Genomic DNA, 72,089 nt, shown 5'->3' with positions numbered 1-72,089 from the left:
CTCTTCATGTTGATCGTGAGATTCTGAGGAACGTAGGCGGGCATGTCACTCCTCGTCAGCGGTTTACCGTGGCATAATCGCTTCCTGGGCCTCTTCGACTCTTTGCAGTTTCATCTGATTTGCATTATTGCTGCTCATGATTAAATTTGTTCCTTCTGGTATCTTTCTTCTCTTTCTATCAGTTTACCCTCAAGAGTTGGTTTTCTCTCGGACTCAGCGAGGGATCCCACCTCTACAGCCTCAAGGGCAGTGTCCTGGAGCGTGAGACTTTGCTTAGGGTGATACACCTGGGAATGGGGATCAGTACCTCGCCCAGGTGTCCTCATTTGCTATACTGAACAGGGGCCTTGTAGGGGGATGGGAAGATTCGAGAAGAGGCAAACCAAGGAAAACCACTTCGAGAATGGCTGAGGTAGGAATCGAACCCTCCTCTACTCAGTTGACGTCCCGAGGCTGAGTGGACAACGTTCCAGTTATCGTACCACTTTTCAAATTTCGTGGCAGAGCCGAGAATCGAAACTGATCCTCCGAGGGTGGTAGACCGAGCTCGATAGCTGCAGTCGCTTAAGTGTGGCCAGTATCCAGTAATCGGGAGATAGTGGGTTCGAGCCCCACTGCCGGCAGCCTTGAAGATCGTTTTCCGTGGTTTCCCATTTTCACACCAGGCAAATGCCGGGGCTGTACCTTAATTAAGGCTACGGCCGCTTCCTTCCCATTCCTAGGCCTTACCTATCCCATCGTCGCCGTAAGACATATGTATCGGTGCGACGTAAAGCAAATAGCAAAAAAAAAAAAAAAAAAAATAGCGAGGGTGGTAGCTAATCACAGTAACCACAACTTCTGGTATAAAGACAAAGTATCAGATTAATATCCAAAAAGTACAGAGAGTTGTGAGAACCTTTAAAACGCTGCCGGAATGTTCTCCGTAGTAATTCTTCGAAAAATTGCTTATCGCCTCTTGGACTTACATCTTCACCGAATGATTTTCACTGTATCGGAAAAGGGTATAGAACAAGAAAGTCTGTAAATGAAATTCTAAATAAATTTTATCATGAATAATATTTTCCTTGAAAAGAAACTGTAAGAGAGACGCATCGATATTTATGTTTTAGGCTACCGCTGAAGCCCCTCCCTGCTGGACAATTTAACCACATGTTGCCAAGATCCTAGTTCAACGTATCCTAAACTTACATATCAAGTTTAATGAAAATTTCCATCAGTCTGTTCTCCTGTGATGCTGCTACAGACACACAGACAACGGGCAAAGGGACAAAAATTAAACTGAACCCGATGCATGCCATTATTTATCCTGTCAGGTATAAAATCCGAGTTTCAGGTAAATCTAAATGTACAGACATAAAGCAGAGGATTGTCCACCTCTGTAGTGTAGTGGTCAGTGTGACCGACTGCCACTCCCGGAGACACGGGTTCGATTCCCAACTCTGCCACGAAATTTTAAAAGTGGTACGAGAACTGGAACGGGGTCCACTCAGCCTTTCGATGTCAAATGAGTGTAGAAGGGTTCATTTCCCTCCTCAGCCATCCTTCAAGTGGATTTCCGTGGTTTTCCAATTCTCCTCCAGGCAAATGCCAGCATGGCACCTACAGTAGCTTAGGGCTACGGCCGCTTCATTCTCTCTTTCTTGACTATCTCTTCCAACTTCGCCATCCTCCACAAGCCCCTGTTCAGCATAGCATGTGAGGCCGTATTGGCGAGATACTGGTCCTCCTCCCCAGTTGTATCCTCGACCAAATGTCTTACGCTCGAGGACAATACCCTTGAGGTGGGATCCCTCCCTGAGGCCGGGGGGAGGGAGCAACCCTGGAGTGCCCGCTGATGAAATAAATAAATAGTATAGAAGATTGCATTAACTGTAGGGAGGCATTGTATATGACAAATAGCTTCTGTTACAATACTCGTGCCTCACTAGACTTTTGAATAGTGGTCGTCATCTCAATGTATTTATAATCTCTGCTATAATTCCAAGAAAACGAGTTCAACGATTTCATCTTTGTGTATTTTAAAATACATCGGAGGATTCTGGAGTAAATTTTCCGTATCTTCGTACATTAAACTGAGGTACGACATGAGGTTCTGGAATTGGTTTCGACTCCATTTCTCCATATCCTTCACGTATTTAACTTTACCATAACGAATGGTCATATTTTCCTCACCCTATCATGATATGCTTGTTTATTCAGACGTTACCGGGCGAGTTGGCCGTGCGCGTAGAGGCGCACGGCTGTGAGCTTGCATCCGGGAGATAGTAGGTTCGAATCCCACTATCGGCAGCCCTGAAGATGGTTTTCCGTGGTATCCCATTTTCACACCGGGAAAATGCTGGGGCTGTACCTTAATTAAGGCCACGGCCGCTTCCTTCCAACTCCTAGGCCTTTCCTATCCCATCGTCGCCATAAGACCTATCTGTGTCGGTGCGACGTAAAGCCCCTAGCAATAAAAAAATATATTCAGACATTTCACAAACATGGTGCTACAGCCCTAATGGTCTTTGGTCTACCAACTCCCTGCTCCTCAGCCTGAAGATCTGCATATTAGAAGGTTACGAGTGGTCAGCGTGACGAATCCTCTCGGCTATTGTACTTGAATTTCTAGATCGGGGTCAAAATGGAACCATCGGATAGTTTCACAATTGTTCTCATGCAGGACCTCGAAACAACCCTCAGATGCAATGGAAACTGACTGGGAATCAAACTTGTGGCATCCACTTTAGAAGCAGGCCCGCTACACATAGACCAGGTGTCCAATGAGACATTTTACCACTTCACTTAAAAACATTATAATCAATCGGACGTTATTTACCTCGTAGATGTCGCTATATGTGAAGGTCTGATGACACCAATTGTAAGTACAGCAGTAAGTTGTCAACACCACGTGCCCTGGACAACATTCGTGAGTTGGTGAAATGAAACCTAGTGAACTGAAAGAGTTAATACACACCTCGTGTAGGCAGATCTGATATGACTGGGAAGGACGTAGCCGTGACCCTTTCATTAAGGTGCAGTCCCAGATTTTGTCCGGCGAGAAAATGGGAAACCACGGAAAATAATCTTCAGAGCTGCTGAGAGTGGGGATCGAACTCGCCATTTCCTGAATGCAAGCTAATAACTACATGGGTCGACCGCGCAGCCAGATCGCTCGATTTCATTCATACCTTTTTTTTGTTTGTTTACAATTTGTTTTACATCGCACCGACACAGATAGGTCTAATGGCGACGATGGGATAGGAAAGGGCTAGGATTGGGAAGGAAGCAGCCGTGGCCTTAATTAATGTACAGTCCCAGCAGTTGCCTTGTGTGAAAATGAGAAACCACGGAAAACCATATTCAACGCTGCCGATAGTGGGGTTCGAACCCAGTACCTCCCGAATGCAAGCTCACAGTTGCGCGCTCCTAACCGCATGGCCATCTCTCTCGGTTATTTCTTTCATAAACGCATATAGTCACTCCTGTTAGGGATGTGAAACTTGGCAACACTTAAGAACGATAAAGACTTACAGAATATACAACATATTCAGGTGATGCTAATACTCAACTGGTTTCCCAGTGGAAACAGCTTTATCTGGTACATGACTGTTTGTGGTAAGGATGAGCCTTTTTCAAGTCAACGACTCGCCGTTTGGACGATCTTCGCTGGAAACTTGATGTCCTTCGCTGGGCTCAAGTTTACCTTGGCCGAGAGATGTGTGTGAGTGTAGTTATGCAACAGCTTCTTATTGAATGGCTTAACGTGGTCAGGCGGGTTCAATTCTACCGGTGTTGGTGAAAGTTAACAAGTGTCCAGGCGCAGATGCTCATCATTCTTTTTTTCATTCGTAGGTACCAGCGTACAACCGGATGCCACAGTAGATTGTATTCTGTCTCATTAGTGTTGTTCTTCCAGCGGTAGATTTGTTTTGTTCACGTCTGCATTAATGATTTCCAATTCTGATCACGATATTTTGTATTGGAAGAGTCTAATCAAAAAATAAAAATACGCTGCACCTGCTCAATAAAAGATACAAAAGCAGGATCCTTTGACAGTCTTGCAACTGTCGGTGATATTTAAATTCAGAAAAGGCATGCGAATCAGTGTCTAGTAAATAATAGGCTAATGATGTGTGTTCAATGCCGCATTAACGATTTATAGACTGACAGGTGTCACATGACGGAATTTCGTTCTGCAAGGATTCCTTGACGTGCCAGTAAATATGCTGACATAGATTTCTTGCATTTCGGCACTTGTAAGTGCTAGCTTACTGCAGTGTGGTTCGAATCCACAACCATGAGTACAGAAGGCGAGTACCTATGTAATAAATGCCTGGTGCAAGATATCTTTCTTTCTTTCTTAACCTCTTTACACTCCAGGGTTGGTTTTTCCCTCGGATTCAACGTGGGACCCCACCTCTGCCGCCTCAAGGGCATTGTTCTGGAGCGTGAGACATTGGGTCGGGGAATACAACTGGGGAGAATGACCAGTACCTCGCCCAGGCGGCCTCACCCGCTATATTTAACAGGGAACTTGTCGGGGGATGGGAAGATTGGAAGGGATAGACAAGGAAGAGGGAAGGAAGCAGCCTTAAGTTAGGTACCATCCCCGCATTTGCCTGAAGAAGAAGTGGGAAACCGCGGAAAACCACTTCCAGGATGGCTGAGGTGGGAATCGAACCCACCTCTACTCAGTTGACCTCCCGAGGCTGAGTGGACCCCGTTCGAGCCCTCGTACCACCATTCAAATTTCGTGGCAGAGCCGGAAATCGAACCCGGGCCCCGGGGGTGGCAGCTATTCACACTAACCACTACACCACAGAGGCGGACACAGTTATTTCTTATATCAATTGTATTTGAGAAGCAATAAATACATTGAGAGACGCCGTGTAACTAGCGGTGTGTCAGTTTCGATATTCTGCTTTTCGTGTCTACTAAAGGTAAAACAAAAATATGCAAAACAGGGAGTTCTTTTAGCGGCGGCCGGTACAAATGGGGCAGGGATTTATTATAGCAGGTGTTTACAACTTCTACTGCACCGGAGATGCATATACTGTAGGCGCTCTCTTACTATTACAGTATATGCCTTGAGAAAACATCGGTCGATGTATTTTAGTTTCAACTCTATGCTCTATTACTCAGACTTGCAGTTCTCCCGGGCTAATGGCGTGCAGCCACCTGTGAGTCCCTTTCGTATACTTCGCATACTGGTCACCATACGTGCAGTCAGAATAATTCTAAATGCCACTACTGAGGTCACGCAAGCTTGTTGGTGACAATGAGCTTCAGAACTGTCATTTCCTCGGCCAGATCTCCTAATATTTACCACACACTATTTTCCAGCTCAACCGGTGCGCTACAAAGAGTATCGTGTATTTTCGTTTGAAATGTGCATCATGTAAGCTTCGCACCGTGAAATGAACTTGCCTGAATATTTTCAGGGATCAATAAAAATTATGTTTTTCTTACGTCCGAATAACTACTTTAACCATTTTCACAGACAATGAGGTGCTGGAGTTTTGTCCTACGGGAACTCATCTGCTGGTTAATCAAGAGACACACAGCTCGCGTATTTCTATACCTTTAAATACCACTCCACTGAACCGGGATCGAACTCATCATCTTGGACACAAAGTACGCGCTCTCTTGTCTGAACCACTTAACCTAGGAACGTGTAAACCATATGAGTTACGAGAGATGCTAAAAAGTTCACAGAACTTTTGGAATAGACCGACAAAACTCACGAGGATATGATATCTTACATCATACCGAATACGAATAAGAAAGGAAGATATACGTTTCGTTATTCCACCAATATTCCCTTGGGTCAATTACCTTATTGCGAGAATTCAGTGTTTAATCACATCATAATGGTCTTCATGGTATGTCTGCTGACTCATCCATTGACTTTCTGATGTTTTGTTAACGACATATTAATCGCAATCCGGCCAATTTCGGATCGACAACTAACCAATTTCTCAGTTAACTAAAAAGAAAAATGTGAATAGAGACGAAACTCCTATACATAAAAAAATCCCTATTCTGTCTGTCATTTACAGCGGTATTGAGAAAGTGATAATGTTTCAACCGCTGAAATTGGTAACAGTTATAGATATCTTCTTAACAAAAAACACAATGAACCTCTCGTGGCCACAACTTTTGTACTTTTTAAAAGAAACATACGTTTCTATCAGCCAAGTTGTCTCGTATTCACCACGATAACTTAGGTACACAAATCTATCTGTCGGCATGAGGTCGAACTATGTAAATCGTGACTTGTTACCTTCCACAGATACTGTATATTGATAAAACGGGAACGTTCGAGAGACTTAAAATGGTACCAGGCATGGGATGCAAGAACAATGCTATTATGACCATCATGAAAAATGAAAATGGAAATCCACAGCCTGTTTTCAGTCATTCGACCGGGTCAGGAATGGAATGAATGAAGTCCCCATCTAGCGGCGAGGTCAGGAGATATGTCGGCTGCCCAAGGCTGTCACATTCCTCTGGGGCAGTGATAAATGACTGATATATGAAATGAAATGTTAATTGAGAATGTTGCTGGAATGAAATATGACAGCGAAAACCGGAGTACCCGGAGAAAAACCTGTCCCGTTCCGCTTTGTCCAGCACAAATCTCATATGGAACGACCTGGATTTGAACCATGGTATCCAGCGGTGAGAGATTGCACTGCCGCCTGACCATCATATTTGAACTATTTCTTGAAAAATCTACCTTTCCGTGAAATGAATGAATCATTCCTTTTTCCATTCTAGGGTATGAAAACTCATTATCTCCACCGCTAAACCACAGCCTGCACGGTGGCCCTGACCTTTAAGGCGTACAATCTAAATTATCGGACACGTGAGTAGCCGCTTCGATTCCCGTCGGTCGAGTTTTCTTTCGACCATTGCTATTTTGGCCGGAGGGGAGAGGTGGTAGTATATAATATCTAATCACTACATTGCGTGCCAAAAGCCTGGATTAAATTCTAAACTTTTTCGCAGTGCTCATATGGAGTAAAAAATACAATGAACCGCTCACTACCACGACTTCTGTACTTTTTAAAGAAAAACACATTATTATTAGCGAAGTTAAGAGCCTCCGTGGCTCAGACGGCAGCGCGTCGGTCTCTCACCGCTGGATACTGTGGTTCAAATCCCGGTCACTCCATGTGAGATTTGTGCTGGACAAAGCGGAGGCGGGACAGGTTTTTCTCCGGGTACAGGGTACAGTTCCCTGTGAAATGTTAAGAATTTCACCTTATTTTCATGACACGGCATAAGCCGAGAGCATATACAGTATCATGTCCTTAAGCCTTATATACAGTAGATTCAAGATTCTACGCCTATAAATCTATCGGCATGAGGTTTAACTGCGTATATCGTGACTTCTGGTACTTTCAAAATGTACTGTATACTGAGAAAACGGGAATGTTCGAGAGACATTAACTGCGACCAGTTTAGGGTTCCAAAAATACGCAATGACGACCATCATACTTGAAATATTTAGTGAAAAAATACAGTACATTTTTAATAATTTGTTTTAAGTCAATCCCACACAGCTTTGTCTTATGGCGACGATGTGATAGGAAAAGAATAGGAGTTGGAATGAAGTGGCCGCAAAAATGGTAAACCACGGAAATCCATCTTCAGGGCTGCCGACAGTGAGGTTCGAACCCACTATCTCCCAGATACAAGCACACAGAGTGAAAAAATACTATCTTTTCGTGAAATGAATGAGTGTTTTTTCCATTCTGGGTCATGAAAACACATTACCTTCGTCGGTAAACTCAGCCGACATGGTGGTCATGAGCGTTAAGGCGTACAGTCGAATCGGTTCGAGATCCGTTGTTCGAGACAATGTTTATCATTAAAATATTGGCCGGCAGGGTAGGAGAAGTGGTTGTAGACATTTTCTGATCCCTAGATTGCGTGTCGAAAGCCGGATGAAATTCCAAACCTTTTCTCAATGCCCATTTGGAGTGAGGGCTGTTGACGGCGATTCGTCCGTCGGATAGGGACCTAAAGCCTTAAGCAGACACTCTGGTGCAATTAGAGAGGAATAGGCTATGTGTCGGTATTGGATTTCATCCTCTCCTTCCTACTACCACACATCACGTCATTCATTTCGTCTCATAACTCCTCTGATGAGGTTGACGTCAGGAAGGGCATTCGGTAGTAAAAATCGCTACTAATATTCATGTCACTTGATACCTGACCCCATATGCGTTGGACATACAAGTTTGAGGAGTGGCATCCCAACAAATATTGATGTTTGATGCTTCGTTTTAGATGTTTCTACCATAGCGACTTTATTCGGTTGACATGTAATTTCGAATGCTTTGTTCGTTCTTGATAAAATGCCTCCCATTCACCGACGTGAGATTGTAATTTTGTTCCACATAATAACATTGTTTTTTGCTAGTTGATTTACGTCGCACCGACACAGATAGGTCTTAAAGCCACGACGGGACAGGAAATACCTAGGAATGGGAAGGAAGCGGCCGTGGTCTTAATTAAGTAACAGCCCCAGCATTTGCCTGGTGTGAAAATGGGAAACCGCGGAAAACCATCTTCAGGGTTGCCGACATTGGGGTTCGAACACACTATCTCCCGGATGCGAGCTCACAGCGGCGCGCTCCTAACCCCACGACCAACTCTCCATAATAACATTAAAGCCTCCATTTGCATAAGACAGAACGAAGTTCTACTCTCTGCTTTCACGTTTTCGCGTATTGAATGCGATAATAGATAGAAGACAATCCTTACTGCTTCTCATTCTTGCAGTGAGGGTGTAATTTTGGAGCAAGTTCCAACCAGAGGCCGCTCATCGCGATAAACAGCCGTGGTCGGTCACTGCACCGTTCACTCTGGGTGGTAATACCCTCCTTGAGGTATTCTCATTACACACGTGACACCGTCGATCGAGGAATGTTAAATGTCCCCACAATTTCGACAAGGGAATATTCTGTCCATCTGATCCCTACTATCATGTTCCGTTTGAAAGACGATTTTTTTGCTACTTTGCTTTACGTCGCACCGACACACATATGTCTTATGGCGACGATGGGGCAGGAAAGGCCTAGGAATGGGACGGAAGCGGCCGTGGCCTTAATTAAGGTACAGCCCCAGCATTTGCCTGTTATGAAAATAGGAAACCACGGAAAACCATTTTCAGGACTGCCGACAGTGGGGTTCGAACCCACCATCTCCCGAGTAATGGATACTGGGCGCACTTAGCGACTGCAGTTATCGAGCTCGGTGAAAGACGATTATTCACGCCGTCTTGCACGGCAAGTACAGACTGTGTTTACACTCGCTCCAGAGATGTCAGATCACACCTGATACAGGTCTGTGCACTTGCAAGACGTCGCGGTACGGTGTTGCAACTTTTAAATACTGATATCCCATAACTTTTGGTATGTTAGCGTATAATGAATCATCAAAGTTTACAATCATATCGGTTTGCCTGGATGGCTTGATACAATTTTCTGATGTTTAGTTCTCCATATGAAACTTTCAAGCGGAGGTGAGGCTCGAAATTAAGGTTCACCACACATGAGCATGGTACTGAAAAATGTATCGTGAAACTGATGGCACGGTCAGCGATACGTGGAAACTCGTTCCGCCTCTGCAAACAAGTCTGAATGATAACAAATATGAACATGGCTTTTCTGATTTCAAAGTGTCATGGCCAACGTAAACACTTGCTACATTGATAAATGTTGTCCAGTTACAGTGAGTGAAAGAACCGATAACTGTAAAGTTAAAACGTATTCAGCCGCATTATGACGTAGAGAGATTAAATGTTTGTAAATATTTTCAATTTTTTATTTATTTCAATTTTATGTTGTTCAAATTTGCCCTTTAAATATGCTCCCTACCCTTTAAAAGTCTCACTCTTACCACTGGCGGTAGTGTACCACAGTTTGAGAACGACTGCTCTAGAGTCTAGACAGTTGTTCCTTAGTTTTATATCGCCTGTTGCTTGCACGGCCTTCAAATCGGCTTAGGTCTGTTAAAACGATTGGTCTCCAGCCAAATGACCTGCAGATATTGGAGGGTGATTTGCGTGACGACCCCGCATTAGTTGGTATTCACGACCGGTTTCACAACCAGACATATCAGGAAACTTCTAAAGCATGCTCATAATGCTGTTTTAATCCCATTCTAACCCTCAGATCAGGATTAAAACTCTGTGTGAGCCGGAAATCCAGGACAGGACATATCGAATAGACGCAGAGATGTTACCTCTACCTCTGAATCTCACACTACCCGGCGGGGCTGAGAGGCTCAGACGGTTGATGCGCTGGCCTTCTGACCCCAACTTGGCAGGTTCGATCATGGCTCAGCACGGTGGAATTTGATGGTGCTCATATGCGTCAGCTTCGTGTCGGTAGATTCACTGGTACGTTAAAGAACACCTGCCTGGCTAAATTTCGGCACCTCAGCGTCTCTGAAAAACCGTAAAAGTAGATAGTGGGATGTAAAACACATAACAGTATTATCGTACAACTCTTTCCTGCCATGCTCCTAGAATTTTAAATTTATGCCCGTGACATGCTGCCTCGTGTACTAATGTACATCAGTATTCCAGCATATTGCACTTACTCCTTCGCTATCATGCCTACCGAACTAGCTGGCTGCGTGGTTCAGGTCGTGTAGCAGTAAGCTTGCGTTCGAGAGATATTGGGTTCGAACCCCATTGTCGGAAGCCCTAAAGACGTTTTTCCGTGATTTCCAATTTTCAGAGGATATAAATGCTGAGGCTGTACCTTCAAGGCCAGAGTCACTTCCTTCGTAGAACTGAGTCCATGCGACTCGAAAACACTAGCAACAACTAGCTGTCCATTCTACCCTTTTCATTTGAGATTTTCGAAGAGAAGGTTAGATTGAGGAGTCACATTGGAAATGAGGATAGAATTGCATATATGGTTGGAAAATTATGCAAACCTCACTACAGTACTTGGTAGTAGTGGAGAGATGACGTGGAATGACGTTAGTAGACGAATAAGTTTGAGTGATGTTTCTAATAGTAGGAAACACAATCTGAAGATAAAATCGGAGTTCAAGAAGACAAACTGAGGTGAATATTCACCTACAGGAAGAAGAGTTGGGGATTGAAATAATTTACCAGTTTCCATATTCTTTGGAAATATTAAAGAAAATATAACGGATATGGAATCTGCCATCTGGGTGACTGCCCTAAATGCAGATCAGTGGTGATTGATTGATTGATTGATTGATTGATTGATTGATTGATTGATTGATTGATTGATTGATTGATTGATTGATTGATTGATTGATTGATTGATTGATTGATTGATTGATTGATTGATTGATTGATTGATTGATTGATTCATTCATTCATTCATTCATTCATTCATTCATTCATTCATTTATTACAGAATTAAGAACGAGTTTAAAGTAGAGGAGTAGAGGAAGTGAAGTGTGTGAAAAGGAATTTTTTAATGACCAAGTCAGGGCAGGTGTTGTGGTGTCGATGAAGGCATATACTGGATAACCTAAGTTAAGTTCTGTAGAGATTTAGTAAACAGCTTGGTTTTATCAATAAATTTGCTCTTAATTGCAGACTGCGCTGAAAGCCTACAGTTAAATACCTTGTATCTTGAATGAGATGCAACAATTAAGTCATGAAAATGAACATTCCTGAGACTAATGTCAGTAGAGAATAAACATAAAAGGACTGCATACGAGGTGGGACATACGAAACTTGAACATGTGGACCATTTGAAGTATTTGGGATGTGTATTATTGCAGGATGGTAGCATACTAAGTGAAATAGATTCAAGGGGCAGCAGAGCTAATGTAGAGAGTTCGCAGTTGCTGTCAACGGTATTCTGTAAGAGAGTAGCCAGCTCTTCAAAGAAACTATGGAAAAATCGGTCTGTTTTCAGATCGGCTTTACTGCAAGGGAGAGAAAGTTTGTAGGACTCGAGATATCCTATTCATAAGTTGGAAGTAACTGAAAATATAGTAACGAAAATGATTGCGGATTAAAGTAAGTGGGAGCAATGGCTGGAGGGTATTCCATATGAGAAGATAACGGCTAAGTTAGAAATGAAGGCGATGGATGAAGCTGTACATAGTGTGGATCATGTGAGGTGGACTGAGGGGTAGATTAACAAGCGGATTAATGGTTTCGAAACTGGTTAGCAAGAAAAGATGTGGGACACCAAGTCGACGACGACGATTAGGCTCAGTTTTAAATGACTTAATGATAAGAGGTGTTAATCTAAACGAGGTCACAGAGCTAGTTGTAAAAGGAGGATTTCGGGGGCAGTTAGTCAGTCCATAAAAACAGTTATAATCGAGTTAGCGAACCAAGAAGTTGTATTGTATTTTATTTTGAGCGCTGATTGAGGAGGATGGGGCGATTGGAATCGCAGTCCAACAATATCGGGTTGCCATAAGTCGATGGCAAGGGCGAGTAATGTATGTGCGTTTGACAAGCTAAGAAAATCACCTGCAACACACTGGGCTGCAGTTAACTCCGATAGTGGAACCAGTAATGGCAGTACTACTTGCGATCGGAGTTGTAGAAATGAATCCTGGACCAGTGAGAGCAATTGGCGGGGAGAAATGGAAACAATCAAGAAAATAGTCAGAGAAGCTCTTCAGGCTAAACAAACGAGAGAGCTTATCCGTAAAAAGTACATTGAAACGAAGGAGGTTAAATAATGTGTAAAAGAAGAGCTAAAAATCATAACTGAAATGGTCGCGGAGAATTCTGGTCAAGTAGAATTACTAAAGTGATTGGATTATAGGAATGGTTGAGACAATTCAAGGGTCAAAGAGAAAATTGTCAACCAGGAAGCAATGATAAAAACCATTTTCATTTACTGTATATAACGTATTTACCCGAATAAATCCCGCCGCCGAATAATTCCCACAACCTAATTTTAGGAAGGATCACTTTGAAAAAAATGAAATGAACTAAAATTCCTTCCATCGAAGAAGTAAAGTAGGCATTAACAAACATTTTATACCACACATCGATGTCCACTTGGTCTTTACGCAAATATGAACGTGCAAATTTACGGATATAGCTGCTGGGCCTGAACATATTTGAGATGACAAAAGTACATTATCACTGCTATAAGATATATTTGCCATGAAAATTAGCAAATAGGCCTAGGTATTTCAATAATATGAACTTGCAATAGGCTCGATTTCCTGTAGACTGGAAGATTCGTTGTCTCTTGCGTCACTAGGATACTGTCCTAAATTACTTACAAATTCGTCACACTCCACGTCTAATACACTTTTCATACGCGGTCTCTTTTCACTCGGATATTAACAGGACCGGTGCTGGATGATTCTTTTCGTGAAATGTATATACTTGAAACAGACACACCGGCGAACACTAATGTTAGTTCTGCGATATAGTAAAACGTCGTTAATTCGAAATATTTGGGACGCAAAAATCTGACTTCGAATTAACTGCCAACTCGTGCTTCAGAAATGCCTACCCTTGCCGGGTCGCAAAATATTCAAGACCCGTTACTGCATGCAAGTAACATTGATTCACAGTTTAAACCTTTCAAATGCCATGGAAAAATATTTCCAAGAAGTATCCAACAAGGTGATTTTACAGTATTCAAATAGTGCACTTGGATAACTCAGTGGCAAACATAACCTCAGGCAACAAAAAAGAAACACGTGTCAAAGACGAGGACAAATGATGCTAGAATACTATGTGCAAGTGCTTTATTGTTTGGATTACTGTACTGTTTGTATTTTAGATGCCCTGTACTTGCACGCGATGTACCCGACGCCCTTGAAACATCGTGGCTTATCGAGCTTTCCTATGACAAGAGGAGGAAGTCTTTCGCTTCCGTCTGCATTGCAACCGAGTACAGTGACCCTAACTCATTTAGAAACGTCCGTTTTGGCCGGTCATAAAAAAGCAATGCAGTTTCATTGGCATTAGCAGTATTGTTCGGTGCGTACGAATAATTAATTATAATTATGAAAACGCTTTTTCGCCAACTGTGGGCAGTGTTCGCTGATTCTGCTTCTCCGATCACTGCCTGTTACGTGGTATTATGGCGTTCCTTAAGACGCTGAATACAAAATAATTACGCACTCGAACTTAGCAACTATGAAACACACTCTCGACACGCCGAAGTGAAAGAAAGTTCAGAATGCTACCGCTGCACGTTCCGAAAGACGAATTCTTTCGTGGCAACGAGAAATTTGAATTTAAATTACTCTGTAAAATACCATCTTTTAAAAATATGAATGCAATTTTAAAGTAAAAGTCTGAATTGTTCTCCGTTTAATTATGACATACGGGGACAGTTTTCTTCCATCTGCGGTTACACAAAGCATAACTGTATATCCAACTTCAAAAACTTGCCAATCTTGACGTCAATAAAACCCGCACCCCAACTTCGTGCCTCATTTTTTTTAAATATGCCGGGATTATTCGTGTAAATACGTTAATTTAGTGAGAGAGGTGCTGAATATTATAAATAAAGATCGAGAAATACTGCAGTGAAACGGACATTGATGACATGCACAGACTAGTGACTTTTTTGCTAGATGCTTTACGTCGCACCGACACAGATAGGTCTTATGGCGACGATGGGACAGGAAAAGACTGGGAATAGGAAGGAAGCGGCCGGGGCCTTAATTGAGGTACAGTCCCAGCATTTTCCTGGTGTGAAAATGGGAAATCACTGCTGCCGACAGTGGGGTTCGAACTCTCTATCTCCCGGATGCGAGCTCACAGGTGTGCGCTCCTAACCGCATGGCCAACTCGCCCGGTACAGACTAGTGTGAGGAAGGCGGAAGGGACCAATTATAGTTAGGTTGGTCTCGGCTCTGATGGCCAGCAAAGTTATATTTAATGCGTAGAATTTAAAATGGAGAAGGATATGCGTGAATAGAGACATGAAAAAAGAGTCCATTACGGAACAGAGAATCCTACCTTTCCACTTACGAAAACAAGGAATTTCGGACTTAAGGCCTACATGGGATGTAAGCACCTCATGGTATGGGACGGTAATTGGTTGTGAACTTGGATTTAAGCTCAGCTGAAGGTAATGGATATTCAGCTGAATTAGCCATATCCAGTAGTGTGTAATCCTACGCCGGAGCAAGGAATGTGCAGAATAGAGAGCCTATTCGCAAAACGCCAGCTAGCAATAGGGATCAATGTGCTAAAGGGCCGGCGAACGGAAGAAGACAGGCAGCTGAACTTGCAGAAGCGGTGGATGTCTGAGCAGCTAACCGTTTGCTCGAATCACATCATGGGTCCAGTGGAAGAGCAGAGAACACAAGAAAGGAAATTGCGACTAGAGTTAAAAGTTTGAGTTTAAAGCACTTCTGATCCAAAAGGCAAGGCAATATGGACAAAGAAATTATTAGTTTACCAGAAGGCGGTACTTTACTACTGTCAGACAGCATGAGTAACACGAAGTAAGACTAGCTCGAGAGTTATATTGCATCAGGATATGAAGTACATATTGAAGGTTTTTAAACGTATAGCATGACAAGAGACAGGAGAGCTCGTACAGGTAGTTATACCGGTGAAAATAGGGGAGATTATTGAACTAATAAAAACATAAGTAGGAGAAATACTTCGGGTAAACACAAAGGCGAACCAGAGGGAAAATTAAATTAAACTTCGGGTTTGTCTACAACCTCCAGATGGCTCGAAATCTATATACTGAAATGAGGCAAAGGAGATACTAATTAAAGAAAGAGAAAATGAAGGTAAGGATTATAGCAGTTGTGGTGAAAATTACAAGAGCTATTCAGTTCCGAAAAACTGTATATTTTGAATGGCATGTGGTCCAGGAAATGAGAGGTGTTGTTTTATCGTATGTAAAAAAAACGGGAAGAAGTGTTATAGATCTATTACTAAGATCAAGTGAGGCATTATCAATCATTCAATCATTACGTGGACAATGGTTTGAGGGTGAGGAGAACCTCAACAATTACGGCTAATTAAAATCTTATAACTATGGAAGAGAATATTGTGGGTGTCATCACAGGAATATGAAAGGGAAATTAGTGCTCAAATATAGATGGAGGGAAAACTTTATCATAGACTTCAAAGAATATATTAAAGGAGAACTTTCGAAATTGTCAAGATATGAATAGAACTAGCGGTTGAAAATAACCAAGTTGATTTAACGAAGAAGGTCACAGGAAATACCGTATTGATAACAAAACAGAAGATAAGTGTGCAGGGGATAACGATGCCAAGAAATGAAGAATGCATAAAGAAAAGTATGGAAGTAAAGAGAACATTAAAACATGTAAAATACATTGTGCAGGAAAAGGAAAGATTATCGAGATTTACTGATAAATACAAAAGACTTGTGGCAGAAGAAACAAGTTGATAATCTAAGCAGAGATTCAAAAATCCATTAATGTTTTCCATTCAATCCTAGAGTTGACTCGAATATCAACGTGTCACCGCTGTCCCAAACACGAGTTAACTCGAATTTCAAGCAATGCACTCTTCTCCACTTCCGAATTCATTGTGACGCTGTAGTTCCATTGTTCATCACACGCTCTGTTCAGACGACGGACGATTGATAAATCGCTTTACCCTATTTTGAGGATAATTATGTACCTTGCGTTTTCCTTCCAAGGCTGTCTTCTGAGATGGGTGTGCAGAAGTGTAAAGAAAGCATGTGAGGAAGGCAATATTTTAGAAATATTAGTCAATAATTATGAGGCGGACTTTTATGAGTATAGTGAAGTTAATTTGCATTGGTACAATCTGTATATATTTATTAAGCCATTGTCAATTTCTGGAAAAAGAACCAAGAGAAATCTATTTTTAATGTTATCGTCCCATGATTGTTCAGTAGGTGTGTAAAGGCAAGTTATTTTTAGCCTACTTCAGCCATCGTCCAAACACCCAGAAAAATCTGGCCTGCGACATGCATAAGGATGAAAAGAGCTTGGTAGTGGAAAGGTTAAGAGAGCGTGGTATTGAATACAGATCTGTGGAGAAAGAAAAGTGTACCATAGGAAAATCCAAGTGACGGAGAATGGATCGAAACCTTCAAAAAACTGTTGCGTGGTGAGGATAGTTCGAAAAAGAATGCAGAAAAGATGATGATTTCGAAGGAAGTACAGTAATTTAGAAAGCGAATTTCAGTTTATGACGTAAAGGTTTTATCAGTGAAAGTTGCAAGGGAAAATCAGGAGCGATTTCAAGTATCAAAAATGAAATTTGGCAGGAAGTATGTATGAATAACTTTATCCTTGAAAGCATAATTGAAATATTCAACAACATTTTCGATAGAGTGAAATTCTCAAAAACATGGTAAGAAGAAATTAACTGCCCTGTACACACACCAAAAAAAAAGGAGGTGAAAGATCAAATCCAATTAACTATAGTGGGATAAAGTTGTTACGTATACTAAGAAGGCAAGAAGAATATTGCGAATTGCGACAATAACTATTGAGAAAGCCTTTGACTGGGTGAGTGGACGTGCTCACGTGGATAAGTTTAGGCAGATCGGATTATCAGGGAAAATGACAAGACCAATTGAAAATACATATTCGAAATTTAAATACTCTGTCAAAGTGAAATATTGTGAAGTATTGGTGGAGATATTTTAAAAATTGGGACTCGAGCATGGAAGTAAACACTCGCCAATATTATTTTTATTGTTTATTAATGGTGTCTTCCAATCGAAAGGCTTTGGGAAATGAGCTTCTACATTTCTCGAGAACGAGGATATCCCAGTCCTCATCTTCGCCGATGACATGCTTCTACTTTCATTAACATCTATCAAGATACAAAGTAGTATTAATGAGTTAGAAAATCATTGCAAAGATTGGAATCTAAAATTTAATCCACAAAAAACTAAAGTTATTGCATATAAAATGGGTGACAAGCTTCCAACGAATACACGCCTGGTGCAGGTCTTACGAGTTAGCGCCTAATAGGTGACCTGTGCGTCTGTGAGAATAAGGCCCTGCCTATGATGAAATATAATGCCGAAGATGGCACACACATCCTGCCCCGAGCCATGGGAGTTAACCGATCAAGGTTAAAATGGCCGAACCCCCCGAAAACCGAACCCGGGACCTCTTGGCCAATGGACACCATGCTAACCATTAAGCCATCGAGCCGCACATCCAAAGAAGTAGTGAATGGATAAGAAAATGTAAGTTGTTAAAAACAGATAATACCTACTTCTTCTAATGAGCTTCCTTACCTCGACCCTAAACTGTTCACTGGGGAAATTATTTTGTTTGCTGTTGGCAGATGGGCAGAACAGATGTATAGAGGAAAAATAAAGATAGTAAGGGTTCTTGCAATTATAAAAATACTGGATAGAATGATGCCAAACATCGAATATACAGTTCAGAAAAACGTAATTCAGTAGTTAAAGAAAAGTATTGTATGGAGCAAAAATTGTGGGAGTTGATGATTTAATTGTAGCATTAGAAATAGTCGTAACTAAATTTTACATATTAATAATGGAATTGTCAAGCTGTAGGCTACTGCAATTAATGGCGTGAGATTGATGTGCGAAGGGTGAGAATATGGACAGATATTGTGAACGAATATTTAAATGTTGGTTGAGATTAAAAACGGGGGGCAGGAGTTGAAATTCTAGGCATAGCGAATCAGCATCAAATGGAACATAAAAATTAGGGCTACTGGGTGGATGGTGTGAAGAAACTACTAGATGACACGGGAATGGACAGCACTGGGAAAGAACTATATTAAGGAATGACAAGAAATTATGTAAGAAGATTGGACATAGGATTGGGCACCACTGGGAAAGAAATTTATTACGGGATGACAAGAGATTCTGTAATAAGATTGTCCAAATAGTGAAGGATATTGATGACACACAAAAATGATGGAAGTAATAGCAAGACAACAGTGGTTGAATTTTGTAAATTATGTGACAACAAGGCAATAAGGACGCAAATATTAATAAGAATAGGAAATCAGAAGGAAAGTTTGGTGGTTAGAGGAAGCATACAAGAACAAAGGCATACGGAAAAAAGCTCAATGGATTTTATACAATAACGGAAGTGCCACAGCTGCTAAAATACGTTAAGGAAACGGAAATATTAGAGAGAAATATAGGCCTACTAGCAAGATACCCGTGCTTCACTACGGTATTATACTGAAATTTATAATTGAATTCTTATTGTTTTATATATATTCCGCCGATATTCGCGATCTGACTCGTTTTCTGATAGAATCCGCCAAAATTCGGGATCTGAATCTTTTTCAAATAGATTACGGAAAGTTTTCCCCACTTTTTCAATCTTTCTTTCCAGTAATCGATTTCGTACTTCCCGGGCTAGGTCCAGGTATTCCACCCGGTCAGTAGGGTCACTAAATCTTTGCCATCTTTTCCTATAAGCATATTTAAGATGGATCAAATCCTTCAGAAGATCCGGCGTGGTGTCGTCTTGGGTGACTTGGTGGTACTGAACCCGCAGCCGGACTGCATTCTTAGTCATTACCCGTCCAGGAACCGTTTCCAGCGTGGTCCGTACATTATTATTATTATTATTATTATTATTATTACTATTATTATTATTATTATAGAAGTTCTGGACCCCACAGTAAGATGCAAGACCGCTGCTTGGCGGTAAATTACATCTGCTGCCATTGTCATTGCTGACAATGTGACCAGCACCATTGTCGCGCGTAGGCAAGTGTGCGGGATTTCTCGCGATACGAATGAAATACTTCAGTGCATTATTGACCCTATTATAGAGGTGAACAATTGGACGGTCAATCTCATTCCTATCGTTTATTTCAAAGGCGTTTAAATTTTCATTTATATGCCAGGAGAATCTACTGTAATCTAAGAACGTTCACCGAAGGAAAAGATGGATCTTGAAAACGAACCCACGAAAGATTAAAAGTGATCGGTTTATGATCAGAATAAGTACATCGAAAATCTACAGCCTGTTTCCAGTCATTCGACAGGGTCAGGAATGGAATGAATAAAGACCCCATCTAGCGGCGACAATAGGAATTATGCCAGCTGCCGAAGCCTGTCGCACACGTCTGGGGCAATGGATAATGAATGACAAATGAAATGAAATTATATTGGATAGTGTTGCTGGAATGAATGATGACAGGGAAAACCGGAGTATCCGGAGAAAAACATGTCTCGCCTCCGCTTTGTCCAGCACGAATGTCACATGTAGGGACCGGGATTTGAACCACGGAAGCCAGCTGTGAGAGGCCGGTGCGCTGCCGCCTGAGCAACGGAGGCTCCTTAAAAGTACATTATGAACAGTAAAATCAATTGGTCTTACCTCCTTTTACACCCCACCGCCTTTAAGTTTATTTATCCCCCCACAAAAAAAAAAAATTAAGAGAAGGCGTGTTTCTTTATGTTTAAAAGAGATTCCAAACACCAATGTTGACGTCTATTACCTTCACATTTGAGATATAGGTATCCCCATAAAAATAATTCACTTTTTCCACTTCCTTTCACACTCCTCGCCCCCCCCCCACTGAAATTTCCGGCAAAAAAATTGTTTCTTTAATAGAAAAGCACCTTCTAGATACCAATTATCACGAGTCTAACTTCTTCAGTTTTTGATTTATGTGTCCTCATGAAAGGAATTCAACTCCTCTTCACTCCCGCCCCCCAAGATGATTTCCCCCCAAAACGCGTTTTCTTTGTTTTTAAAGAAAATCCAAATACCAATTTTCACGTCTGTAACAACTTTAGTTTATATTAGATGTAAGTATTCTCATACAATTAAGTCAATTAATTTTTCAATTCTTTCACACACACACACACACACACACCCACACATATATACACACACCCTTCATTGGATTTTCCGAGAATAAGTGTTTCTGTACTTTTAAAGCAGATTCCAAATATCAAATTTCACGTCTAAAACATCTTCATTTTTGAGATATCAGTAGCCTAATTAGAAGAATTCAACACCATTTTCAGTCACTTTTACCGCCCCCCCCTCCACCCAAGTGGTATTTCCCAAAACTAAAAATACACGTTTCTTTATTTTTAATACAGATAAAAAATACCATTTTTCACTTCTGTAACATGTTGAGTTTTTGAGATATACTGTAGAAATTCTCATTTTAAAATTTCACCCCTTTTAATTCCCCTTAAGTGGAGTTTCCTAAAACAAATCACCTATGTTTCTTTATATTTACAGGAGATTCCAAATACCCACTTTTTACGTCTGTAACATTTTACGTTTCTCCGATATTCTGTAGATATAGTCTTTCAGAAAATTCACCCCAATTTGTCACTCCTGTTTAACCGCCATTAATTGGATTTTCCGAAAACATACGTGTTTCTTAATCTTTAAACGAGATCCCAAATGCAAATTTTCAGTCCTGTAATATCTTCAGTTTCTGAGATATATGTGACCTCATTAAAGGCATTCAACCCATTATTCACCCATTTACACCCCACCTATTGGGATTTACAGAAAACAAAAAAATACGTGTTCCTTTATTTTAAAAAGAGATTCTAAATACCAATTTTTACATCTGCAAACTTTTAAAATTTTAAGATGCACACACACTCATTTTAAAAATTCATCCTCCTTTTCACCCCCCATTATTTGGATATAAGGGAAAGAGATAGATAACATTGAAAATAAACTTCAGTTGTTCATTCTTGTTAAGCCATTAAATAGAAAATGGAAGAAACTAGGAAGAACAGCAAAATGATTAATATTATCACAGCAATGTGGAAAAATATCTAAGGAAGGCGAAAACAGAGAAAATAGACGTAGTCAATATGCAGTAAGGATAGCCTATACATGAGGTGGTATCCTTGATTCTATAACTTAGTTGGAGCCCAGGAAATATTTCGGAAGGTTAAGGTTGTCAAAGTTAAAAGTAAAAGCATACAAGTAATATTTGCGGGATATATATTGGTTAATTATACTTTAATTATTTCTTACTACTATTACTATTTTGTTAATTGGAATATATTTTTGTATTTGATGATACTAACAAAAGCTAACTCCCTATAGTAATTCTGATTAAAATAAACGAATATTCTCCTCCACCCCTATCGCCATCTGTGATTGGGAATGAGGAGTATTCTTTTCATTCATTTGATGTATTCATAGTTCATAATGGCTTGCAGACCGATAGCTGAAATCCATAAGAGCCTCGAGTGAATCGTAGGGAGAGGGGGGGTGGGTCTTTCTAATATGTTGAGCTTAATTACGTAACAATTTCATAAAATGATCACTTAGCATTGATAAATAAAGTGCAGATCTACTGTATAAGGTGAGGTTTTTCAGTCTGCCGAAATTAATGCAGGTTAAATAAAATCGAAAATTACCTGACAAACACAAAAATAATATACTGTACCTGAGAAAGATGTTCAATTTTCACTGTTAATTAAATGATACTTTTACAAGCATAATCTGTTATGAATTCTCCTTTTTTCAGTTATTTTAACATTTTTGTAAGCAGTATTAATTTTGACATTCTGAAAAATCTTACAGTTATAGATTAAGTCTAAACTGAAAAGACAGCGTAAAATTATGTCCCGTTTGCCACGCCTACGGCCGAGAGGTTGAGTGAACGTAGGCTTGTCTCTAAGAGTGTGCTTTGTGTACCTTTTTGTTGCTGCAACCCCACACCATGAAATCGTGGTCCGTATTGTGACATATAAAGTGTTTCTGGTATTGTTTTCGTGTGGAGTGCTAATTGAATCATTTCCTCTGCCGACTTAAAGAAAAGTCAAAAATCAATACCAGTAACCCGGTTTCTTTTCCTTAATTGTTTTCATACAACTAAAAATTATTAGTAGGGATTTCATGCAACCTGCAAACCTCGAAGATTCTGTGTTTGGCTCCGGGTGTGCGACTGGCAGACCCACAAATGTTGGGACTGGTGGTTAGCGTTCAACTGTGTTGCGCATATAATTCCTTTCCTCTTGAGTGTTTATGTGTTTAGTGTATTGTGATGTCACTCAGCGTCGACATTGGTGTCAACCAATGGTGCGACGGGTTCGTGTGGGGTTCGATTTGGACCCAAGGCATATGAAGTTTGTGTTTGTCTTTGTTATATTACTTAAGGTTATTCCAGTGTGAAATTCTTTATTGTTAGATTAGGTGTCACTCAGATTTGTTTATATTTGAGTAACATGGTTTCGTTTGCCCAGTAAAATTGGGAATAATTTTAATGATTAATTCTTAACATTCCGTACACTTGAAGTCATGAAATAGATTCTCTTTGAAAGGTTATACTCGGTCTTATCCCCAAAGCTTGAGCAATGTTCAACGCATCCAAATTTTAATTTTGTGAAATTCGATTATGTTTTCGCCATGTACATTTGCGTCATTTTTCATTACCATCAAGAGAATAATAAAGCCTTTGATTTTGAAATTTAAAATATTGTTCTCATTCGATCGTAGTTATATAACATCCGTATTCTCCTACCCTTTACGCCGCTAGGTGATTTATATATTTTTGATGCTCATTCGATTTATACCCAATTAACGGAGCTGTAAATTTTTCACCGTAGACTCTATGAGTAGGGGCGGGTGCAGTATGTTGTTTGAGATGTTTAGTTTCATATATTCATTTTTCCGAATTTATTTGTCAATTCCTTTCGGATAAATCCTTGAGGCATGCTATTCCTCAGTTTCGCTGCTTTCAGGGCGTGTTAGGTACCGGCCTAACAGTATATCCAATTTCCAGTTTATGTACGCAACCTGGGATTAGATGTTAATTTGCTCTTCCAGTATTATTATTTAAATTTAAGGGATCCTCAGGTGGACTCTGGCGCCCATTTACCCTATTTCTTCGGATTATTATTATCATGAAAGCGTAGAATCAGTAAGTATTAAAAGTGTTACAGTTATATTAGAAATAACGCCCGAGGGTGTGGCTAATGAAAGTAATAGCAGATATAGTGAAATATCAGTATGATTCCAAGTACGTAATCGTCATTCTGAGTGGCATTACATAATTTCACGATAGCGAAGACTATAAATTACCAAAGAAAGAATATTTTTATTCGAGAGATATTTGGTAGCTGAACTGTTGAAATGACATTTAAAACAATGGGTGAAAAATAGGTAGTCACTTGTGTTCCGCAACAAGCTGAGTCCATCGAAGTACCTGAAAAGCAAGGCTCTCAGATGGCTTATTTCACCCAATGGTATAGCGTACGGTTTCCATGGCGAACGTTCCATTTGTGGGATTGTACGGTAACAGGCTTTCAATCAGTACGAGATTCCGCTCCATAATAAATTTAACAGCTATTTCTGCCGTACCATTACTCTCTTTCCCTCTCCCCCCCCAATCACTCTCTCTCTCTCTCTCACACACACACACACACACACACACCGCATCATCTGACATGCGGCATGTTTGCGAACTTGAGTATGTGTGTGTGTGTGTGTGTGTGTGTGTGAGAGAGAGAGAGAGAGAGAGAGAGAGAGAAAGCAGAATTCGAGACTACGTGGGGACCATATCTTGACTATTATACACAGTATAGTGGCAGCGCACAGGCAGAGCTTCAGTCCGATACTGGCATGCGAAGAGTGTAGAACCTTGAAAATGTCAGTTGCAGTAAGAGGTGAAACGTTGGTAGTTATAAATACAACAGTGTTTGGGGATAAAAGTGCGGAAAACTACTTCTTCTATCAAGGCAAGACAGCTTGTTAGGCCAAAACTCTTGCGTGGAAGTTATGTCCTTTAATACTAAAGTGATCAGCACCATTGTTGTCGATATTGTCCAACAAGCAGTCGATAATTCTCTCTTGAAATATCAGTTCACGTTATAGCACTACCCGGATTTATTCCAAAGGTAAATTATAGCATTGAATACGATAACGTAGGCTGCTGTACAAGTCAGTTTCTATAATGGTATTATAGGAAAGTGTTTGTAAATAGTATGTGTATTCATTGAAAATTCCGCTACCCCGCCCATAGTCTCTATAACTAGCTAGTGAGTATTTTATAATATGACTGACAGATTTTCAATTGTTCAATTTCAATGACTGAGTTTGACAATGTTTGAGGACAAGTGGCCACGCAATTGTGGAACATAGATAGAGAGTCTCGCTATCTTATCAGCAGGCATCATCTGACATGCGGCATGTTTGCAAACTTGAGTGTTGTGAAGTTTAATTGTAGGCAGTATCTCCCCAGCCACCGAAGTACCAGTGTGCATGTTAAGCGTGCCACTAATGTCGGAACTTGGAGTGCACGAAGGGAAGAGAGAGACAAACTTCTTAAATTTCAAACCCTAATTTCCCAGACGAATACAAACTCTCCAAGAAATGTATTATGCGACTTACAAATGCATTCCATTCCCTTCAGTCTTCACTGCCATATTACGAGTTCTACGGGGAAGATATCGATTAATTCCAGAATTTCGGACAGATAACACATAAATGTATATATTATTTTCTTTAAATTCTGGATGTAGTCAACAGTTTACACAATACGGTATCTATTTCAGACCCTGTTTACACACACGTGCAGGTTAAGAAAGAACATCATTCTAGCCTCATATTTCCCACTAGACTGTTGAAACCTGTACCACACGTTTGCATAGGCTTTGATTATTCTGTTATAATTGGATAATGTTCCAATGATCGCGAAGGAGCGGCAGTACTGGGTTATGAAATGTTGAAGAGTATATGTCTCGTCAAGGGCTGCAAACGATTTAATAAATGTTTTTTTGTGTAAAATTCAGTATGCAATATGTCATTTAACAGTTAATATACTGTATAATTAGAGTTCATTTGAGCCTTTAAAATGTCATATATTTAATTATATTAGCGTGTCACTATAAACACCTAAGAACTTAAGAAGTGACATGTGTCATTTAATTGTTAAGAAATGTGCAATTAAAGTTAAATTAGCCTATTATAAAGAAATTGATAAAATTAACGGTTATCATCCATATCATAGTAATGTGCACGTCTTAAATTTCTACAAATCTGTGTTAATTTTTAAATATTCTTCTGTCATTTGTCATTTCTCTGCAGCGTGGAATATCATATAAATGTTTTTGTAAACATTTTACCCCTGGGCCGGAAATGTGTACCAATTCGCTATGCGTTAGGTGTTGTGTAGTTGTATGCCTATCTTCGGGAGATGATAGGTTCGAATCCAACCATTGGCAGGCCATATATTTCATCGTAGTTACACTTTCTCTCAACAAGGGAAATATCGGAGCTTTTCCTTAATCAAGATCACAGCCACTATCGCCCAACTTCTACTCCTCTCCGAGCCCATCATCACCGAAAACGTTTGGTCAACGTGAATTATGGTGACGTTTAAAAGAATTAACAGTAATTAAATAAGTACTTGTTTCTAATGATGGCCACGACAAACTAAAAGTATAGAAAGGTCGTTCAGACTAAGACATTTCTGTACGCAGTATTGCCAATGGAGAAATGTTCATCCTTTCAAATCCCTTGAGTGGAATCTTGCTGCAGGGTGTAGGGATGCCATTACGTCTATAGGGATGTATTTTATGTGAGTAAAAGTTGACAATAATAGACTGCATGGTAATGAAGTAGGGCACTGATGTATATTTACACTACGGTACTGCAAGGAGTACCTATTTCGTTTTATCGATATGATATGGCAAGAAATTTCATACGCATAACTTACAAACAATGTGGTCGGATTTCCTACTACATGAAACAGTGATATAAAAATTATACAGTAAAACAAATCACCAACCGGTAGTTCCAAGATTCCTCTTGGAAGTACATCGTAAAAAGTGAGAGAGAGAGAGAGAGAGATACTTTTCTTTTCAATATCAGTGATAATTTAGAGACCCTTCTACTACTGTCGAATTTCAGAGACGCGGGGCGGGCTGAGACTGAGACGGATGAGGCGCTAGCCTTCTGACCCCAACTTGGAAGGTTCGATCCTGGCTCAGTCCAGTGGTATTTAAAGGTCTGAAATACGTCAGCCTCGTGTCAGTAGATTTACTAGCACATAAAAGAGCACCTGCGAGACAAAATCCCGGCACCTCGGGGTCTCCGAAAACTGTAAAATTCGTTAGTAGGACGTAAAAGCAAATACCATTATTATTAAGATAGGCGGAATAGTCGTTATTTTAAAGTGGTAAAAATATTATGATTCACGTCGCTCGTAGCTGAACGCTCTTCGTTGGCAACCGACTATCCATAATTCCTGGCCATAACCTTGAACATAACCAAAATAAAGTAATATCTGAAGTGGAAATGAGATAGTGTAATATGTGTGGATGATTAGCAATATATATCAGTGATAACAGATAAGAAATGAGGAGCGATGAAATTATAACATTGGATGTATAGTCAGCCAAAACATAGAAATACCACCACCTACACATGAGGTGAGTTGATAGGTGTACATTCGGTTGGTTGTCGGAAGAGAGTGGTCTCTTGTGTCATACCTTAACTTTAAAGAACATAAACCCTAAACTCATATCCACTTCCTCAACGTATATCCTTCCTTGAGCTAATATTTTCCATACATACATACATACATACATACATACATACATATAATATTCGTTACACTTGTACGTTGTTGTGCTTTTCAAAATTCAACTGCAAGCCTCCGCGAAAGATCTAGGAGCCTCTATAATTTATTTTTAACAGCTATTTGTTTAACACATTGGGGTAGACGTGTTTACGCATAAAAAACAATACTTCAAAAGTCGGAAATACTAGTTACATAGTTCTCTGGCTGTTTTTGGAAAATGAATCAGGGTTGTAGGCCATGACATGATTTTTTCTGATCATTTGACTAATTGAAGTGCTGCCTGATATGGCAGGCAGTGGGCCCAGTCAAGGAAGGTACACACCAGCTAGATATACAGCTCTAGTCTGGGAGGGTCAAGACACATATTTGGCTGTAAGTACCACAACACACCACGTTGACTTATATGGTTGTCCTCATGAACAATCCTACTACATGATCCACTCTATTCTATTTTACACCAAGGTCAAGTGACAAATTTCTACCTCTTCCTTCTTCTATTAATCCTAAGTGCCAATATATTTTGTCCCACCCTATTTTTTCCCTCACCAAATTGTACATTTTTCTTCCATACACCTGTAAACATAGATGGCACCTCATCAAATTCCAGTTCCCGACGAGTGTGTTGCCTGTCAAGTGGAAGTGAGACTCAATTACTCGCATGTCAGTAAAGCGCCGTGCTGGCTTTACTCGCTGATACAGCAGTCTCAGTGAGATTCTAACTCCAACGGTAAGGGACCTTTCATGGTTTGGGAAGTCCTAGCCATCGGAGAACAGAGAGGGAATATGAGAAGCCTTGCGCCTATCCTTAGAAACTGGTCGTCTTGAATCTGTGTACCATTTACACACATCAGAAAATATACAGTAGATCACCTCTGAAGTGTATATTACATGACACACAACACGGAAATGCGCCTGGTGCATGAAATTAGGAAAATACATTTGTACATTTGCACCAACTCGTGCTCAATCAACCTAAAATGTATTGTATATGATCACATCATTGGTTTCTGAGTTGGAGATGTTCACATCAATCTTGACAACATTGATATTAAATAGTACGTTCGCTTGCACGCATATAAGTTTGAATCCGCCTTAGCAGGCGGTCCACAAGTTCGTGAACGTTACAGTGTCGCATATTACATGGTCAGTGGGACATCTATAAACAATTATTCTAAACCGTCATGTTCAGTGGTGCTGAATGTCCGGTGAAGACCATTCCAATCGGGTGATATCAGCACGACAAAACAAAGCTGCACGAAAGACACACTAGTTGTGCTCCATAGGCCAGATGAATCGAAAGAGCTTTAAAAGTAGGAGGACAACGAGAGTTATGGATGGGACTAATACAAATCTGGTTCATGTTAAGTCAGCTAATTGTGAGTGAATTCTACCATAATTTTTGAATATGATTTCCTGTAAAACTGATATTTTGCCAAGTTAGGTACATTTATCTCAAACGTACTTGCGATATATTCATGTAATTTTTTAGGAAGGTAGATACAAACATATGCTATGTCTTACGTCTAAAATCAACCGATTTATAGAGAAATCAGTATACATAGTAACAATAAGGCACGACCAAACTTTCAGGACACAACCCTCAAACGTAGAAGAAGGAAATATGTTATATGGTCACGGGCCCGGAAACGCTTTATTTCTATGATAGAACATATTCCCCATTTGAATGGATCCAGTGAGCTGTAACCCCCAAGTAGCTACGATTAGATAAGGAAGACCAAAAGTCCCCCGTAAGATTAACAAATTCTGCTTGTTTCAGTTCATCTAATAATTTGGCCTTTCTACGTCATAACGTTTGCCTTTTTTTGTTTTTTGTTACCGTGTCTCTAGAGGGAAGATGGTCTGTGAGAAATGGGAGCTTCCCGTAAAACCTCTTCAATACCACGATTAGAGACATCGCAGCCTGCACAACGCATTTCACTAGTTTATTCGCAATTTCATTTTCCGTATTAGGTGCTCCAAAGTTGACTGCGAATATAAACTTGTAGAGACATTGATAAGTGCAGATACAATTTGGAAGGGATGAATATAATGAAGATGATACTGAAGACTACTTTTATTTCAAGCATAACTTAACGATTTTCAGAATTTCTCATAAAACACTGATTTTCTGTATGTCATCATACAACAACCTTTTAGTTTAAATCTGAGAATTTCACCAAGTTCTTCTTGCATCGGTTCAAAAATAATATTTGTAACTGAAGTTCACAAACTCTGAATGCGAATTAACAAATTCTGCTTGTTTCAGTTCATCTAATAATTTGGCCTTTCTACGTCATAACGTTTGCCTTTTTTTGTTTTTTGTTACCGTGTCTCTAGAGGGAAGATGGTCTGTGAGAAATGGGAGCTTCCCGTAAAACCTCTTCAATACCACGATTAGAGACGTCGCAGCCTGCACATTCTTCTGAATGAAAACCACACACGAAGTGAGGTTTAATTTGTCAAATTTTCTACTGTGTCATTCTAGCAATTGGTATCTGTCCATTCGTACATTAGCTGCAAATTCCTGAAAACGTTTTAATGACAGTCACTTCAAGTACTTTCCCCACATCTATCCATTATGCCATCTGACTGTGTTTTGTAAAAGTCCGCAAATGTACTACAATAGCCAGATCGGTATTTCCTTTCGAATAGTTTATAAAAGCAATGGATATAAACCTCGTTTTACAAGAAAGCAATTAAGGAGGTTGCTGTTACCTTTCTGGAAGAAGGATATGTGGTTAGCAAGCCAAATGTCAAATCACAATACAATACAACAAACAGTTCACGTGCCACGAAAAACAGTTGTTTTTCCTTCAGCACACTACAATTTAATCGGTTCGATTATTCGGGTAAAGCATATTGATCGGTTAATCGAATCTTTGGATTATTCGGTTAATCGGTTCGATTAATCGAATAAATCGACAGCTCTAATAATAATAATAATATTTATTTTAGGTCCAGCTAACTACTTTTACGGTTTTCGGAGGCACCGAAGTGCCGGAATTATGTCCCGCACAAGTTCTTTTACGCACCGGTAAATCTACTGACGTGAGGCTGACGCATTTAAGCATCTTCAAATACCACCGGACTGAGCCAGGATCGATCCTACCGAGTTGGGGTCAGAAGGCCAGCGCCTCAACCGTCTGAGCCACTCAGCCTGGCCCACTGCTTCATCATAACTTCTAAGTAGTATACCTCTGTTTTTTCATCAATATCAAGGATTTTTTAAATTAAGTTTTACCTATGGCGAAGATTAATGGACTAATGGACTAATGGAAATTTTCGGCATTCCAGAGTGCCACTTCAATTTTTCAATAAGAGTAGATGAATACCGAAATTAAATGAGTGCTCTTACCCATAATTTCGTGGACATATTGAGGTTGTAATAATAAATTTATTATTATTATTATTATTATTATTATTATTATTATTATTATTATTATTATATGTGCCCGGCTCGTTAGCTAAATGGTGAGTGTTGAGGCCTTCGGTTCAGAGGGCTTCGGGTTCGATTCCTGGGGATTCCAATCGTATCCGGTTAATTCATCTGACTCTGGGACTGGTTGTTTGTTTTCATTCCAAAACACTTTTCTTCATGATCACACAACACATCACTCTACTTTTGTTTTACAACTTGCTTTAAGTCGCACCGACACTGATAGGTTTTACGGCGACGATGGGATTGTGGGTCGTTTTTAAAGCACTTTTGTACATTTTTATCACGTTTGAGGATTTTATTTTATTCCGGAATATCATTCAAGGAAACACACTTCAAGGAAACGAGCATATCTATAACAATAGCTCCTACCTCAAATTTTCAGTTGTTTTGCAATATGGGCTTGCCGACACATGTCCCTCCCCCATACAGTAGCAAATATCCGGGGAACAGTGGATCAGCTGAGAGTATATGTATGAGTTCTCAGTTAGTTCAGTGGGTTTTGTTCAGTCAACTACGGTGAACGGTCAGAGCTCTAAAGTGAAAGAAAGTCAACGCGTTAAATTGAATGTACTTGTTTCACAATATGCAGAAAACATTTTTTTTCTTCTGATGGGCAAATATTATTTGGCAAGGTATGTGATGTTCGAGTAGAGGCTGAAGAAGGACATACAGGTGAATAAGACGTAGTCTGCAGCGACTTCAAGATAAAGATAACAGAAGCCTACAGCAAATGCTTTTCAGGGACACTAATGCAACATTTCCAACTTTTTGTGAGAAATTATGCAGAAATTATGCACGACATTCCACCGCATACGTTGAACCATACAAAGCTGCGCAGTTCCTTAGAAGAGGAAAAGATCAATCTAATACCAGATTCCAGAACATTGAAATGAACTTATGCTGGCAGATGCGATCTAAAGGTTTTATTTTAGTTTTCTTAGTGCTTTAGTTAGTCTTTGTGTATTTTAATATTCTTTAACTTTCGGTTTGAATGATATATAGGATTTCACTTCAAAGGCAACGCCTTATTCTATTTTAATCCATATTTTATATCATTTTGTATGAAAATAAGGTATTGCGAATTAGATTCACTGATTATTTAATATTCTTTATCACTTTTCATCGTCATTTGTATTCATTATTATTATTTTATTTCAACTCCTAGGACTACCATTAGGGCCGATGAACTAGATCATAGGCCCCTTTAAACAACCCAAGCATCATCATATCAAGCTTCGAGCAAAATCTACAGGAAATAAGGAAGAAAGTTGGAGACAAAAAGCACGTGGATTTCAGTGGTAAAACTTCAGGGCGTCATACAGCAAATCGTTGTGATTAGAATTATGGAAACAGGGAGCCCTGGAGAACGTTTAGTAGTACTACCTAAACTGCTCTTTTCTCAATTTACTTTACGTCACACCGAGACTGATAGGTCTTATGGGGACGAAGTGATAGGAAAGGGCTGGGATTGGGAAGGAAGCAGCCGTGGTCTTAATTCAGGTACAGCCCCAGCATTTGCATGGTGTGAAAATGGGAAATCGTGGTAAACCATCTTCAGAGCTGACGAAAGTAGGTCTCGAACCCACTATCTCCCGAATGCAAGCTCACAGCTGCCCGACCTTAGCCACACAGCTATCTCGCTTAGTCCATTTAGAACAGCTCGACAAAGTTGAGCACTTAAAAATCTGCAGAATGTTTTGACCAGTCATTGAGAATGCTGTAGCCCGATTACATTAGAAACGATAAAGTTCTGCTATTTATAACAGACGCAGCACCATACATGATAAAGGCTGCTGGCTGTTTAAGTGCGCTCTATGTAAAATCGGTGTATGTGACATGTTTACCACATACATTACACCGAACGGCGAAGCAACTACGTGCTAATTTCTCTGAAGTTGACAGACTGATTGCGCTTGTTAAGTAAGTTTCAGGAAAGCTTCCTCTCTAGTTCGAGCATTCAAAGCAGAAGCAGCAGCAGGCATATCATTGCCATTTTCACCTGTTTTGACGAGATGGGAAAGGTACGCTTGCAAATATTATTGTCAGAACATCACTGTTTTGAAGAAATTATAGATAATTCCTTTCACTACATTGTTTCTGCTTGAATCAAAACATCACGAGAACTGCTGGTTGTCACGCTGAGTGGCTGAGACGGTTGAGGCGCTGGCCTTCTGACTCCAACTTGGCAGTTTCGATCCAGGCTCAGTCCGGTGGTATTTGAAGGGGCTCAAGTACGTCAGCCTCGTTTCGGTAGATTTACTGGCACGTAAAAAGAACTCCTGCGGGACTGAATTCCGGCACCTCGGCGCACCCCAAAGCCGTAAAAAGTAGTTAGTGGGGCGTAAAGCAAATAACATTATTAGAAATGCTGGCGGATAAGGAAAGTGAGGGCGAAATTTACTTCATCAAAACAACTCGTTTACTTCTCGGGTTAATATGAATATTTTGAAATAACTAATCTTTAATCATCCTTCTCATCACCATATGATTGCAAAATATTAACGAACGAGTACTCAGGTACTGTGAAAATTCGTTTCTGAGTTAACATGTAGGCCCTACGTGGATAATCCCGAGTACCGGCGAATTACCCGAACACCCCGGACAATGCTCAGGTAATCGGGTATCCGAGTACCCTAGTATCACTAACCTTAGTGCACACCATGAGTGACCTGCCATGGTTAACAAACAATGAGAAAACTGAAGTTTTCCTTGACTGTATTCTCGAAAATGGCATAAATGATGGTGTATTTTTCCATTCGGAATATAGGCTAAGTTCAATTTTTCAACGAAAGGAATACGGCAAACAGTTGTGAAACCATTCACAGGTAACTTAATGGCTAATTCAATAGTAGTCATCCCAATATATTTCACCTATTTAAGACTGTGTTGGACAACCAGTCGGAAACATACATTGAATTAAGAAGTAATCATGAAAAAGTACAATTTTCTACAAGAACAAATACTTGGCTACCAGAATAAGAATCTGACGAAGGTCCATTTTTAAAAGCTACTGCTTCTATATGCAACTAACGAATTGTTTCATTCTTGTACAAAAGTCATAATTAATTTTATAAAACATTTTTACCACACGATCAACATGTAACTTCACTTTTTGGTGCAAGTCCTCTGTAAATCGGAAGGATATGATGGTTTTCTCGTACACATTAATCTGTTCCACTTGAGCAATGTTCTGTGAACATCCCTACTTTCAAGGAGATAAACAGGCTGCATCTTTTGCGAAATTCAGACTCAACTTACGTGTTCTACAGATATACAAGGGTCGCAACTAACGCGTTCACTCTTTCTGCTGCGGGTCACACCTTTCCTTTCTCCCAGAGTTCTGGTTTTCTCTTTCATTCTTCCTTTCTTAATCAGTTTACCCTCCAGGGTCGGTTTTCCCTCGGACTCAGCGAGGGATCCCACCTCAACCGCCTCAAGGGCAGTGTCCTGGAGCTTCAGACTCTGAGTCGGTGATACAACTGGGGAGGATGACCAATACCTCGCCCAGGCGGCCTCACCTGCTATGATGAACAGGGGCCTTGCAAGGGGATGAGAAGATTGGAAGGGATAGACAAGGAAGAAGGAAGGAATCGGCCGTTTCCTAAGTTAGGTACCATCCCGGCATTTGCCTGGAGGAGAAGTGGGAGACCACGGAAAACCACTTCCAGGTTGGCTGAGGTAGGAATCGAACCCACCTCTACTCAGTTGACCTCCTGAGGCTGAGTGAACCCCGTTCCAGCCCTCGTACCACTTTTCAAATTTCGTGGCAGAGCCGGGAATCGAACGGGGGCCTCCGGGGGTGGCAGCTAATCACATTAACCACTTACACCACAGAGGCGGACTCTGGTTTTCTCACCGTAGGATTATGAGATCCGTTCTCCGCTGAGTGATGGGACATGGGATATAGCAGTGTATGAATAATTATTACATCTCGATGAAATGGTTTTTGCATTCTGTCACCAACATACTTGCAATAAACACTCTAGACTCTGCATTTCTACACCACACCGACGAGCAATTTCCTTCCCAGGACTACACCAGGCTCTAATAGTCTCTGGATCTTCTTCATTTTCATCTTCTGTTCCTTTTTCCCTGTCGATGAACCAACTATGGACTACGAAATTTAATGAAAATGATTTGGAGTTTAGGTTGTTGGGGCTGTATGTTCAGTCTTGAAATATTTCTCCCTTGCCCATATCACATTCATTTTACGGCTTTGTCGTTAATGCTGTTGTTTTGATTCTTCTGGTATCTTTTGTCTCAATGCTCACAAAATCTTCTTCTTATTATTATTACTATCGTCTGGCTCCTTCAATGGTCTTGGGTTCAGAGGGCCCTGTAGTCGATTCTCGGCCGGGTGCGGGATATTAGCTGCGTCTGGTTAGTTCCTCCGATTTTATACTTTTTCTCACTATATACCTCTTCATACATTCACAGCATAGCACACTACCAGCCACCAAAGAAATACAAATTGGCGACTAGGCCTACATCCCTCCACATAGGATTGGCGTCAGGAAGGGCATCCCACCGTGAAACGCGTCACCTCTGTGTGGTACAGTTCGCGTTTGCAACGTAATCATAGTGTGGAATAACAGCGGATTATGACGATTATTATTATTATTATTATTATTATTATTATTATTATTATTATTATTATTATTATTATTATTACATTCCCAGAGAAGCTGATGACTCGAATGTATCGAATCAAGGAAGTACACCCCGAGTTATAGGCTATTTGGAGATGAGTCCATCATTAGTTCTGACACGTTAAGAAGAAATGTGGAAGGAAAATTAAGATACTACAATGTTTGCCTATGATATAGCAAGAATGAAGATTCCGCTCTCACGTTGTCCTTCAGTAGAACAAACTAATAAACATGCGTTTTCACTATTGCTTGGAAGAGTGGTGTGCATAGATTTAGCAACCTCCGGTAAATATATTAGGCCTATAGTGTACTACCTACTGTATGTATTCACTATTCGAAGAAGCAAAGCAGATTGCTGTCGACAAGTTTCATATGGACTTCAATAATGTATTAACATATTAGTGAGGGCCAACTGTCCCCAGTTTGCCGTTATTTATGCCATCTTTTCCGTATGGGAGGAAGAGCAGAATATATTATACATTTCGTACGGAAATGGCGGGAATAATGCTGGCAATCATCAATGGTACGGGAGCTTCAGTTGTGGAATGATAAAGCCATGTTGCGAATGAACATCCTACGTGGTCTCACCTCATTATTCGTGATGACAAGTATGTATTGTATTAGTGATTTAATTAACTATGCTCTAGATGTTCGAAGTAAGAGGAAAAATATGTAGACCGTGATTAGATTTGAACGTTTTTGAAGGCGGAAGCTACATAATGGGACGAGGTTACAATGGAAGATCGTGATAGCATTGGCTTATCCATACATTCATGCTGACCGTTGAATAGAAGATACCTGTTTCTAAAATAAATATGTCTATGTAGTACATGTATGTACACGTGTTTGATTTTTATATGCACATGTATGAACGTCGCACCAACACAGAAAAGTATTATGGTGTCGATGGGACAAGACAGGGCTAGGACTGGGAACGAAACGACGATGGCCTTCATTAAGGTATAGCTCTAGCATTTACCTGGTGCGAAAATGGGAAACCACGGGAAACCATTTTCAGGGCTGCCGAGAGTGGGGCTCGTACCAATTACCTTCCGAATGCAAGTTCACACTTTAACACGTTTTCACGCCGTGTCGTGCACATGATAGACATCGCACGCCTGCCTTACAAGGGCTGCACCAGACTAGCAACAGCCACATGAAATTGTTAGTAAGCCTACTATATTCTTTCCGTCCGGCTACTTGACTGAACAGTGAGCGTAGTCACCATCTGTTCAGAGGACCCCGAATTCGATTCCCGGCCGAAGCGCAGAATTCAACTTTTAATTATTATATTCCCTGGCTTGGGGCTGAGGTTTGTACTGTCCCCTACATTCCTGAAAGTCAGCAAGTCACACACCATACACAGCACTATCCTCAACAACAAAAATTACGTAGTTCCTATACACGGCAGATTCCGCCCACCCGCGTCGGAGTGGCTGACTTACAAGGGATGCATCAGGCTAGCAATAGCTAACACGAAATTAAATTATTTTATGATTATGAAAATGAAGATCCACAGCCTGTTTGCAGTCATTGGACCGGGTCAGGAATGGAATGATAGAAGCCCCCATGTAGCGGCGAGGATCGGAATTGTGCCGGCTGCCCAAGCCTGTCGCACTACTCTGGGGCAATGATTAATGAATGAAAGATGAAATAAAATGATATTTAAGAGTGTTACTTGAATTAAATATGACAGGGAAAACCGGAGGACCACCTCTTTGCGTTATTATTATTATCATTATTATTATTATTATTATTATTATTATTATTATTATTTTAGTGGGCAATGCCTGTAATCCCATCTTAATAATTGTAGGATGAGATCTGACTCTTCGCAGAATGAAGGAACCATAAATAGGTAGGAGAATGTTAAACCAATAACCATAGTTCCGTACTTTATGCATTTCCCGCTAGTTTACTTAAGACAGACACCCGCCCCCCACGGGCTAACACGCAACCGTAGAAGTGACCACAGGAACCATGCCTGAATCAGCATTGATAATACTTTCTTGTGCCAGGTTCACCACTTTCCTTCGTATCCGATCTCCCTTGTTAAAATCTTGTTCTCTGCCTGCCCTGACGGTATTTTCTTTGCCAGGCCTAGGGAGATTGATATGTCCTTTCTCCGTCTTTTGTGGATACCTACATTTTACGAGGGGTCTGTTCTCACCTATTTCTCTTATGGTTACAATTAAGAGGCAAAGGATATCAATTACATCCCCTTATAATAATCCCATAATAATAATAATAATAATAATAATAATAATAATAATAATAATAATAATAATAATAATAATAATAATAATAATAATAATAATAATACCGAGCTCGATAGCTGCAGTCGCTTAAGTGCGACCAGTATCCAGTATTCGGGAGATAGTAGGTTCGAACCCCACTGTCGGCAGCCCTGAAAATGGTTTTCCGTGGTTTCCCATTTTCACACCAGGCAAATGCTGGGGCTGCACCTTAATTAAGGCCACGGCCGCTTCCTTCCCACTCCTAGCCCTTCCCTGTCCCATCGTCGCCATAAGACCTATCTGTGTCGGTGCGAAGTTAAGCAACTAGCAAAAAAAAAAAAAATAATAATAATAATAATAATAATAATTTTTCGTGACTTCAATTCCGATACATTTTGAGAAACGCCGCGATGCAAAATCTTTGCCTTACACGAATTATTTTACGTGTTGGAGGTCAAAGACGCAAGGCTGTCGCATTTGAGCATCATCAAATATGCCACCGACATCAGCCGAGGCCGAACTCCCTGTCTTGGAAGCAGGACGGCAACTATTACCGATTGCAGCACTGAGGTCCACCCACGTAATGAATCAGGGAATTACAGGTCTCCTGGAATACGTAACTTGAATAGAGTCAATTATTGTCAGCCAATCAACGACACAGTGGATGTGGCTCTCCCAACCAACTACCAAGGCTATTTCTATGCAATACTGCAAATTAAACCGAATGAAACGCGCATAATGGAAAAGTTTCCGAACAGAAACTCATAAAACATATGGAAACTACTTAAGACACAATACACCGTCACGGAATGGAAATTTAAAGCAGTCAATGATATACAGTAATTGCAACAGAATACTTTCATGTCATTGTGTAATCGCTTCTTTGCGGTATATGCGAATAAGTGGATTCGAAGCAAGATAGATGTACCACCTGCACAACGGTGCGTGAATTTAGACGTGAATATGCAATAGTATCCAGAGTATATACTGCTCCAGTAATTCTGGCTCTTTCATAGAAGAATCCTTTCCCTGGATTTGAATACTAAGCAAAAACATGGCTATCAATTTTTTTACTACACTACTCTTTATAAGACCATTTTACAATTAGCTTTACGTCGCAATGACACAGAGAGGTCTTATGGAGATGGTAGGATAGGAAATGGATAGGAGTGGGAAGGAATTTGCCGTGGCCTTATTATTAATGTACACCCGAGCATTTGCCTGATGTAAAAATGGGAAACCACAGAAAACCCTCTTCTGGGCTTCCGACAGTAGGGTTTGAACTCACTATCTCCCGAATGCAAGCTCACAGCTGAGCGCACCTAACCTCAAGGCCAACTCGCTCGGTATATGTGTAAAAACAGGCGAGAAACCCTTCCTTGTGAAGTTTCTAAACATCTTAAAGGAGGAAATCCGTCGCTTGAAATCATCCTGTTTTCCACCCTTTCTTAACAACTGATACTGAGGAGAGAACAGCAGGTGTTGATTTCTTTCCTTACCGCAGAGATAACAAGAAACTGTTACGTTGATCGACACTGTCTGACGTGTGTAAAAAGGTAAATTTACAATGCATCAGGAGAAGAAAAAAATTATTGTGTCACCGAGTGCGTTGACTACGCCGTTCAGTACACATAGGTCTAAGCTTAAAAACGGGAGATGGTGGATTCTAACCCCACCGTCAGCATTCCTGAAGATGTTTTGCTTTGCTTTTCTTAAAGCCTCGACCGGAATCGTTCCAGTCTTGCACCTTTCACCTCCTTGCTCCACTGAAAACTTTCGATGCGTTAGTGCGACGTTAAACAAAATTTTAAGAAAATGTTTTGTTACTTTTAGCTCCCACAGTACTGTGATATTAAAGGTGATTTTAACATTTAAAGCACGATGTAAACTTTTGATCAAAGATTTATGTTGTTTAGTCACAATGTATTATCTCGATTACAATCATTCTATGACGTAAACATCAAATGTTGACATTCCTTATAAAACTAATTTTAATCATTTTATGTAAATAAAAACTTCCTTGATGAAGAAAGTAGGGAATCAATGTGCAGTCCTGAAGGCCACTCTATGCACTCTTGCCTAATTTTTTAACTTCTCACGAGGAAGTGTACGCATATCGTAAGTGTGTAGGACACGTGGGGAGTCTGAAATAATTCCTATGTACAGGGCTCTTAAGGGATGTACTGAAGGACAGAGTAATTACCGTTTACCGATTTTGTTTTTGTTAGTTGTTTTACGTCGCACCGACAGAGATAGGTCTTACGGCGACGATGAGACAGGAAAAGGCTAGGAGTGGGAAGGAAGCGGCCGTGGCCTTAAGTAAGGTACAGCCCCAGCATTTGCCTGGTGTGAAAATGGGAAACCACGGAAAACCATTTTCAGGGCTGCCGACAGTGGGGTTCGAACCTACTACCTCCCGAATACTGGATACTGTTTACCGATTTTAGTGATGTAGTCAGCTAGTCGTTGCCTTCTGTTCCTTAGAAAGTGTTTCCAGTGGTATTTCAAGATATTTAAACGCGACCTGTTGCCTGAGGTAGGCTTCCGGCAATTTGAGGAACTCCTGTGTAACATCTCCGCTTCTGTTAATACTTTCAGCAGTTAAAAAAGATATTATTATTATTATTATTATTATTATTATTATTATTATTATTATTATTATTATTATTAGCAGTACCAACCAACATAGAAGCACACAATATAAAATAAATACCTCGACATGGGGTTGGCATCAGGAAAGTCATCCAGGCGTAAAATTGAGCTTAATCCACATGTAATGCCGCCCCCAACTGTTTGAGTAAAGGTCAGAAAGAAAGAAGAGGACGAAGTTTACTAGCTTAACACCCACTGAAAAATCTGTGATTCTCTTTATGACTGTTTAATGTGCCCCATTGGTAATTCTCGCATGATCATCCAAAGAGGATCAATTTCGTGGCACATGATGTCCGAAATGTGATTGTCAGTACGAAGACTCTGTACAGGAAATATTAACTCGATTGTAAGAAGGTATATGCACTTTAGTGGAATAATTCCACCAAAAAAAAAAAAAAACAATATGTTTTAAATGTACGAAGGGCGTACTATATTGTTTACACTTTATGTTTTTCTACCCAAATGAAGTACATCAGTTGTTACGTCCTCCTTCTCAACATAATCTCCTTGTAACTCTATGCACTTTTGCTATCGATGTGTCAGTCTCTCCAGACCTTCCTGAAACCATTCTTTCGGTGTGCTGCGTACCCATGCCTTGACAGCTGTGTCCACTTCTGCAAAATCCGCAAAACGGCGACCACGCAAAGGTTTCTTCATGTTCCCGAACAGGTGATAATCACTTGGTGCCAAGTCGGGAAAATATGGTGGGTGTGTCAGCACCGTGCATCCCATTTGATCAATGGTAGCGATGTAGCCATGTCTCACCACCAATCACAAGCCTAGCAATGAAGTCGGCTGGATCTTGATCATGGCGTTGCAAAAGTTCTCTGCACACGTCCACACGCATCTGCTTTTCGTCTGCAGACAAGACTCTAGGCACCCGCGTGGATGACACCTTCCCCAATTGTAAGTGGCCGTGGACTATCCGCTGCAGGGTGTTTCGGCTAATTCACGTGGCTGCCTCCACTTCCCGTAAATGCGATGCATTTGTTTCCTTGGATGACCTGTTCGACCCCAATACAGCTGGCCGGTGTTGACAATGTCTCATTCCTTCCAGAACTGGTTCCCTTGTCCACCGCCCCGTTTTCTAACCTCCCACCCAGTTGTAAACTGTTTTTCGTGACGACGCATATTCTCCACAGACTGCCACGAAGCGCCGATGAATTTCTGCAGTGGCCACGCCTTGTTTCCATAGAAACCAAGTCGTATAGCGCTGTCCCTGACGGATGCTTTCCATGTTGTCTACCCCTACGCCGACAGTGTTGTTATGAAATGGCTATAACGAGTGTATTCGTTGGCCCCTGTACGTGTGCTGCTACCAAACGGTGGAACAAGACACTAGTTATACGTCACCACATTCAAAATTGAAATGTGAACCATACCCGGAAATACAAAAAAAAAATAGTGTTAAACAATATAGTACGCCCCTCGAATTTTATTCATTTCTTTACAGACTATATGGAATATAATGTCTGGAATGAAGATTATTCAATTTCTTTGAACTTTCCTGTGAAACAATAATGGGGTGTGGCCTCCGGAAAGGCCTGGTGAAGATGTTTCAATTTGACGCCCGATTGGCGAGCTGCGCGTATGTGAGAATGGGACCCTACATATGAAGAAGTATAACGCAGAAGACGGCGCATGTACCCAGGCCCCAAACCATTGGAATTAACCAATGAATGTTAAAATCCACGATCCGGCCGGGAATCGAACCTTGAACCCTTGGACCAAAAGTCTGCAAGCTCATCATTTAGCCATGGAGCCAGACTAATATGCAATATTACAGAAGTGATAAAATAATTTTATTCAGTACCTTTTCCACTTAACCAGTTTTTCATTAAAACTTCATAAAATTCCTTAACATAATAGGCCTATTACATTTTTATTGAAATGTTAACACCTACTTCTCTAATTGTCGTTATTAATTTCATTTTGTTGGATGTATACTGGAATTGGTGCCTCTTACATCGAAGTGGCTTGTTCGCTTATTATTTGTATGTAGATGACAGTGTTTAGCACCTAGGAGAATATCGCAGAAAAGAAATATATGACAAAACCTTAGTTTAAAAAAACAAAAAAGGTAAAGTACCTTTTACCTCCTTTACTAATATGTAATTTCGGATTTTTGACGTTATAATGATTATTAGTCTTAATTTTTTGGGTTCTCATGTAAGACAATTTTCTGACAAAAAATATTGGTTAGAAATATCTTACCTCTTAAGACGAAATCATTTAACGTAAATATCAGTCCAGATGCAGCAAAGGGGCAGGTTACCTCAGTAATTTCACTCGTTCTAAGCTGTGACCGTCATGTTGAACACTTTATGAAACCGCTTCAACGATGGCCAATAACATGAATTTCTATAGAATATCCTGAGGTGATTGGTTTCTAACAAGTGCAATATTTTCATTTCGACATTATTTATTTCTGTTTTTCTCTTTCTAGTTTGGTAAATATACCTCATTTTCTGTGTGTCAATAATCATCACAAAATGTATTCATAAAAGTTCTTACTGAAAAATGGTAAGGCAAAAAATGGTTTTCATAAATTATTAAACTGTAGGCTTACAATCGTATTCTGTAAGAAATAAGCGAGCCTTCGTTCGGAATCCTTGCATCCGGATTTTATACTAAATTTACTGTACGAAAACAAAATCTCGGTTGACTGTAGATACCTCATTCATGAGTTGGAAATAAAGGACATCAAGATGGTGAGAAATTGCTGTTAGGATGAGGTGATAACAATGACAGGAGGGTACTCGGATTGATGGGATAGAAGCAAAATATAGGCATGGCCACAACTGACGACGCTGTGCGAATGAAATTGTTTCGCTGTTGGTCTCATCTGACGCGAATGGGGGAGGAGTATGTATTCGGATATGGGATGGAAGAGAAACAGGGAGGCCAATGTGACGACGATTAAATTCAGCCTCTAATTATTTAAAAATAAGAGATCTAGAACAAATGAGACCACAAAGCTATCTTCAAATAGAGAAATGCGGAGGCAGACGGTTAATTCACAGAGTCTTGTGGAATTTTTAAATACAATTTGCTTTTCGTTGCACCGACACCGACTGGTCTTATAGCAACGACGGGATAGGATACGGCTAGGAGCAGGAAGGAAGTGACCGTGGCCCCAAATGAGGTATGGCAGTAGGAAAAGAAGGTAAACCATCTTCAGTGCTGCCGACGGTGGGATTCGAAACTATCACCTCCCGAATGAAAGCTCACAGCTATGCGGCCCTAACCCCACAGCCAGCTCGCTCGGCTCATAACAGTTATAATGAATACGTATGTATGTATGTATGTATGTATGTATGTATGTATGTATGTATGTATGTATGTATGTATGTATCAAAATGTTGAATTATTTATCTGTCCAGGTTGCTCAACAGTCGTACTGTGATTTAAGCTCTCAATTTCCTGCATGCGGGATTCAGTCGGTTCCCAAAGAATAAAATTATGTTAATTGAACATATTTGTTTTCCCATAAAAACTTGCGAGCTGCCGTCTACTAATTCACATAGTATCATTCCGACTGTTTGGTCCGTGTTCATTTCTAGTAATGGAACGATGAAACTTCTGAATGGAGTGAATTACGATAAAATCCCCCTCATGGCCATACTAGGTGTCACCTCCAAAATAATGTTGATGTAGTTCCCAATGAAGACATATTTCCACTGCCATCCACTTCCAGATAATATAAGGAACCCGTCTACTTCGATGTTAGGAAAGCACGATCTTGCTGATATCGTTGAAAACATCACATAACGTCCAGTACTCATACGCAATATTAGCTGCTAATGGAATGTCGTCTGCAAGTGTCGTCACATTGGCGGGCTGGCTCCAACCGTCGGCTGTCCTGAGAATGGTTTGCCGTGGTTTTCCATTCTCCTGCACTAAGGCGATTGCCGGGACAATTCCTGGTATAGGCAACGGACGCCAACCCCCTCACCTTCTCCGAGCATCTCCTTCACCGTAACAAATCTCCCGGCCTGAGAGACTGCGTCACTGTCTAAGAAGCCCGCTTCCCCCTTCAGGGGAAGAATGCAAACATTTTAGTAGTAGTAGTAGTAGTAGTAGTAGTAGTAGTAGTCACATTGGCCTCCCTGTTTGTCTTCCATTCAATGAGGAATACATCTGGGCATTCTGGGCAATGTAGTGAATGTAGACCAAACAGTCGGAAAGGTAATACATCACCGTCATTCAAATGTATCTAAAAGTTTGATTTAGATTCCTTATTTCAAGGCACTCGCTGTTCAGTTTGCAATGTACTGAACCATTCAGAGTGACCAGGTACATGACGACTCTTGAAAAATGCATATTGAAACATACTTGTATTGTGTGGGAACTTGTCATAGGTGATGGAATGCACATGAATGTGTACCAATCTGTCAAGAAGTTTAGTTTATATTGAGAACTGATTTTATAGCTGCAGGTGGTGCAAGTTTAAATGTTTGCTTTCATAATTTTGTGAACTCTGACGCCAACCTATTTGTGAGAAGTGACTCCTGTGTGCTCTTATTCAGAGGAAGAAAAATTTCGAACCAACCAAGATACATATTCTGTAATAATCGACAGACAACGACGAACAAGTTCAAAAGCTAAACACTTCGACGATTTTGTGTAACCATACACAAATCTCTGATATCGTGGAATCGAGACACGGTATCATGATCCAGATAATATCTCCCATACTCTACCTCATTGCTAAACACTGATTCTAATACTCTTTCAAAGATGCTGTTCTCATTGGAAAACACAAGTCGTCCTTTCCTCAGAAATCATCCAGGCCATAAAAGCAGCCCGTATAATTTTTACAAGTACAGTATAGACAATTACAGGACACTTTCGGATATAACCTACTTAAAATAGGAGATAATTTGCAAGTGGAGCTCGTAGTGACGTGACCTGGACATTCGCGCTAAATTTAAATATCAATGGAAATTCATATACGGAAATGGATTAATAAATTGCGTCTAGAAGGAAAGTGTTATTAAGGTATTAACGTTAAGTTGCTAAAGCAATTCTGGATAAATGAAAGAAGAATTATTTAACAGGTTATTGTTTAAAGACTGATATTAGACATATGTTCAAGATAAGAAATGCACTGATGTGAAAGCGTTTGATCTTTCATTTATGTATTACCTTTTAGCTTAGCATTCCTATCTGAACATTTACGGTTAGATTTGTCTATTCCCTAGTTTAAAAATCATTGTATCATCACATTAAAACACTTGTAAATAAACAGATCGGCACATTCCTGTCTTTTTTTCTTGGAAGGACTACCCCTCTTGGAGGAGCCGGTAGCATTTGTTGTTTTACGTTTTGGGAGATTCTGGGCTGGTACAGATCTTGCTTTAATCTGAGAAGAGGGATAAAAGAGAGGAAAGCATGAAAATGTTGTCCATAGTTATGTTTTGAGGAATATTTTCGTACAATTAGAGTAAAAATATAATACAATCTTGGCTGTACAGTATAGGACTCCCAAAGTCGTTGGCCTGGAATATATTGATCTGAACAGATCTTATAATTATTAGTCAATCGTAACGCACCTTCTTTCTTGTACACCGTACCCAAATCATTTCTCTGACATTTGAGAACCCACTGATCACACCCATAACAATACGTCGGTATTGAATGTTAACTGTAACAATAAAATAAGCCAGTTGAAACACGGCACGCGCAAGTCAGACTTTTAGGAAGTAATATAACAATCTCTTTGTCAATGGAAGAATATATATGTAAACACAATATTTACTTACATTTTATTGTCATGAGGGAAACGGAAGATCGCGAATCTTTCCGCACTTCATAATTATTGCAACCAAACACAGCACATATCCTTCCACTCATGTTGAGAGGAGATATAAACGAATGACACGCTACTATTTGCTTATGTTAACTTACTGCAAACGCATACATAACACCAAAATCTTCACAAACGTATACACGTGGTGTTATGAGAGTGTCAGTAACTCCAGGTCACACCGCCAGACACAGCTGTAATCGCTGTACCTCGATATCTCGCGGACTGCACTGTATTATCTCTACTGTATTTGCTTTTAACGAGTATCCATGAGAAGAATTACACCCAACGAGTCGAAGCCGCCTTCGTAAGTGGAGCAAGCATCACGCATAACAGTTCAACAACATAGGCCTATTCCTGATATCACACAATTGGCAACACGTAACAGCTAGTACGTACTGAGTAGTACCGCCATTCGCATGCAATTGATAATAGACAGTGGATAGTTTCCCGCGTTAAACGCACGCGTCAACACTTGTGATTCATCAAATTTTCCGGTGTTTTGTTTACCGCCCATAACTAGCTCATAGATCCCAAGTACAGTACATACATAAACACAAACAATATCTACTCAGAGTACCCTACTAATTCTAAATTTAACATAAATTTATGCAAATTAAACGTAAGAATTTACCTATCACGGGGTGCTGATACATGTACCATCATAAAACATCAGGACTGGTTTGATGAAAATGATGGAGGAATTCCAAGCTTCCTAGACAAAAACTAATAACATACAATGCTTGCTAAAATTATTTGTCTGGCTCCTTGGTTGAATGATCAGCATACTGGTCTTCCATTCAGATGGCCGCGGGTTCGATTCCCGGACGAGTAGGGGAGTTTAGCCGCATCTGGTTAATTCTTCCAGCTTGGGGGCTGGTGTTTGTGTTCGTCTGAAATCACACCTTCATCCACATACAAAACATTACACAACATGCCACGCCACAAACGGGCATGGAGCCGATGACCTAGATGTTAGGTCCTTTAAAACACAAGCATCATCATCATCATCACCATCATCATCACAAACGCGCACAACTGAATACATCCGTCAACACTGGACTGCAATCGGGAGAGGTATCCTGCGCCGTAAAACTGGGCTCAAACAAGAAATAGTGCTGACTCGAAGTAACTGGCAGAAGGCCAGGAAGAAGAAGTCAAAGCTTGGCAAAATTGTCTCAAATATGCCACAAAAAGACCACAATAACGGGAAGCCAAGCTAAAGTACAGAGAAGAACTCACATGTTGCAGAGCCAATGGTAGTCATCAAAATCACCTGGAATGCCATATTGAAACGGGAACGGGAATGCTCGTAGGGCGTTCCCGTTTCATCTCATAACCAAAGCTACTCTCAGTGGAGTCTCTGCCAGAAATCAAATGTAGTTCTGGATCCACCCGAGGTACAATTGATATTGCCAGAAAAATTGAAAGAAAAATTCGAATAACAAATCCAGCTTCTTTACATGACGTTTTAAGATCATGTGAAAGTGTTCGTCTCCGTTAGCCGAGAATCCCTTCGCGAGGTCCTAGTTGTAGCTGGATGTCCACCAAAGTACGTCACATTACTTCCACTCTGACGGAAATTATAAAGGGCTAGCATTTGAATTAAGAAGCCACTGACCGAGCAAATTCGCCGAGCGATACCGTACGTGCCGTATCAGATTAAAGGTTATATTTGTGAGATGGGGTTCGAACCTCATCATCGGCAGTCTTGCGCGATTCAGTTATCGTCAACAACAGACCTGAATAATCCTTTCCCATTACAACGGATTCCAAGCAGGCATGCGTTTAATTAGTTCGAATCTTTTATCGATATATATATATATATATTGGGTCTATCCTCTAACTTGCTGAGTTAATATGCCTCACGGGCGTGTAAGTATTTTATAGATTTGAACGTAGATTATTTTATACTAGGAGAATGCAAGCCAAGATACGGTTTATCAGTCTCACAAGTTGTTTCAGGCAATACTGTCAATGTTTTACTATTTGTTTCGAATGTATTTAACAAAAAGCATATGCCAGTATCAGATTACAAGTTCTTTGGCAGTCGGCACCAATCTCCAGAGACAGCTTTTCCATCACGGTCAATGGTGACATCATGTACAATATAGAATATGTTCCTACTATGGGAACGGATTCTCGACAAATATTAATATAGGACGCTGAAATGCAGTATTGCATCAGATAAGGAAGTGCGGCGTTTGATCGTCTTTTTAACAGGGCTTCGTCATACGTGACCTCAGAAGCCACGTTCACAATGCCGCAGTTAAATCCAACACTTGATTACAGATGAGAGACTTGGTCTATTCACAGAAGACTTTAAACATATCTGGAAAAATATCACCCGAACGCACTTTAGAAGAATACATACCGGGTGAGTCAGCCGCGCCTAACTTTTCTGCTTCTAGGCATCCCAACGAACGTCAGTGGGGTGATGGTCGATTTTTCTTTGCCGTATACCAAGCTACAGTCGCATGTAAAACACTTACCGCGTCACCACTGCACGACATTTGCAAAAATAGGTATACGACAGGTATTTACACAATTCATCGAGAAGCCATACGGTTATGTAAAATATACGTGCCAGTTATAAGCTTTCGGTTGGTTATGAAATTATCGCTAAAAGCGACGACATACTGATAGAAAACGTGTGTGAGTTTGTGAAGCGGGACGTAGTTTTACACCAAGTAAGCTTTCTGATAACCCGGAGGCAACAGTCGCCGTGGTGTAGTGGACTAACCACAGACGTGTTGACACATGTTTCGTTGGTAGTTAGGTTCAAATCCAACGTGCGATAAATAGTTTTACTCTCATTTTACAATTTGAGGATCACATAAGAGGCCATTCGTGCCACATTCGACCAATATCATGCATGTTGAATATGTAGTGGCCTGACACTTGGTGTAACCTAGCAGTCCTGGTCACATCTTCGCTACGTAATCAGCAGATGAGTATGTTGACATGCTCCTCATCTACGGCGAATCAAGACAGAACGCACACGAAAGAATTCTCCTGTATCGGGAAAGATTTACACACAGACAAGAACCAAACGCAAATACGTTTAGGAGGGTGGAGCGACGTTTGCATATAACTTCGTCACTGTCCCGAACAGGTACTGTTGATGAGACACCAGTTACGTCCGGTGAAACTTCTGAGATGGTTTTGGAGACTTTCCCTGAGAATCCTCACACTAGTACCCAGGCAGTAGCACAACAGGCCAACATCAGCCAGTCGTATGTTGTAAGGATATTGCATTCCATTTTTTTCCGTCCGTATCACCTGCAACTACATCAAGAATTCCACGTACGAGATTACGAATCTCGTGTTGATTTCCGCGCGTGGATACTGACGCAAGTGGCAAATGATCCAGCGTTTGTATCTCACATTTTATTTTCGGACAAGGCACGATTTTATAAGAATGGCTCTGTGAATCGTCATAATATGCACTACTGGTGTGTTGAAAATCCCCACTGGCTAAGGAAGGCAGCATTTCAGGCACGATGTGGAGTAAGTGTCTAGTGTGGTATGCTGGGTAATCACCTAATTGTCCTATATGTCTTTGAGGATCATTTCACAGCAGCACGGTACCTACAGTTTCTTTGAGACCAAATACCATTGCTGCTAGAGTATGTGCCCTTGGTTGGGCGTGCAACCATATGTTATCAACACGATGGAGCTTCCCCTCACATGCCAGCAGATGTTCGCAACTATCTGAATGTTACACATCCTGGTCGATGTACAGGAAGGGGAGGACCTGTCACCTGGACTGCTAGATCGCCCGATTTAACGCCACTGGACTTCTTCCTGTGGGGCTATTTGAAGAATGTAGTGTACTCTCAGCAGCCGGAAAATCCTAAAAGCCTTCAAAACATTATTATAGAAGACTGTGAATCCGTAACACCTACAATGCTATAAAGAGCCCGAAAGGCAGTTCAACGGTGTGCTGAAACGTGCATCACTGCAGAAGTCCATCTATTCGAGCACTTACTGGGCTAACAGGTTGTTGCTCAGTCAAGCGGGTTCAAACCCCCAACCATTCTATCCTCGTCCAGCCCTGCTTATAAAACATCCACATAAGCAGCCCTAATGGCCTAGAACAGTGCCAAAATAAATAAATAAATAAATAAATAAATAAATAAATAAATAAATAAATAAATAAATAAATAAATAAATTAATTAATTAATTAATTAATTAATTAATTAACCCACGACGTGAGGGCATTCGGATACACTGGCTCCGTGGACGATTGTCGAAGTACAAAATGGGAAAAAAAATTACAGGCTGAAATGGGATTCCAACCCACCTACCAAACACAGTTGTATTAACAGCAGGTCACTTTACCTATGACACCACGGCGACTCCAGCGAGTAAGTTTCCAGAAAGACTACTGGATGCAATATATATATTGCAAGTTGCTTTACGTCAACACACAGATAGGTTTTATGGCGACGATGGGACAGGAAGGGGCTGGGGGTGAGAAGGAAGCGGCCGTGGCCTTAATTAAGGTAAAACCCCAGCATTTGCCTGGTGTGAAAATGGTAAACCACGGAAAACCATCTTCAGGGCTGCCGACAGTGGGGTTCGAACCCACTATCTCCCGAATACTGGACACCGGCCGCACTTAAGCGACTACAGCTATCGAGCTCGGTGACTACTAGATGGACCACACACGTTTTCTATCAGTACGCCATCGCTTTTAGCGTTCATTTCATACCCTTCTGAAAGATCATATTTGGCACGTACTTGTTACATAACCGTATGACAGTTTGATGTATTATGTAAATGCCTGTCGCATACGTTTACATGTTTTCTGCAAAGGTAATTGTGCAGTGAGTGATTAAAGGCGATTGTTGCTTGGTTTAACGCAAAGGAGAATAGACCATAAGGACAGTAGTGACGTTCGGTGGGATGCCTAGCAGCATAAAATATCAGGCGCGGCTGACTCACCCGGTGTAGTAATGTGACTGGACCGCCGAACACACATAGGTATCATGCAAGAAGCCAATGTCATCAGCACGATTTCATGATTATCAACATCAGTTTTTGAAGTTTGATCACTTCATCCTAACACACATCTTACAAAGCAGGTGATCCATTCTCAATTGAAGGATGGACAACGCAGACAGCGAGAATAGCAGAAACGGTAAAAGAGCGTCCAATAATCTGACAAAAAAAAAGTTGCTAATGTAACATCAGCATCTCTTCATGAGGCTCTAATATACTGAATATAGCGTCTGAAGCACGAGTCCGTTAAAAAAGATCGTAGAAAATAACGAGATAGTCAGAGAACTGAAAGCAAAGTCGTACGACAACAATGAGCTACGGTAGATTTAATGTTCCAGCATTGCGGCAGGGCTTATGATTCTAGAATTTATTCCTTAGGACAAATAAGAAGCCATAACCGATAACACCGATGCACTTGGAACACGTTATACTCCGCAGAGAACGAATGCCCTTAATATGGTGATGTGTGTACCGTCCTCCAGATGAAGTATATCTAGACTTGTCCACCATCACTGCAAATTTACCAAACAATTATCACAAAATATTTGATCATGAATTCGTCTTTGAAGCAAATTAACAGCAAGTAGTTGAAATATGAGTCGTGGAAAAATGTTACGGGTCAACATTTAAGTACTGGCCGTGCGAGTTGGCAGCATGACACAAGCAGTTTACCTGTATGCTCACACTCGGCAGATGATGGGTTAAAACCTCAGCATAGGCGGCTCTGAAGGTACTTTTCAATTTTCACACCACGAAAATTCTGGGGATGCACGTTAATTAAGTGCATGGCTACTGTCTTTCAGTCTTATCTATTTTCCGTTCCATCATCACCGAAAACCTACCTGTGTTTGTGAGATGAACTGCTACAATGAAATAAAACAACCAAGAAATATTTGTGGCTTTTTCTTTGCTCGAGATCAACAACGGGGTTATATCGTGCATGATGTTAACGTCTCGCTAGTTAAAATATCTAGTGTATCTGTTTTCATCAATGTTAGAAACTGCGCGTGTCACTCGGATACCATTCGATAGTATATCACGTGTTGCCCGGTCATATAAGGTTTTACAGCTGTTAACACGGATCTCTAATACCATTTCCTAAAACAAGGAATATACGAGATAATTGCTGTCTAGTTTAGAGCTATCTCAGTGAGAGCATTAAATATTCGCACAATATTGCCAAGTAAGCGACAACTATAGTAGATATAAAATAAAGTATACCCGTAAAGCTTTATTACAAAGCCGTTCAAACGTGCTTGATTTATACCTTCGGGCTATTAGTGTCAGAGGACATGAATTGCATTAACCGGTCTATAGCTTTAGTTAACCTCTTATGTATTCAACACTTAATTAGGAAGGAATTAAACGACATGCTCTGTAATTCATATCAATTTTAGTTTCATGTACTAACCATTAGCATTGATATGCTAATATTAGAACAAGAAAGTCCACGACCAGGACCAGTGGATATTTAAAATTCAATATAACTCAGTTTAATTAAATATGTAGTTTGTACACTTAGAGAATTGTAATTCATTGTAATTAAAAGAAAAATTATCTCCGTTTGGACTATGGAAACCCTTGGAGGATTTGTAAGTAAAGACATGATTTTATGATGGTCTCGGTATCGAGGATAGAATAATTAGCTCCGTCCCGGTCACTTTGGCATCCAGGAATTAAGGAGCAACCCTTGCCTTAATTAAGGTTCAGCTCCAGCGTTTGCCTGGTGTGAGAATGAAAAATTACGGGAAATCATTTTCAAGACTATCCGTGTGAGGGTAAAATTCACCATCTCCCGAATGCAAGCCTAAAAGCTACATAACTCGAAGCACACAACAAACTCACTCAGTGATATGTGCTGATATATATTGTACACATTTCTCATTTGATCCTTCCTTTTACCATTATATGTCTCCAGTGTAAATTAATTGATCAAAGGTTTTCGACATCTATACTATCCACTCGGCGACTTGAGTATCCAGGGCTGGAAGTCCTTTTACAGAACAGAATGGGTAAAACGGAGAAAATGTTCAAACTGCGAACATGTTTAAGAAGGAAGCTTCTTTACAGCCTTGCATGGCCATTTCATCCCGAAACGTACGTGGGATGTATAAGTACAAGGCGTTCAAATACTAAGTATGTAAACTTTGAAACCACGCAACGTACGTCCGAAACACTCTGAAACGTCGCACTCCTTATTTTCTTCGTTTGAACACATGAGCATTACACTGTCTAAGTATCAAATAATGATCCCTATTTATAACGGGAGATAATTTCCTTTTAAGATGTGCATATCATGAAGCCAGAGAGCAAGGATTCGGAGTCGTATTTAAAAAAAAATGATCTGCAGGAGAATGCAGCGATGTTACAATCCTTAAGGAAACTATCGATTACTTCCTATTCCAAAGTAACGGACCACAGCCATCTCCTTAGGGCCCATTGAGGCCCCATGGGGAGAGTATCATAAAAGATCCTACTATCCATAACCCTGGTACTATTTGAGAGAGCTGGTTAACTGTGTGCTTAGTTACCTTTGTTTTTGGTATTTAACCTGTTGTAGACCCGACGGCCATGAACCTAACTCGAAGTAGAAATTTTAGTTCTTAAACACGACGACTTGGTGGTAAATGGAAGCCGTATTCTTCAAGGTGAACCAAGAGCCTCTGCTTGCCAAACCCCTTCGCAATAATAGCCCAAATTAATGACAATGTAAGTACCATGTCATATGCAGGCCTAATACTAACACGGGTTACGAAACATGGTAACATCCTCATTAAGTACACGAGTGTGTTGAATACCAAGCCCGGGAACTTAAAATATCACAATTAACATAGAAATAGGAGGATGTTCCATGCCACACAACTCCCACCCTACTTCTCTAATTACACGTTCGAATGAATGCCATAGATAAAGATTCGAAATGCTTAGGTCGTAAGTGAAATAAACTTATCTCGGTTGCTCATTTTAAATTCTCGCCCTAGTATTGATTTGATGTTATATCCAGCCCACGGCTTGGTTAGAAAGAAGTTAAATCACGCACGTACATAGAGTCTGCAACAGTTGAACTCCTGTACCCACTTCGTATTCATTGTAAGACCACGGTAATCTGTAAATCACGATAATCGTAGCTAGAGCTTGACCCATAAATTCCACCAGGCTAAGCCCCTTCCAATAGCCACCAAGACACTAATTCCACTGTATTCGCTCTTTAGATGGTAGGCACCGAATGAACTTCGACTCTCAATAACTGTCTCTCTTATTCCTATTGTTTACCCCCATGACTATTCACTTACTGTATCCAGTCATGTCCCTATGTATCAAATGTGGACATCACCAACTATTCTGTTTTCCAGATTCAAAGTCTGTGTTACAAGCATTTCTCTTAAAACTTAAAATTGAGTCCACTTACTTTGGACAATGATGTTTGGAACAAGCAGATGGGAAAGACTTTAACTTTAGCTAGAGTAGAGAATCTAGAATAATCAATGAACAACATTTTACTTCAGAAACAAGAAAATGGCTCAGTTTTACTTAAATAATAGGTAGAAAGGTTCAACTTATAGTTTTGGTGATATAAGTAAAATGGGTACCTGTAAAATAGACGAATATACGGTACGTGAATAAAATTTTAATGTTAATTATAGTCATTATTCACTTACAAAGTCGGCCCCGTGGTGTAGGAGTAGTGTGCCTGACCCTTACCTGGAGGCCCTGGGTTCGATTTTCGGCCAGGTCAGGGATTTTTACCTGGATTTTAGGGCTGGTTCGACGTCCACTTAGCCTACGTGAATAGAACTGAGGAGCTGTCTGAAGGTGAGATAGCGGCCCCGGTCTGGAAAGCCAAGAATAACGGCCGAGAGGATTCTTCGTGCTGACCACAGGACACCTCGTAATCTGCAGGTCTTCGGGCTGAGCAGCGGTCGCTTGGTAGCCCAAGGGTTGTAGTGCCATGGGGTTAGTTACTTATATTCAGTTCCGAAATTTCACGGAAATGCAAGAATTACCAGCAACACGTGGTATTTCTCCCGCAGCGACGATATATCCTTGCATGCACTTACCGTCCCTTCAATTGTTACTGGTTTTAGGAGACGCCAATGTGTTGTAACGTCGTCCCGCAGGGTTTTCTTAACGTGCTGGAAGTTAATGAGTCGGTGTTGCTTTACATATACACTCTCGAATAGCACTGACCTCCGCGGATCGAACCCACTACCATGATAAAGGAGGAAAAGAACTAACCAAATGTGATATAGAGATCTCCTTGCTTTACTTCCGTACATGTTCATTCAAGCTTTTAAATGACGTACCGTTAATCGATCCATTGTTCACACCAATGTAGCAGTATGAGCCTGAAGTCTACGTAATGGAGGGATAAATTGCCTATTATTATTATTATTATTATTATTATTATTATTATTATTATTATTATTATTATTATTATTATTATTATTATTTTTTATTATTATTATTATTATTATTATTATTATTATTATTATTATTATTATTATTATTATTCAATCACTTACAAGATTGTTCAGGCGAAGGTGTTGTTCTTCCTACGCCATTGACTGCAGCAACTTTCGCCATTACAAACAAAATCCCTCGTTTATGCTCTTTATGCGCTGGCTATTATAATCATGCGACACGAAAGCAGCATCCCACCGTCATTATCATCAGTTGAATTACCATTCCACTCACCTCTCATAGTTATTGTGTTATGTTACGGGTTGTTTAGCAGTTAATGAACTCTCTACGAGGAAGGCACCAGTAACGAACTTGTGTATGTTTTCAGTTTCTACTGCAGGAGCCCACACAAACCAATTGTTGATACTACATTCCGCATTGCTTGCGAATATAAATGACGGTATGGCTTGTAACGAACATATCAAATGAAGGAGACAATGTGAACTTGAGTTCTATACTTCAAAAATGAAATGTTTACATGTTAGTCTTCACAAGAAAAGACACCGATATTCGCACATCAAACTGGATGTAAACTTATATGTCTATTCATCCTACATTTGAACATAACCAGAAACAAGGAACGATTTTACGATACTATCGGTTCTTCCATGGTTTAGGACACTTTTGGTCAGCAGCCTATTGTACTGACTAATACACTGAGAGGTCAATGAGAATATATATATTAGAATTGGAATAGGCATAGGTGCACCTAAAGTAAATATATTTAATTCTAATTAAATATGTTGCATTTATTAGGGACTTAGGAAATCTTGATGATCAACGGTGACTACTTCTTAGTATGTAATGTATGTATGTATGTATGTATGTATGTATGTATGTATGTATGTATGTATGTCGGTCTGAGTGGCTCGGACGGTTGAGGCGCGGACCTTCTGACTTCAACGTGTCAGGTTCGATCCTGGCTCAGTTCGGTGGTATTTGTAGGTTCTCAAATACGTCAGCCTCGTGTCGGTAGATTTTCTGGCACGTAAAGAAAATCCTGCGGGACTAAATTCCTGCACCGTCTCCGAAAACCGTAAAAGTAGTCAGCGTGTCTTAAATCCAATAACATTATTATTATTATTATTATTATTATTATTATTATTATTATTATTATTATTATTATTGTTATTGTTATTATTATTATTATTATTATTATTATTATTATTAGTATTATTATTATTATTATTGATACCCTGTGTAGCGTTTGTGCCTGTTTTGGTGGCCCATATATTGGATACTCACCTAGTGTTGGCATAGCGAAACCATGAAAAATTATCACTAGGTTGGCCGAGATTTTGAGTCACTTCTGTTTGCAATAATATATCCCCTCAGTGTATGAGTGAGTGGGAGAAACTTGGGGAATGTTCACTCCATGAACAATCACTGTCTACGAACTAATGAACCTCTATATTATTGTATTCTGTTTCTCACAATAGTTTCGACACATTGAAGTTAAAAGTTTTAACACGTAAGAAATATTTACTTGTGATGAATGAGTTCTGGACAAACAAGTCAAGAATCATTCAAGCAGCAGTAGTCTATCCTTTGAAAATTGACAGTCACCTATACATCACAATTTATCCATTTAATTGTAGTCAGTATATTATAATATCATACCGTTTAATGTAAATTCAATATCAGTTATACCTAAACTATTTCTAGTAATATATATTTCCTTACTATATTCACTGGCTTCCCACATTATGAAAAAAAAAGTTTCATTAACATTCATTCCAATAGTAATTTGAGTGAATAAGTTATATTGTAAATATAGTCCGACTCGTTGGCTGAACGGTCAGCGTACTGGCCTTCGGTTCAGAGGGTCCCGGGTTGGATTCCCGGCCGGGACTGGGATTTTAACCTTTAATTGGTTAATTCCAGTGGCACGGGGGCTGGGTGTATGTGTTGTCTTCATCATCATTTCATCCTCATCACGACGCGCAGGTCACCTACGGGTGTCAAATAGAAAGACCTGCATCTGGCGAGCCGAACCCGTCCTGGGATATCCCGGCACAAAAAGCCATACGACATTTCATTTCATTGTAAATATAGAATTAACGTTCGCATCTATAAAACTAATCGAAGCTGATGGTAGTTCATCGTTACAAAGAACAGTTAAAGACTTAAAACTGTTCAAAATATAAAGTACAAACTAACGCTAGAAATAAATCGTGCGGGCCAAATTTGTTAGAAAACATCCTATAATAACCGTAATATTTTTTAAAATATGTATGGTGATGCAGGGATGTTGGAAAGTTGTTACGCATCAGTTCTTTAATATGCTGGGAGCCAATGATTCGTATATATTACATTCAAATCTTCTAAAACGCCTACCAGTTACTTGGGATTGAACCCACTGTCTTGGGAACAGGACGACAATAATTAATAGATTGCACCACTGAGATCAGTAGAAATCTTTCTTTAGAAACTGAATATTTATTCTCATAAACTTGTCATAGGCTTATCATATCTTCCAAATATTTATTTTATATATTAAAAAACAAATTAATTATATTGTACATCCTGCCTTATTTACAGGTGTAGACCATCATGAAAATCAGTCATATCTATTGAACACATGATTTCGTGTTAGAGCAACTTTTCGTAAGACTTGAAATATTATAGGCCTACTGTCGTAACATTCGTCTGAAAAATGTATAAAACGGATAAGGCAAGACACCTTCCACTACCTGCTGAGATTCGCCTTGATCGGCTCACTTTCGGCTTTCCTTTTCTTTTATAGAAGTAGGGATAAACATATTTTATTTAAACTACAAAATAAAAATTCGATTCTGACGTTCTAAGTTCCAAGAGAGAAAAACGGAAGTCCCTTCTGTTTGAAGAAAAATGTCCATATCTGAGTTTTGTGCTCTCGTTACACGGTGCAATGGACCGATAAGCGGTTAACGAGGTGTATAGCATTGTCATCAGGCTATTTCTACGTTAAAATAACGAATCTGAAAATAAATGCGTGTTTTCTATGGTAACGTGAGAGATCCCTCAGTTCTGATAACGAGCTGATGTATTTTACAACCTTTATTTAATGACTATGTCAATGTCTACAGATGACTGAGCGTCTGCATACCTTGGATTTAACTCCTGTACTCGATACTGTGTGGTCGACGATGCTTTTCTCGGACAGAGAAAACTGTTTATTTGTTACCTGCATGATTATGATTAAAAACTGGGATTAGTGCAACTATCAAGTAGGTTTAAAAGTAACTCTACGTTAAAACGGAAGTATTTTAGGAAACAAAATGAACAAAATAAACAAAATATATTATTGTAAAATTTCAGATTTGTAGCTCATTGGAATATTACTTGCAGTCTTCAGACAGTAATATTAAACAACGGAAATGCTCAACAGTTATTTAACAGGGGTATTCTATTCCTGATGTTTCGAGAGATGATGTTTGGTCTCGTCAAGTTTTTAACTACTTTTACTAATTCAATAAGCAACGGACAATGAATCAAAGAATACCAGTAAAATTGTCATTTTTATACATTTTTTTGCGTCTCATCGTTTCCACGCACCCTAACTCAGGTTTTATTATATCAAAGTCAATGACTAATGGATTGCACGACTGAGATCGATAGAAATCTTTCATTGGATATTGAATATTTATTCGCATTTATTATAATAGGCCTATCATATCTTCCAGATGTTTATTTCATACATTAAAGAATGCTTTATATTGTACTTCCTGTCTTATTTGCAAGCGTAGAACATCATGGAAATCTGTCATACATACTGAACACGTCCTTCATTCAAGCAAGATTGCTTTCAGGAGGCGCTGCTTTCGTGAATATGCAATAAATGTACTGTAATATTTGATGCCACTGTGTGGTTTAGGTATTGTCCATTTACACTCATATCCGCATTCAAATATAATCCGGTAGATTTTAACTTACTCCATGCATCATGAATTACAAACTATTTTCTTGGCATTTTATTGCTATTTTCCATTTCTGTTCTGCAACTATTTATATGACGTATGTTTTTAAATCCTTATCTTCTTAAATAAGCACTGTAATATTTGTAATCACGTTATAAGCGAATTCCGGTACAGAATTTCATATGTTCCTTAATATTACTTAATATGCTTCGACAGAAGATGTAGTAATCTTTATCAAGGCCAAGAAAGGCGAGGTAAAGTGTCGTAGAGTTGCCGGTGAATGACGGAGCCGTGTTGGGGTAAAAGGCTAGCCGCTTTATCGGAGAGGGATGAATGGGCGTTGGATAAAGTCGTTGCTTAGCCGTGCTTCTTTCCTCTTCTTCCTTTGATCAATAAATACTGGTTCTATATATCATTTAATGTGTGCTGCATTTAAACCTCAATGCAGTTGCCCTACATATTTAAATTAATTATCCGCTCAAGATATTAATGGAAAGCTACAATATATAAATTACTGAAAAGTCATGTGTTTAGTTTATCAATTCAGTAACTGCGTACTTACGCAGTAAGGTTTTCATCAGCAATGCATTTCGCGATACATCGGTCTACCAGTTAGCTCGGTGCGACGTTCGGAAAAATCTGTTTCACGGACGTTCTAGACAAGATGCCGTCACTCATTTCAATCCTTCGTTTGGTCGTGAAAGCAGACAGTGCATTATCAAATTAATTAAAAATACTCATTCTACTTCATTCAAAGGAGTATGGTCAGAAATTCTTTTCAATCTAACATAATTAATATGGGAATTTACATGAACAGTTGATAAAAATATCTCTGTGGAGAATTTTCTGAAATCTCGCAGGGTTCTACAGCAGACAAAAATATGCCTATGTACATTGAGGTACTTCATATGCGCCTTTCATAATACAAGTATCGCATATGGACCAACAACTTATTACAAACCGTATAGTGGCCAAGTTATAAATTTACACTACACGATAGTATAAGTTAACTTAATCCTGTACAAATATACTTTTGATCAATTCATTTCCGAAGTATTCACTTCTTATGAGATGACTATCGCAGTATTTTCCTTTGCTCCACAGCATGTTTTTTTCAACAAAAGCATGAGTACTTCCATTACGCGGATGATCAGCGACTAATTTATCGCTAATTGTAGCAGCACTATAGATTTTAAGAACACTTGACGAACAGGTACATACGAAGTAGGGACACACCAGTGGTTACATTATATCCGCAATAAAGGGTATATGACGTATTCTGTACCCCAAATATTGAATTGATTTGGTTAAAACAACTAAATAATTGATATAGTAAAATTGGCTGGAGTTTTTCTCATTAAATGCCTTTTAGAGAAGTATACCTTGCTGAAAAGTGTATCAGCCGACATGATAAGAAGTCAAACGAAGCAACGGTTTCATTTGAAATGTTACGTACGAAGTGATTGCCAATGTGTGTGGGGATGACATAAGAACCACTCGCTGTCCGTCAGGACACCTTCACACGTACGGTAAACAGCGGAATATATACAGGGAAGTTGAAGGCTATTACACAGTTATACTTGTGTTTATGAGAATATATGTAACGTTCATTTGGAGCTTAGCCGAGCATGGTATAAACTCATGAGGATACGCGGAAAGTACTTCCACAGTGGAATACATTCACATGGTCATATTGAAATGGTTTAGTACATCATCAAACAATATGGAATTAGCCAGGTACAATGAGAGGGAGCTGAACTCTTCATAGCCTGTGTTGGTATTAGCATATATATATATGGCTCACCTGGTTTATCCAGCTCCGTGAGCAGTTCCTCGGTGGTAGCCTGGCCAATATTTGGTTTGGCTGAGCCATGCTGGAGCTGCAGCCACAGCAGCAGTGAGAGCAGCAGTCGATGTGCACACGTCTTCATTTCTTTCTTCGCTTACACTATGTACCGGCCGGTAGATTCCGCACACATTATGGGAAATAATTTCGTGTAATAGATTCACGACACTGAGCTTTTCTGCACTTGATGATAGAACACAAACACTTTTGAGGGAATTTGATTAATTCACAAATTAAATTTCTTAACACTGCACATTTATTTTGGTGAAATATTGAGGGTTGAGTTCATCATTTAGTAACACAGTCTTTTGAGGTGGAATTGTTATAAAAACATTTAACACCAAACGTATTAACCTTAGTAAGATGTAATACTCTTCCAATCTTCATATGTCACTTGAACTACGAAGAAAGTAATTGACCCACAAATTCGGTGTAAATTATGAACGTTGCCTACGATGTAAACCCAACCAATCACACTTTCGAGAGTTTTCCTTAGTGTAGAGAACGTTAACACTGTTGCCAATGGAAGGTTTTCGTTCTATACACACACTTTCCTTAGTGGGCAAAAGAATTAGGAAAAATACAAAATTGCTTTGAACTATTTCGAAATATAATTCATTTAACTCTAAGTCCTTTATGGATCACTAGTCTTTATCTTTGACAGTGATGAGGAGCACTGATTAAGTCCTTATATACCTTCTATATTTATTAAACTGGACGCATAACGATGATGTAATTACATAACATCAAACAACTAGATTTTTAATGAAGTTTTTAAGTCAAATGTTTTGCCATTTACCTACTCCGTTTCTCGTTAACATTTAAGTGTTAAGTAGAATGAAATATAAAACAGAATAATATTCCTTATACACGTATAAAGGTATGAGCATTTGTTAGTTGAACACTGGTAACGAACGAAGCGTCATTGCTGCACTGCGCTGCATTCAAAATGATAATCGACACTGCTCCCTGAAGGATATACACGGCTACTGTTACTGTAATAAACCTTCACTTAGTTGTTTCACAAGAGGAGAGACTCCAGTCCTTGTGATCTGAGTTGACAGCGTAATCAAAACTAACGCAGGTTAATGAAATAAATTGTTATTTTCTTGGTGGACAAATGAACAGACATATACGGTAAGGAAATATATTGCTTCACGCTAAAAATGTTAGTAATAAAAATCTTTGGAACACATTGAATGTTTAGTTTCCTCAAGTAAGCTTTGAAGAATATGAAAAGATGGCACAAGTGTCATATGTGTATTCTTTTCATTTTCTTGAAACGGAACACTGTTTAACTAACTCTTCCAGTCGTTAAGGAAAAGTAGACACCAAATAATTTAGTCTCCTGTTCCCGCTCCTAGTTTTTCACTTGAAAGGAACGGTGAACACAGAGGGGAGCATGACAGTTATAAGGGCGCAAGCTGCGGGCCGAGCGCAGCACTGCTGTTGGGGCGGCCAGTCTAGAGAACTCGTTAAGATAGCTCGCTGCCAGATACTAGGTGTGACGGCCGCCTGCCGCCACTCTCGCCCGATGAGAACTGACTGGCGCGCCGTACTCGGCAAGCATCGCGCGATTCGATGGGGAGACGAAGCGCGCGCAACCTGGCGGCAACTTACCGCGGACAATATTGAGCCACGGAGCAGCACAACAGCCTCTGTGTTGCCGTAACAATGATGGGCTAAGGAGACGTGAGAGACAACAGCATGCCGAGAAAACATACGTTCTCACTCTGAAATTTGCACACAAATGTTTTGGTTAAACGCACAGTGAGTAGAGACGTGACGTTCACGTTAACAGAGCCCAAAGGTATACACGTAAATGTTTGATGGAAGCTACATGCTTTAATCCATGTAAAGGAGTTGGAGTGTTGCTAAGCAGAGGAGTGTATTCTGTTTGTCTGCACCGTGACTGTGTGACCTATAATGAAGGATGACAGTTCAATCGAATAGCTAAGAGACAGGGAGGAAACAGAGCCGAATTCACACAGCGCCTCCTTTAATACACGAGAGATTGTAGGCAGAATTTGTAAATTATGAGTGATAGTTGCGGCTACTTAGATTCAGCTGTAGACTATCGCGGTCTTTAATGTACGGGAGAGTCTTCAGATTGAATTTCATACTTTGAATATTATGGGTTAAAATGTTCAACCCACAGGTGTTATGATTTTACATTTATTTCATCTTCTTTTCATAGGCCAATGCATCAGTCTCTTCCCTTATTATTTGACCGGGCGAGTTGGCTGTGCGGTTAGGAGCGCGCAGCTGTGAGCTTGCATCCGGGAGATAGTGGGTTCGAATTCCACTGTCGACAGCCCTGAACATGGTTTTCCGTGGTTTCCCATTTTCACACCAGGCAAATACTGGGGCTGTACCTTAATTAAGGCCACGGCCGCTTCCTTCCCATTCCTAGGCCGTTCCTATCCCACCGTTGCCATAAGACCTATCTGTGTCGGTGCGACGTAAAATCAAATGGCCTTTCTTTTTTTTTTTTTTTGCTAGTTGCTTTACGTCGCACCGACACAGATAGGTCTTATGGCGACGATGGGACAGGGAAGGAAGCGGCCGTGGCCTTAATTAAGGTACAGCCCCAGCATTTGCCTGGTGTGAAAATGGGAAACCACGGAAAACCATTTTCAGGGCTGCCGACAGTGGGGTTCGAACCTACTATCTCCCGAATACTGGATACTGGCCGCATTTAAGCGACTGCAGCTATCGAGATCGGTAAATGGCCTTTCTATTCGGCCATATATTGCGATGAAGAACTTCAGAGTCGATAAAAACTCATCAGTTTTCGTATTCTCGGAATACGTATTTAGACTACGCATTCAATTTCTGGGTCCGTTGGGGATGAAAAAATCTAGCATAAGGGCTGAAATGGGGTGGCTTCAGCCTCGCGAGTACCTGAGAGCAATTTATTGACTAGAGATGGAATAAAATATCAAAATTCGCCCATCCTTGAAGAGACCATCAGCGGCTCTTTCCATCACCAATTCCTAACTTAATGCTCAGGCTACGTTATTCCAAACCCTGACCAAGTTCTTTCTGATTCGCTTCTCTTAAACTCCCCCGCTCGATCTAGGAGGCATAGACAATCTGAGCGAATTGCCTCTACTCCGTCCCCCAAATGTAGTCAGGATTGAGTGTGCTCAGCTTCGGGACGCTGTCTATTGGCGATCTGCCGCTAATTCCGAGAGGATCATCTGGACCCGGAGGTTGCATGACAAATTAAAAATGACTAGAGTACAGTAAACATGTCTAATACACATTTTGCCATTAAAACTTGTGTAGTTCAATTATGTTAGGAAAGTGATAAGCAGCGTTCAAGGCAATCTACAGTTAATGTTGAAAATGAAAATCCACAGCCTGTTTCCAGTCATTTGACCGGTTGGGAATGGAATGAATGAAGCCCCCATCTAACGGCGAGGATAGGAATTTTGCCGGCTGCCGAAGGCTGTCACACTCCTCCGGGACAATGATTAATGACTGACAGATGAAATGATATTTGAGAGTGTTGCTGGAATGCAAGATGATAGTGAAAACCGGAGTACCCACACAAAAAGCTGCCCCGCCTCCGCTTTGTCTAGCACAAATCTGACATGGAGTGACCGGGATTTGAACCAAGGAATCCAGCGGTGTGAGGCCGGCGCGCTGCCGCCTAAGCCACTGAGGCTTCACAGTTTATGCTCTTATTTAAAATAGTTGTAAATACAACAGTGCACGCTTTTACTGGAAAAGTGAAGATGTTATCCTTGTATTAACTTGCCAAGTAGTCTAACTGATGTGTTCCTTCTTTGAGGTATTCGTTGTACTCGGGACTTAGAGATCATGTGAACACTTCTTGTGTCAGGAAAAGTAGTTCCGATTCTCACGTACCGGGCGAGTTGGCCGTGCGGTTAGAGGCGCGCGGCTGTGAGCTTGCATCCGGGAGAGAGTGGGTTCGAATCCCACTGTCGGCAGCCTTTAAGATGGTTTTCCATGATTTCCCATTTTCGGACCAGGCAAATGCTAGGGCAGTACCTTAATTAAGCCCACGGCCGCTTCTTTCCAATCTGGCCTTTCCTATCCTATCGTCGCCATAAGACCTATCTGTGTCGGTGCGACGTAAAACCACTAGGAAAAAAATGATTCTCACGTAATGTAAAGTGCCAAGGCTCTACCTTAAAATTCTGTACTCAGCGAATGATGCAGAATGTCCGAAGCCTACTCCTGTTGAGAAAATCCACTGCTTAGCTGGTACAGCTCCTGAGGACATACACAAAGAGATAGCAGCGAACAAGGAAGGTATTCTCATCATAAACATACCCTGTATTCGGATATTCCCTCTCCCAACCTCGCCATAAATCTGGGAAATGATGCAACGAGAATGTGGAAGGAAAGAACTGGTCATCTCTCGAACTGAATGACCCCAAAAGAAAGTCTCCTTCCAGGCCACAAGAAGGACTGGACTACATTGATGGTGCTCAACAGACCACGAACTGGAGAACCTACCTGAACCCGCAGAAATGGGGGATTTCGAGTGACTCTCCCCTTTGTAATTTTTTTTTGCTAGGGGCTTTACGTCGCACCGACACAGATAGGTCTTATGGCGACGATGGGATAGGAAAGGCCTAGGAGTTGGAAGGAAGCGGCCGTGGCCTTAATTAAGGTACAGCCCCAGCATTTGTCTGGTGTGAAAATGGGAAACCACGGAAAACCATCTTCTGGGCTGTCGATAGTGGGAATCGAACCTGTAATTGTTGGGAACTGCGGACAGCTCAATACCTTTACGGGTGACCCTTTTATCCAACAACATGCACGAAACTGGGCAAAGAAAATTTAATAGGATAAGGGCTACCTGGTGAACAGACGTTCTTTATCTTTAATGGTCCAATTGACTTGTGTCTACGTATTATTAATTAATTATTTAAGGATCCGCCTTGACAATACAATAGAATGCCTAGTATATACGTATTTGCTAATACATCAAATACATGTGTAGTGATTTATGTCAATACGGACCATTGGTGGCCATTATGGTCGAACTGATTGATATTGTGTCTCGGTGTCATGAATTTATTATGTTTGGTTTAGAATAGTTTGAATACTGCGTTATTATTAATATTTTACTTGTTACTGTTCAACATCTGTATTGTACTTAACTAGTGCTACTGATACGAATAAAGAAAAAGAAAGACGTTAAAATTAAGACCGTGGGCGCTTTCGTCCCATTCCTGGCCATCTCCTTTTCCACTGTCGCAAAATACCTCAAGACATGGACAAATGACCACGTTATTTTGCCCTTAAAATAACAATAACCACCAGCAACTCAAGACGTTGGATGGATAACATTCTTCTTCAAATTGCTTTTGTTATTAGGTAAAGAATTTTGACTTTCAGTATTGAATCAGAAAACTCCTGTAATTACTAACGATAAATTGCAATTCCATACTGTACTGGATATCCTCCTTCAAGCCTTCGAAATTAAGGAGGTATGCTTTCTGTCTGCCTCATGTTCTTCACACTGGAAAGGAAAAGGTGTTCGTTGGAATTAGCCGGATGCATGTTTATTGATTAGGAACAGAATATGCTCCCTTGTTTGGTGCCGTATTGCACGGGTTAACGTGTTAGCTCCTCGTCCTGTTGGCATGGGTTCCATTCCAATTTCTGCTACAGGTTGTACTCAACTACAGATCCCACAATTTAGAAGAAAAGTGAACCAGATTATTGATATACCACACGCGATGTTTTAAAAGTTGCCATACGTCGTTCCTCACCCCAAACCTTATGGCCGCGTTTTCCCAGTCCTAAACGCAATTAATTACGGATAAAAACACCACTACGTGCATCACAACCTAGCCAGTTACCGGACATACTTGACACACGCTCAATACTCGAGGCTGCTGACCGAGATGTCTTTCACTCTTGCATGAAGCAATAAAAGCGAGATATGATAAGCAAGTTTGTAGTTGTTTGCGACTGTTCATAAAATAATCTTAGCCAGAATTTCTCCAATTTTACCGAAGATATGAACCACTGGTAGCCTACAGGATAATATTTCAAAAATCGCACATGCATGAGCCGAGTTTCGAATTGTGACCATCTTAAAGTATGACTGGTAAATTCTTTTTCTATTTGCTTTACGTCGCACCGACACAGATAGGTCTTATAGCGACGATGGGATAGGGAAGGCCTATGAGTGGGAAGGATGCGCCCGTGGCCTGCATTAAGGTACAGCCCCAGCATTTGGGTGGTGTAAAGATTGGAAACAACGGAAAAACCATCTTCATGGCTGCCGACAGTGGGATTCGAACCCACCATCTCTCGGGGGCAAGCTCACAGCTGCGCGACTCTAACGGCACTGCGAACTCGCCCGGTACTGGTAATATCAGTCAGTATCATGTATTGTAATATTATATCCACCATCATTATGGCAATCACAATCATCAGTAACAAAAACAAACCAATATATTCAGCAATACCTTCATCAGTATCCATGATTACAGGATAATAAGTGGATGAATCCAGACTATAAATGAAACGGGAGCTGCTATATGTATACCTATTTTATTCTCACTTCGGTACTGTTGTAGCACCGTCGCAGTTTCAAGCTATTGAATGCCTTGGACTCTCAAGACGGCCGCTGGCTAACCTACAGGTATTACAGCATTACATGAACAGCGAAACTACGCTGTCAGCTGTACCACTTCACTTCTCTGACCGTGTGTGCTGCCTCACATTTTAGACAGTTCCTCAGTTGTGCTCTGGAGGCTGACTGAACTTCGTTCCTGCCTAGAACCTGATATCGAACCCGCGGCATCTGAGTAAAAGACAGACACACTATCTCTGCACAACAGGCCCGAAATATTCCTATAAACTTCGGGAAATACATCATTTAGCTTTACAAAGTGTATTTCTCAATGCAAATATTCTCAGTAACACAGTGTGATTAGTTGCCATCCCCAGAGGCCCGGGTTCGATTCCCATCTGTGCCACGAAATTTGAAAAGTGGTACGAAAGCTGGAACGGGCTCAATTCAGCCTCGAGATATCAAATTAGTAGAGATTGGTTCGATTCCCACCTCAGCTATCCCGGAAGTGTTTTTCCGTGGTTTCCCACTTCTCCTCCAGGTAAATGCCGGAAGGGTACCTAAATTAAGGCCATGGCCTCTTCCTTGTATATCCCTTCCAATCTTCCCAACCCCTTCCAAGGCTCCTGTTCAGCATAGCTGGTGAGGCCCCCTGCGTGACGTAGTGGTCATTCTCTCAAGTTGTACCCCCGACCAAATGTCTCGCGCTCCAGGACACTGCTCTTGACGTGGTAGTGGTGGGATCCCTCGCTGAGTCCGAGGGAAAATCCAATCCTGGAGGATAAACAGATTAAGAAAGAAAGAAAGAAAGAACCACAGCTAGAAAATCGTGACCATACGAATCAGCAGATACAGTAGTCTCTCACTCGTTGCAAATACTGTATGCTGTCTCTATCCAGAAGAAAATGATAGAAGATGTTTTCTTGAGTTCTATATATTGTTAACATTTTTTGATTGTCTATACCACAAGTTCGTAAGCCTAGAGGTAGAAGTTTCAAATGAGGGCTAAGTTAATTCCTTGGGGCAAAGTTATCTCTAGTATAGATCTGACCACTTGATCCCACTTACTGCAAGGTTTTGTATCGTGGTAGCCTTTAGCCTGCACGTCTTCAAGATCCTCCGCAGCCTATGCGGAGATGGCCTTTCTTTTCCCTTCTACTATACTCCCTATGTTCCTTACCGATTCACAAGAAAAATTGTTGTTTATTGTAAGTTGACTGGGTGATGTAGCGTAAATAGTTAATCCCAAAATGTACCTGATAGTGCATACTTTTAGTAATGAATTAGGCCTTTCATGTAAAATTGTAATCATAATTCACAAAAAATGATCTTAATTCTACGCAGGACTGCTAGAAAATATTTATTATTGAATGCCACCTTATATTGGATAATCTGATTTACGTACATTAGCAAATGGCTGGCTGGTTAGAGCAGTTAGTTAACCGCTCACTCCTGTGCTCTAACCGGGTGAGTTGGCGGTGCGGTTAGGAGCGCGTAGCTGTGAGCTAGCATCCGGGAGATAGTGGGTTAGAATCCCCCTGTCGGCAGCCCTGAAGATGGTTTTCCGTGGTCTCCCATTTTCACACCAGGCAAATGCTGTACCTTAATTAAGGCCACGGCCGCTTCCTTCCCATTCCTAGGCCTATGCTCTCCCATCGTCGCCATAAGACCTATCTGTGTCGGTGCAACGTAAACCAAATAGCAAAAGAAAACTCCTGTGCTCAATTTTCCGAGTTTAAATATAGAACACTCACAACATTTACCTGTGCTTAGTATTGAGAAACCGGCGATCTGTAGTTTTATCGCCTCGTTTATAAACCTCTCTTTGGTCAGAATTCCGACGTCTCTTGAAAATAATAGTAGTTGTAGAGACGTTGGAAAGGCTTGTTGATGATGATGCTTATTATTGAAAGCGGCCTAACACCAAAGGTCATCGGCCCTATTGGATAGGCATAGAAGTAATTTTTACCTTACGACAGCGGGAACAATTTTAAGCGTGATGAGCGAATTGGTAAACTGCTTGCATTCAGGAGATGCTGGGTTAAAACCTCGTCCTCAAGAGACCTGAACATGTTCCTTTTTCAATTTTCCGGTTTCCTCACTGGGAAAAGGCCAATGCGGCACTTCAGTTAAGGCCACGACCGCTGCCTTACAAATCCAAGTCCTTTCCCTCAGACCGTCGCGAGGCTTGTACGTTGCCTATCAGTGCGACGTTAAACTACCACCGATAAATTAACAGATAAATAAATACATAAATAAATAAATTATCATAATACAATCTGGTGGCTCTCCCATCCAGCCTTGACACAGGATTTCGTAGCAGCGTCCGATAGGCTGGCAAGGCTTGATTGCTGGCTTCCCACTCGGAAGGCAGACGTTCGAATCCCGGTCGATCCTAGGTAGATTTTAATTTCGAAAAGCACATCGGTCTTAAACCTCCAGCCAAAACTACAACGAGCCGAGTGGCTTCAGAAATAACTGGGATAAGCTGAAGAAAGTTACTTCGGCTCTTTGAATGGTTAGGTCACTGGCCTTCGATTAATAGAACCCCGGTTTCGATTCCAGGCCGGGGTGAATATTTTCACTGCATATGCTTAATTCCTACGGTTCGGGGACTGGGCGCTTGTGTGTCTCAACATATTCCTCTTGACATTCACACAACACACCATACTAGTAACCACCTCAGTAACACACGATAGTGAATCCATCACTCCACACATGGTGGGTGTTAGGAAGGGCATCCGGCTGTAAAACCGGGTGCAGATCTACATGTTTTATGTAGCTCGCACCCGTGATCCCACCAGTGTGAGGAAAGTGGAAGAAGAAGTGTATTCAACAGTCCGGCTGCAGCGTATGGGGTAAATGATATAAAGGAAGGCAAATGCATACAAAAGATCATATTTTTTGAAAAGTATTGCACATGAGACATGTCACCGGATTTTGTACTGGATGAGATTATAAGGATGTGTACGATTCACCCTAAAGGACGTGGATTTGATTTCCCATCAGAAAGCCCCAAATTTGGACACGGTACTTCCACTCCTGGAGAGGTACATAACCTTAGGATTCACTCACAAATAAGTACCACATTGATCTACGGGGTCAAGGATAGCGCAGCTTACAGCATCTCACATTATCCTACACAGTGCTATGTTTACCGTTTGCGATGGAAACCTTCACTTTCTACTTTTCCAGGGGTCGTCATGGACTTTACGTTGGTGGCTTTGTTTGTTTCCAGGATCTAAATCACACACGCTTTTTACAAATTGAGACACAAATTGGCCCATATATTTTGTTTACGAAACGACAGCTTAACGATTTCTTTCCACAAGGTCAAAATCTTCAACTAAGTTGGAAAGTTGTTAAAGAGCAAACCACGTCCAAGCGCTTGCCATGTAAGGTCATCGCAGCAAATGAGCATACGTTATAATTGAAAAAATGAATATCGTACAGATTTTATATTCAAGAGATTCTCCACGTTTTTTGTACAATTTGCTTTACGTCGCACCGTCACAGCTAGATTCTATGATGACGATAGGATAGGAAAGGGATTAGAGAGGGAAAGAAGCGCCGTGCGATTATGGGCGCGCAGCTGTTAGCTTGCATTTGGAGGATATTGGATTCGAACCACACTGTCGGCAGCCCTGAAGATGGTTTTCCGCGGTTTCCGATTTTCACACGTCGCAAATGCCGGGGCTGTACATTAATTCAAGTGACAGTCGCTTCCGTCCAGTTCCTAGACATTTCCTATCCCATTGTCGCTGTAAGACGTATCTGTGTCGGTGCGATGTAAGGCCAGATGTAAAACAAAAGTGTAGGAAGTGGCCGTGGTCTTAATTAAGACACATCCCCAGTATTTTCCTGGTGTAAAAATGGGAAACCACGGCTTCAGAGCAGTTGGCAGTTGGGTTCGATCACACAATCTCCCGGATGCTCTACAAGATTAAAGCTGACTTTGATTAGTTTCATTTCAGGGGTTTCTTCTCTCAACAATTCGATGGTTGTGTAACTGGTTTCGTAATCTTGGCTTTTAATGTGTC

Source organism: Anabrus simplex, chromosome 2 (assembly GCF_040414725.1).
Source record: "Anabrus simplex isolate iqAnaSimp1 chromosome 2, ASM4041472v1, whole genome shotgun sequence".
NCBI lineage: Eukaryota > Metazoa > Arthropoda > Insecta > Orthoptera > Tettigoniidae > Anabrus > Anabrus simplex.
The sequence above is the reverse complement of the archived record's forward strand: the minus strand, read 5'-3'. Positions refer to the sequence as shown.